This window comes from Magnolia sinica, chromosome 5 (genome assembly GCF_029962835.1).
Source record: "Magnolia sinica isolate HGM2019 chromosome 5, MsV1, whole genome shotgun sequence".
Classification (NCBI taxonomy): Eukaryota; Viridiplantae; Streptophyta; class Magnoliopsida; order Magnoliales; family Magnoliaceae; genus Magnolia; species Magnolia sinica.
Window position 1 is genome coordinate 18641016 of NC_080577.1, and position 72089 is coordinate 18713104.

The 72089-nt window shown below is 41.3% G+C and overlaps 4 protein-coding genes across 5 annotated transcripts in view; 2 read left to right on the top strand and 2 right to left on the bottom strand.

The window, feature by feature from the left end:
- Positions 1-1143, top strand: part of LOC131245643 (large ribosomal subunit protein P2y-like) — a 1184-nt gene extending 41 nt beyond the window's left edge. The window contains exons 1-3 of the mRNA XM_058245230.1: positions 1-135; positions 280-521; positions 944-1143. The exon at positions 1-135 is cut by the window's left edge and continues 41 nt beyond it. Of these exons, the coding sequence (XP_058101213.1) occupies positions 48-135; positions 280-521; positions 944-970 (357 nt within the window). The 5' untranslated portion in view covers positions 1-47 and the 3' untranslated portion in view covers positions 971-1143. The remainder of the gene's footprint in view (positions 136-279; positions 522-943) is intronic.
- Positions 1144-7962: 6819 nt separating this feature from the next.
- Positions 7963-9796, bottom strand: LOC131246970 (AT-hook motif nuclear-localized protein 16-like). The gene has a single exon (XM_058247423.1). The coding sequence runs from the start codon at positions 8713-8715 to the stop codon at positions 7963-7965; it is 753 nt and encodes a 250-aa protein (XP_058103406.1). The 5' UTR covers positions 8716-9796.
- Positions 9797-9938: 142 nt separating this feature from the next.
- Positions 9939-38571, bottom strand: LOC131245644 (actin cytoskeleton-regulatory complex protein PAN1-like). 2 transcript variants are annotated; one of them, XM_058245232.1, is made up of 10 exons: positions 38214-38571; positions 37381-37424; positions 36474-36591; positions 36182-36305; positions 28947-29641; positions 26138-26420; positions 25812-26061; positions 11950-12111; positions 10698-11183; positions 9939-10608 (listed from the first exon to the last, which is right to left on the bottom strand). In XM_058245232.1, exons 1-10 carry the CDS (start codon positions 38407-38409, stop codon positions 10330-10332), a joined length of 2637 nt encoding a protein of 878 aa, XP_058101215.1. In that variant the 5' UTR covers positions 38410-38571; the 3' UTR covers positions 9939-10329. The 2 variants fall into 2 exon arrangements, with proteins under 2 accessions (XP_058101215.1, XP_058101214.1); XM_058245231.1 differs by having other exon boundaries at positions 26138-26441; positions 38214-38570.
- Positions 38572-66271: 27700 nt separating this feature from the next.
- On the top strand, positions 66272-66973 carry LOC131246971 (uncharacterized). The gene has a single exon (XM_058247424.1). It carries the CDS (start codon positions 66272-66274, stop codon positions 66971-66973), a length of 702 nt encoding a protein of 233 aa, XP_058103407.1.
- Positions 66974-72089: the final 5116 nt, after the last annotated feature.

Below are 72089 nucleotides of genomic sequence, written 5' to 3' on the forward strand. Positions count from 1 at the left end.
TCCTCTCTGCCCCAAAACCCTCGTTCCATTTCCGGCAGAGAGAGAAGATGAAGGTGGTAGCAGCGTACCTGCTCGCCGTCTTGGGTGGAAACCCTCAACCTTCTGCGAAAGATCTCCAAGCCATCCTCGGATCAGGTAATTTTGCTGCCCCCTTCCAGCGATCTACGGCCAGGATCCTCTGAGATAGCACGGTTCATAATCTCCCGTTTTCATATTTTAGGGTTAGGGTTTCGCTGTGTGTATAGGATTAGGGTTTTCTAAATTGATTTGGATCTGCAGTGGGAGCCGAAGCAGAAGATGACAGGATCAAGCTGCTTCTGACGGAAGTTCAAGGGAAGGACATCACCGAGCTCATTGCTACCGGAAGGGAGAAATTCGCTTCCGTTCCTTCTGGCGGTGGCGGTGGCGCTGCGATCTCCGTCGCAGCTGCTGGCGGTGGCGGTGGATCTGCCGCCACAGCGCCTGCTGCAGCCGAGTCGAAGAAAGAAGAGAAAGTCGAGGAGAAAGAGGAGTCCGACGAGGTATCTTTTCTGAGGATCTGCATTTTCGTAATTATTCATATGCCGCGTTTGGATGTATCTCGGATCAAAAGCCGGATTGATGTCTCTCTGCTCTGATTTGCATTTAGGTCTGCATGAAGATAATGGTATCCTACCACTTGGGATGCTGTTTTCTTCTTTTCCCGCCCCAAATCACATCTAACATGAAACGTTTGGGGTTGATGTCTCTCTGCTCTGATTTGCGTTTGGGGCTACATGGAGATGATGGTATCCCACCTCTTGGGATGCTTTTTCTTCTTTCGCTGCCCTAAATCATATCAACCTGAAACCTTTGGGACTGACATTTGGACAGAAAAGCATCCCGGCTTGCTTGACATTTTCAGTGCATACTAATGCAGCCTAATTGTTTGGTGTATGCTAATGGTCATTTTCATTTTTCGCAGGACATGGGCTTTAGCTTGTTTGATTGAGCGGTTCGATCAATTTTTGGTATGTATTGAAGCTTTTCTTTTTCCGTTTCAAATGTTGGTAGATTGGGAGCTTTTGTTAGGGTTTTAATTTGGTTTCTATTTTGTGTTTGTTGGGATTAGTAGCGATTGTCGCTTGTTTTTTCTTTCTAATTCCAAGCAGTTAGTTCTTTTTTTGTTCCCTTAGTTATATTATATGTGTGTGATCTTTCAACTCAAGGCTTAAAATTTTTGATTGACTTGGAACACAGACTTCCATTCGAGTCGACTCTGCTTGAAAACCCAATTTTTCATGTCTTGAAATTCAATGCTGATGAAGTAATAAATATGAAAAATCACAGTTACAAAAAACTACTATTAGTTAGAGAAAGAATGGGGAAATATTAAAAATGGGCTGCACTGAAATCCGAGATTACCAAACTGTTGGCCTGCTGAAAATGTGAGTTTACTTAACTGTGCCCACTGCCATTGGTTTTGTAATGGAGAGGATACATAAGGAGGATTTTTAAGACCTAACTCAGTGTGACTCGGTCTTATGGGTCGTCCAGATGCATTTAAAGTTGAAAGTTTCAAGTTGTAAACACTATACACATGAAAAGAGTTTCAAGTGTAAACAGTTACATGCTATTCTGTTTGGCTGGTAAGGTGTTTACAGGTAAACAGATCATGTGTTTGGCTAATTTGTAAAGTACTTACAATGTATAAAGTATGTATTCAAACCAAAAGAGATCTTGGGGCAGTAAATCTCACCAATATCTGCAAATCACATTAAAAATATGGCTTGATTTTTCTAGGGCCCTAGAAGAGCATCACTAGAAGAGCATCAAAGTACACATGCTGGGCAGATTAGATGCCTAAACCCATTACAGTCCGCTGCACACATAACCTAAATTATTTTTTATGGTGGGCTTCCCATCCCAAATGTTCCCTCTCATTTCGTCCATCCAATGATCAATCAGACTTTTATCAGGGCCATAGAAGAGCATCAAGAGAGGCACATAATTGATATATTGGATGTAGAATACACATCACAAAGGGCCCCACACAGCATGAATGTGCGTCAATCATGTGTTCTACCAATTATAATGTACTTTCAGTTGAAAAGACTTCACCTGTAATTTTAAACATGTGCTTTTGCCTGGAAATAAAAGGGGTGAGTTTCCTTATAAAAATGATTGCAAGATGTTAACACTCTGCAGGCAAATTTTGCCATCCAAACACCTGCCTGTAAAGTGTTGACCTTTGAACCCTCTGTACAAACTAAGGATTTTACAGGCATCTAAGTTCTTATTAGTCATGCCCTCATCCTATCTGATTGAAATCTACACGAATGACTCATTGCAGGCAAAGCAAATGATGAGATCCTAAAATTGTTTGTAATTGAACTTCGGTAAGTGTGTCATGTGTCATGTGTCATGGTCTTTAGGTTAAAGAGTACAACATGGATGTGGTGTGACCACAGATTAACTCACTAACACGGAGGCGGAATGGTTTCAATTCAGACGTTGAGAGTAGACATTTTGACGACTTGTATTGCATCCAATTTCAACGAGAACCTTCCTGCAATGTGTGTTTTCATGAAGAGGATTGAGAATGATCTCAGAGGCACACTCACAAGCGTGGCATGAGTGGGCCACACTTATGATACGAATGGATGATTAAAGTGAATTGCTCAAGAGTCGTGTGTGGCCCACCTGATGAGTGGGCTGGCCTTGTCCGAAGTAGTGAGAATTGCCTGGATCTCACTGGTGTGAGGGAAAGCGGATCATCAGTCCTTCCATATCCATCTTTGATAATTGGTCAGCCAGTTTATGTTCTTTGGTCTGGTCTGTGGACCCGAGTAACCAGGGTATGCTAGCCAAGTCTACTCTCGAGCAGGCTGTCGTGCTGTGTACTCATGGATGCTTATCAGGTGGTGCTCACCATTCATCTACCGTTCCTATGAAACGATGGCTACCTCTTGGTGACCATCCATATTTCTTATTTACACAGCCCACAGATGAGCCTGCCAGCCTTTTATGCCATTGCTAATGTTTGTGGTCTCGTGCATGCTGTGTAAAAGCTTACGATTGCTTGCTGAGTACGCGCACTTGTTTCCCACAAATCATTAGTCGAAAGTCTCAGACACTACCATAATTATTTTTTTTTAAGAAATGGCAAAGTTTTCAAATATCAGAAAGTCCCGAACCTTACCTGGCTGGCACACTTCACAGTACAGCAGATTTTCAGATTTGAAGTTTTGATCAAGATAGGCTGATCGGAACTGTTGATGTTTTGAATAACCTCATTCATTAAAAATGTTAAAGAAAGAAAATGCAGCCGCAGCATGGAATGGATGGTTAATGCAGGGAATGAAGCCGTCATATTCAATGAAAAGGTGTCTCTAGTCCGTCAGACAAACGTCATTCTTTCGGTTTGTACCAATCTTTCTACTCCTTGGCCCTGACCCAAGAAATTAGACTAATCTGAAACTAAGGCAAGGCACGGCACGCCTCGCCACAGGGAACAATGGGTCCCACGCCAACCGTTAAAAATATTTTTAGTATACATGCGGCCTGCTGTGGTTCGTTAAGCCATCGCCCAACAGCATGGGATCCCAAAAATCAAGTGGGCACGGCAGATGTGTATAGCCTGCAACAGCTGTGGCACCAAGTTTCTGTTTTTAGAAATTAGGTGGGGCCCGCTGATGTTTGTGAGAAATCCATCCTGTCCATCCATTTTACCAAATCATGTTAGGACATGAGCCCAAAAGTGAGGCAGATCTAAAGCCATAGAAGCAACAGTGAGGATTCAACGTCTATGGTTGAAACTGTCGTGGAGCCGCAGATCTTTTAGATAAGACTAATATTTGTGTTTTTGGGAACCGTGGGCATTTCTCTACCACTTGTTTCAGTCGTGCGGATCATTTGGATGTGCTTCATTTTCGGGCCTTTGTCAGCAAAGCGGATGAATAGTGTTGATTTCTAGCATACATTGCGGTGGGCTCCACATAGCTTCTGAATGCAGTTAAACTCCTGGGCTCCACACATAGTTTCTGAATGCAGTAGCTCCCTATCCAACCTAGAGACGGCCCCACCTATCTTTGAGAGGTTATGGTGGGGCCCACCTAGCTTCTGGCCGCAGGAACTTCCCGTCACGTGGGCCCCACCTAGCTTCTGACAGCAGAAACTTCCTGCAACCGGGTGCAGGCAATCCATTTGAATAAGGACTAGGGAGGTTTTGGGCATGATATTAAATTGTTTTGTATGGTGGCACCTGCCTGAGTTTTGGATCAGCCCGATCTTTTAGGCGTCCGTCTTCAGAGTTGGACACGCCTGATACATGGTCCCGATGGTGGAACCCAACATCAACACTAACTATAGAGACATGAGCGGCTCATTCCTACTTTACTTAGATATAGATTTTACATTGGGGAGGTATTTAACATACTAGTAAGCAAGCAGGCGTGTCACCCCAAGTTAGGCCCAGGGCCCAGCCACATCTGTGATTCAAGTGGACTACACCAATGGAAACAATGCACAGGGCCCTGTTGTGGTCAACCTGAATCACGGATGGGCCTGATATTTGTACCTCAGGCCAAAATTCGGCGTGGCAAGTAATGGTTGGAGTGAATTTCATACAATCATCATAACTATTATTTTTGGTGTAGCCTACCCGAATCACAAGTTAGCCTGATTGTTTTATCTAGGCTTGATGTTGTATTACACATTTAATGGTCCTAATGGATCTCACATCACATCAAGGTGAATACATCAAGACTGAGGTGGGCATCCCTAGAAGAGACCTTTCTTGATTTTTTGAGGGGCGCCACTTTGATGTTTATATGAAATTTACTACTACTATTAGATGTTTGATCCCACTTTTAGGCCTAAGGCTAAAATAATTAGCCTGACTTATCATTCAGGTGGACCACACTAAAGGAAACAGTTGGGAGAGATGTCCATTCTTGATTTTTACAGTACCCACCTGATGATTATATAAAATCCACTCTAACGATGATTATATAAAATCCACTCTAACCATTGGTTGCCATACTTCCCGTACAATGTTTCCAAATATGTGGTCCACCTGAATCACAGATTAAGTTGATTTTTGGGCCCTAAACATGACTCACCTAGGGTGGATTTACATAAACGTCATAGAGGGACCCACTTGAGCTGCCCATCCTTTCCTGTGCGGCTCATCCTACTTCCATTAAGAAATGAAAGGGATGGTACTTTATTGATAATTACTTAAATTAATATGGTAGGTTATTGAAAACCTTTTTCAAGGTACCGGAAATTAAATTTCATTAGCTACTCTTTCTGTAAAATTTCCTGAAAAATCATGTATGTCTGAGAGATTGTATACTACCGTTCCAGCCTTCCCTTTCCATTACCGTTTTGACATGTGGTCACTCGTTCTTGTGCTAATAGGGTGGGCCTGAGATTCAAAGGAGCTTGGTGCCATGTCAACTACAACAGAAGGAATTAGAGACATGCACATGAGAGAGCATTAATTGCTAAACTTCTATCAAAAATACTTCCAAGTAAGAGTCTCGGTATAGCGAGTCTACCTCTCAATATTAAATGTCAAAATCCTATCTATCATTAAATGCTAGAACTCAGCCAAAGGCATTCATCTATGAGCCAAAGTCAAGTGACGTAAGGACTCAAACAACTTTTCAACATGAGAGTTTATGACACAAGGACTTTAGTTAACACATGTGAATGTATATTCTTGTACATGTGACCACATGCGATAGGCTACTCGGACGTGGAAGAATCAAATAGATTTCCATAGCCAATCATCCAGATTCTTTACAATGCTGAAGGCTACACAAGGCTACCGCCTCCAAGAAGCCTATATAAACATCACTTCAAGAAGAGCTCGGGGCCCTATGCCAAACACATCAACCCATCTTTTATTTTATCTTTTACTTTTCCTAGCATTGTCTAGCCTAGTTTTACATAATTATTGTCTAGCGGCTCTCGCTACAGTACCTTAGGAGTAAAAGTGATTTTTCTACAACCTTAGGTTATATAACTGTGATCATCTTAGTTCCGATTTAGCTGATCACACCTGCCTCGATTGTCTATTCCCATAGGCGCATTATATATTTATCATTTTCCTTTTGCTTATTCATTTGGTTGTCTCATGACTTATCGATTGTAATGCGCGTCATTCCCAATTGTTAATGAAATCATCAATATTTTCCTTTTTTAAAAATTTGTATGTGTATTTTCATTCCTTTGAGAAGTGTTTTGAACTTAAAGTATTGGTTTTTAGAAAAAAAACATAAATAAATAAATAAATATGTAGACTTTTGCGGTCAGGTCCTTATCCTTACCTCGGTGGTAAACTCTTAGGAGTTTCAACACGAGGTTTGGGGTTCGAGTACCCATAGGTGGTGAAATCCCACTACGGTGTGAGTGTGGGGATATGTGTGTGTGGATGGGTGCGGGGTGCGTTAAAAAATTAAAATTTAAAATTTTAAATTTAAAAAAAAAAAAAACCAACCATACACTCACGTCTATTGTCACAAAACAAAAGGAACTCATTTAAATGATAAGACGTAGTCCTATGTACCTTGAATATATCGAAGTAGCCACATCACGGCCTTCCAATGTTACTTGCTAGGGTTAGACATGTATTTGTTAACAACACACACCGCATGTGAAATATCTGGTCTTATACAGACCATGGGAAATATCCGGTTTTGTACGAACTATGCAATACATTAAGCTACCAACTACACTCGAATAAGACACACGAGATAAAACTTATTTTTCTTCCTCTGTTTCAGGACATTGTCAAGAATAAAGCTTAAAATGAGCCGCGTAGGGAACGTCAACCCCCTCCACCATTTTCAAATTGAACAACTGTACCTTCAAATACAAACTATTTTCAAGAGACTTTTTCGCATATATGTTCTCTAACTTTACCCATGTATCCTTTGTAGTCTCCTTTCCTATAACATTATAGAAGACCTCATCTATTAGACACAATTAGATAAATATATTAGCTTCATTATCTAACTTGTTCTATTCTGCTTCAGACACAATTTTCACTTTCCAATAAGAGCTTTGTCCAATCCTTGCTAAATTAAGATATTGTTCATCTTAACTTTTCATTATTCAAAATTACTTTTATCGAAATATTTTTGTACATTGAACTTCATATTAGATGTCATTGATACCTTGCTTTCAGATTTGATCTACTTCCCAATGTTAGATCTGATATCACTTGTTGAGAACCGCGGAAATACACAATGACAAATCAAGCAAAGTACACACAACCACACAAAGCGACAAGTAATGCACTATGAAAGCAGAAATTATAAAAAATAGTCTTACCGATTCAAACAAGCCTCGAATCTCCTTCCTTAAACCATAGCTATGCCCTTGAACCCTTAGGAACATTTTAGAAAGCCCTAATACACCTCCTTAGTACCCTAATCCCAATAACACCCGATATATATACTATCACAACAGGAATAAGATACAACTTACGCACTTCTGCGCACATCTTCTTTATGACCTTCTATGGCTTCAATACCCCATCGAGGATCCGTCGATTGTATCGAATTCCTTCAATGCCATTAAGTAGCAATACCAAAACGTTCTAGCAACTAACATGGATTTTATGAATTTTCTCGATAGGATCGAGCATCTATTCAATGGCATCAACAAACCCTGCTACTGACAGATTTAACACATCAACAACAACAAATATTAGTAGTTGAGAGGAACTTGACCTGTTATCTCAGTCTCTAATTTTTTCAATTCCACTCTCTCTCTCTCTCTCTCTCTCTCTCTCTCCAGTGAGATCAACAGAATACATTAAAAATGTGTTTCAAACCTTTTCAAAGATGATTTTTGGAGTAACGTAGAAAATCGTCAAAAACAAAAGAAAGAGATGCATGCTCGTATTGAAGTAATATTAAGGGAAAACGAAAAACAAAAAAACAACAAAAAAACAAAAAAAAAAACAAAAGATGATTAGTCTCACTAATCCTAGCTCTTAGTAAGCTGGCAGCCCAGTGCCCACGAGTAAAGCTCCGGAGGCAGTCCGTACATGTTCAACACCTCAAGATGATGATGGTGACTTGGGTGATGTTGATAATGCGAGCCAACCTCACCTTCATCCATCGGAAGGCGGTCGAACGTGGCATTCACGAATGTTGCGGCCATGATCACCACAGGTCCCGAAGCGATAAGTGACCCCACGATTCCACCGCCGATTACTTGCCCCTGCGCACCCGCCAAGTAGATCGTGAAGCCTGTGACCCCAGGTGGAGCCGGCGGAGGTAGGAAAGAACCCATCAGTGAAAGTATCTCGAACTGTCCATCAAGTGTAACAATGGTGCCGGAAGGACCCAATTGCCGCAGGCTCACTTTCGTTACACACCCACTCCCACTAAGTATACAGACACCGCATTGTTTTCTCCTTGCAAAGTTGGCTATGCCCTCCACAACATCGCACCCAGACCTCACCTCCACAGCATGGGCCTCAAGAGCATTGCCGCTATCACGGCTGACAATGATAGGTGGTTTCAGCTTCTTCTTAGAGCCAGCAGGCCGGCCTCGTGGCCGCCGGTTGGACTCTACCTCTGCCATCACAGCCGACACCGGCACTGCTGCTGTCAGGGTGGGTACTAGTAATGTTCTTGCATCAAAACATGACATGTGGTTATTGTTCTTGGAATCTCCATTCAAATCACTCATCTTGGATCCAGCAGTTGGGGTTCCTAGATCTTGGTTGGCCATTCATGCAATTCTTGTACCCCTTTTATTGGATTCCGAAAAAAGAGTTCTTGTTGTAACAGACTACTAGGAATGAGAGTTTAGGTAGGAGATTTGTGTCCATAGAAGGTATGAGAAAAATAAATAAATAAATAAATAAATCATCAAAAGAATAATTGAAGATTAGGAGATGGTTAAGTTAAACCAATCTTTTAGGTCTACAGTAGAATAATGTGGACGCTTCCTAACCTTCAACAGATTCTACTCTCATGTTATTTTCCTTTCCCAACCGATACCCAATTCATCATTTGAAAAAAAAAAAAAAAAACACAAATTAAAAGAAAGCAATCAAAAGCTTCCTAAGTGAGAGAATGACTCAAAAGTAGATAGAATATCCAAAGTAATCCAAAGAACCTCTACTTGAGTGTCTTGGAAGGAAATTCTAGCCATCCAAACTAAGCCAAAGAACCTTTACTGGAGTGTCTTGCAAGGAAATTCAAGCCATGAAAATACGGTTAGGTGACTATGAACACATTGTGTAATGGATGGATGGTGCTATGGTTAAATTCTTTGAAAGAAATGGTGATTGCATCTTTGGTGTACTGCAGAAACATTCTGTTGTAAACATCCAGGCTGCATTTGGATGCACAAGAGAATTGAATTACAAAGGTTCAGATTAACAGAGGAAATAATAAATTTTTATGAAGTATCAAGGAATTCATTACAAGGAGATGGGCTTCAAATTGCATTTTGGTTTCTTTCAGATCCATCTTGAAAGCATCATAATCACGGGCCTTGATATAGATGTAAGAGACTGATTGGATTGGTGAAAATCAAAGAATAACTGAAGAAATGAAATGCACTTTCCTCAGATTAGACATGAGAAGGCTTCCCTTCTTTGCGAAAGATTTGAGGATTGGAAAATCAGTTTCCCTCTTCACAAATTTCCTCTATAAAACGGCATTACCTTTTCCACTCTCAGACCTATTGATGAAGAAACCTTCCGCTCTTCCACAGTTTTTCCTCAGATGGGAGGTTTTCCTTTCCCCATATACTTTTGGTTTCCACCAATCCAATCAGGCCCAGGAAATCGCCATTGGTGATTTCCACTTTATTCAGCCAGCAATGGCAATTCCATTTGAGAGTAAACTGGTCAGAATAACAGGGATGCATTGCTAAACAAGCACGAGGGTACAACGAAAAAAGAAAAAAGGACCTCAATACCAAGTCACTAGTCTGGCCAGAAATGGAAAACAACCGTGGTTGGATAATTTTAAAATGGAAAACTACTACAGTTAGATAATTTAGATTTAACTGTTACAGAGGCGACAATCCAAGAGAGGATTTTCTCGCTTAGAAGAAGAAGAAAAAAAAAAACTAAACTCAAATTAGTCACACGTGCGCCTAAGTTGAAACAAACCCAACGGTTGAGAGTAGGATACAATCTCAAGGCACAGGGCAGCAGCTAGCCAAGTTCTCTTTAGTATGTACAGCTGATCAGACCCGAACACTGCAACACTATAAATAATTTTTATCCAACCGTAACAATGCCCTGAACCGGCAACCGTAATGATGCACTGAACCGGCTGCTTGAACTCACTACAACACCCTGAAAAGCCAGGAGACACTCGGAGCCAATCAGTAACTGTGCTGCCAGATCTGGTGTGACTGCTGAGACGGGGGACCCTGTGAGGAACTTAGGGTCCCATCGTTGGGAGCTTGCTGATGCTCCTGCGAAACACCTGCCTGAGAATGGTAGAAATTTGGGTACCCAAGGGCTCCATAATGCGAGGGCTGCTGACCTTGCCGGAACCCACTCTGCTGATTCTGTCCCTGAAGACTATAATATGTGCTCGCAGGAACAGCCGACATGGTTCTGGAACCTGGCCCATGGACCCACATAGCGGGGCCTTCATTCTGGCGATGAAGTACAAAATGGTTAGAAATAATCAAGAAAACCCAATCCACTTAGAGACAAACCTTGTTGGTGGAATGGCCACTATTACCTGCTGAAGAGAGAGAAAATGGTTGCTGTCTTTGTACTGAGAGCTTAAGACATCTTCATAGCCAATTGTAGTGCTTGGAGGGGTGGTAGAAGGATTCAGCATATAGCTCCCTGGAAGGTTAGTGGAACTTCCTAAGCCCCCATATCCAGAAGCGACAGCAGCAGACTGGGGTAAACTGCTCACAGAAACGCTGTTTTTATACTGTGGGAGTGAATACTTTATGCCACCGCTGTGTACTGCTGCTGGAGATTGATGGAAAGCACTGTTCCCCGCATATGCTTGCTGAAAGGCAGATGGCATATATGCGTAGCTCGGAGGCAGGAACGGGTAGCTAACCATGTTGGTAAAATGCCCCAAAGGAAGAGTTGGCTGGGAATATGCATGGACGGGAAGATGTTGAGGATGTGTGGGGCCTGTTGGAATGTTGGTGCTGGGCAAGGTCTGCGGGGCTGGCTGAGGTGTGGAGAAGACACCCGGTTTCACAGACTGCATGTGACAGAAGATTATGGAATAGTATAATTGATAATGGCTTCATAGGGTCAGTAAGTTTCAAATCTTAACTGAAAAGATTGGAAGTCAGGCCACGGTTCACCGGGTGCCTGAGCCAAGTATGATTGCATCAATTAGAGAAGCCCCTCAGGTCAACATGGAATCATACGATCCTTGACCTGAGGATATCCACAGCATACTTAAGATTATTTTCAGTTTGTATGAGTGGGGTGCATGACTCAGCAATCCAGGCCATAGATCTGTCACATATAACATGAATGAACCATGCCCCAAAAATAATCTTGATAAGATGATCATCAACTTACAATATGTGCCTGCAAAAAGATGGTAAATAACAAATTTACAGAAACCATCGTGATTCAACTGAAAAAATCCCAACTGATGGCTAGAATCGTACAGGTCCAGGAGACTTTTGGAACATGGTCCATCCAACTGTCCAGATTCAACTGAGAAGTCCTCATTGGTAGCTAGGATCATCGCAGTCCGGGAGAGTTGAATGTGGTCCATCCAAAGCAGATTCTGCTGGACCTACAGTCTGGATAACTGAACCATGGGCAACCCGAGCTATACATAATCTTTGTGGCAAGATTACGAGATGCCTGTAGATAAATAGCCCTGGACTGCTGACGTTGTTAACTATTGTTCTGAACTTGTCAAATTTACAGTTCCTGCAACTTGGCTAACCTATAGTAGAGCAAAGTTACTGATTTTCAACATCTACTACACAGTTCTGGAAGCATACCTCTGGCATTGAAATGGTTGGACCGCTAATTGAAGACATTGCACTGCTATATTTTGTGGGCATTGATTGTGTTGCGAGGAAAGGTGAGTTGGCAAGATCAGATTCTCGCACGGGTTGAACAGATGATGCCAATAAATTACTTGGTAAAGAATTTGTATATGCCTGTTCCACACAGTCATGAATTTCAGGAGTCGCATTCAAAATATGAATCCAGTTCTTGCAAGAGGATAATGTTTGCAAATAGAGCTTCAGTAACATGCATGAAACATTAAACTGTCACACACCAAAAAAAAAATGTACTACTGCATAACTAAATATTTATTAGGGCTGCAACCTGAGTTAAGGTGAGGTCGGGTAAGGTTGTCAGGGTCTCTGGTTGAGTTAGGGCTGGAAAACTCCCAACCCTATTTGAAATCAGGATGGTTTCAGGTTGAGGAAATTTGGATCGGCTTAGGTCAGGTTGAGAATAATCACATGCATCTGGGTCGAGTTGGGTCAGTTTAGGGTCTGAGTAAAGAGGATTTTGGGTGGGCTTTAGTAGCTCACCCAAAGATATCCAACCTATAATGTACTAAAGGTGAACTCTTCAACAATAATAATAATAATCATAACAATGTACTAAAGGAGAGGGAAAAAGGATTAAGGTGCGAACCTAATCTCTGACTGTGAATGGGGGGTGGGGGAGAGATGCCCATGGACATGGGTTGGGCCCAATAACAAATAATTTACAATTTTCTCCTCTTATTCAACTCTGTTCAGCATCCTCTATGCAACTGTTTCAACACTCCCCCTCAAACTGAAGCATATATATTAAACATGCCCAGCTTGTTGCTAATCAGTGTATCAAATAGCGTTCGTAGCGTAGCGGTAGCGTACGCTACGTAGCGTAGCGTAGCGATTTCGCTACGTAGCATCAGAAATAGCGTTTTTCCCCTGTAGCGCAGGTAGCGTACGCTACGGGTATGTAGCATGTAGCGCAGGTAGCGTACGCTACCTGTTTTGTATTTTTTTTTTTTGTTTTTCCAGTGCAGGAAACAGTGGTGAACTCACACCACAAGCAAACTTAAGTTAAAAAACCTAATTCTAAAGGGCTTCCACCCCCAAACTGCAGCAGCCGACGCAGCTGCTCTCCCCACCCTTGCATTTGGAGACCCAAAATCTTCTCACAGAGCAGATCCGACGCTGCCGACGCTGATTCTCTCCCCACCCTTCAATGTTGTGGTCGAAAGACAGCTGCCAGGCGCAAACCGACGCTATTGACGTTGCTCCTCCCCACTTTTCAATCGTGAGTTGGGAAAACTACTTCCAGAGGCAAACCGATCGCTGTGGAGCTTCAATATTTACAGTTTTCAGCGATTCAATCTCATCTTGAGACAAAAATAGGTACGCTCCTTCCTTTTTTTCTGTTTCTTTTTTTCTTCTTCTCCTCTTCCTTCTTCTCCTTCTTCCTCTTCTTCTTCTTCTTCTTGTTCTTCACGGACTGCTGCGGTTGCGGTCGCAGCTGCGGATTCTTCCTCCTCTCTCTCTCTCTCTCTCTCTCTCTCTCTCTCTCTCTCTCTCTCTCTCTCTCTCTCTCTCTTTTCTTTCGGTTTCCCCCTCCTTTTTCATTTCCGGCATCGAAAATGGAATAGACTGACAGCCACGCACTTATTATTTTTATTTTTTTTTGTGTTCTGCGGTGCACGTTGAACAGTGCACTTGCACTATTTTGTTACACGGTTCCCTGTAATGTTTATTTTCCATCTAACCTGTTAATTAGGTCACACTGACATGGATGAAGGGAAAACACACATGTCAGCTTGATCTAATACTTTTGTAGCCCCCAATAAATTTTTAATGGTGGATGTTTAATTATTGTTGTTTCTTATGACGCGGTCCACCCGAGCTTTGGATTTGCCTCATTTTCGGGCTCATGCCCTAAAATTATTTGGCAAAATGGATGGACGGTGTGGATATAACACATTTATCACGATGGGGCCCAAAAAACTTTGACACTTGTGTGCTACACTTCACAATCCGAGTCCCGCCTAATTCGGGCCCTTAAAAAATTGTACACGAGACATGTATTAACTTAAAAATAATAAGACCTTATCCATCAACTTCTTACTATTTAATATTTATCATATATATATATATATATATATATATATATATTAAAATTAAAAAATAGAAGTATTGTGTAGCTTACGCTACACGCTACGCTATTTTGCTACACGCTACGGAGGGTTAAACGCTACGCAACACGCTACCGCTATTTAAAACACTGTTGCTAATAAACAATCCTTGTGAATGTGGCAAATGCTTGATGAATATGTCAGCTAATTGAGCCTTTGATGGAACATATTGTGTGTGAACTTCTTTGGATCTAATAAAGTGGCAGTCCACCTCTACATGCTTCATTAATTCATGAAAAACTGGATTATTGGCTGTGGAGCGGGAATTCAGTCAGGTCATGACCGTGGGGCCCACCTTGACATGTGTTGTATATCCATGCCATCCATCCGTTTTTCTGACTCATTTTAGGACGTGGACCGAAGCAGATCCAAATCTTAGGTGGACCATACCACAGGAAACAATGGTGATTGACTATTAAAAACTTCTTGTGGGCTACTAAAGTTTTGGATCAAGTTGATAATTGTATTTGCCTTTCATCCAAGTCTATTTGCCTTACTAATATAGAAGTGATCATACCCACAACAGCTCACAAACAGCATGACCCATGGCCTTGTATTATGCTCCAATGCTTGACTTGTTGACAACTATCTATTTCTTGCTTTTCCAGGTTACTAGGTTCCCTCCAACAAAGGTGGAGTATACAGATGTAGACTTTCTATCTGTGACGAAACTTGCCCAATCAGCATTAGTCTAGGATTCAATTTTGAGGTGCCCATGAGATTAAGAAGACCTTGCCTAGGAGAATTCTTCAAATACCAAAGAAAGCAGATGATGGCTGCCCAATGTTGGACCTTTGGTTGATGCATAAATCTACTCATTACTCCAACTACGAATGAGATATCAAGTTAGGGGTGTACACGAACCGAGCTAGCTCGGTTAGCTCGCTCGACTCGACTTGAAAAAGCTTGATTCGACTCGGTTCGAAGCTGAGTTCAAGCTGATTTTTTGAGCTCGAAAATGAGTTCGAGCCGCGTTCGAGCTGGCCCCAGCTCGACTCAACTCGGATTGAACCCAGCTCGAATCGAACTCAGATCGAACCAGTTCGGTGACTCGGTTACTTTGATATTGATGTTGCTCACCAAATGTTTGATGAAATGACTCAACGAAGTGTGGCTGGTTGCGTGGCTGGTGGCAAGGAAGGTATGTACATGAAATAAATACCCTTTTTCTTGGTTTTTATGTTGCTTAGAAGGTGTTTGATAAAATACCTGCAAAACCATTGCTGTTATTTCCCATACAGTGGGATTTTGAAGGTGCAGTCTAGGTGTTTGTGGAAATGCTGCACAGACGAACTCAACTCGATCTTGGCTCGAACTGGCCCAAGCTGCTGACCGAACGAAGTCGAGCTAGCCAGTCAGGCTCGAGGACCAAGCCGAGTTCGAGCTCAGGTCAGCTAGTGGTGAAGCCGAGTCGAGCTGAGGCCAGCTCGACTCGGTTCAACTCGATGTACACCCCTATATCTAGTCGAATAACGATCAGTGTTTTAAATATCGACGACATCGGCCGATATATCCCATAATATATCTTGTATCCCACCAGTGCAATACGAAACGCACAAGTAGCGCGATATATCCCAAATGTTCGATCTAGTAAGCATTTTCAAATTTTGATCCTTTTATTTTCTATAAATAATGTTAAATTAGTGTCAAATTGTTACAAATCCATGATTTTTCATCTTTTACATGAAAAATCATGGATTGGGAGCTTCAATTTCGAGATTTAGAGTAGATGGGCTAAGTTGCGGAAAATTGAAAAAAAAATAAAATTTCTCAATTTCTCGCAAATCGTTTGTAATCTGTGTCCAAGCATCAAATCAAACATGTATATAACCTAATTTAGTGATTCTTCTTTTGCTTTTGAATGTATTGCTTATGTTTCCACACATCTTCTTACATATAAATATATGAATAGACATTGAACATACTTGCATCAATTCAGTTACTTGCATCAATTCAGTTAGAAACCAAATAGATCAGGACCCCATACAAAGAAAACCTATTATGTGTACTTGTTTTTTGTAATGTTTTGATTTATAAGTGTTTATTGATGTCTTTTTTAACAATCACCGAAAAATTCAACCAATTTCCCTATGTTTCCCCATGTTTCTAACAACAGCGATACATTACACGATACAACCGATATATCCCATGCGATAACCGATAAATATCCGTATCCCAAGAATGTGATATGTAACATGATACCGATATTTCGAACATTCATAACGGTCAAATAAATCAGTTTTCCAACTAGACTTTTGTACCTTCTGGGTTTTCGAATGGTTCACCTTGATCGTCTAAAAGCTTCTTGTTTGGATCCATTGGAGTGTCACATGATGTGCACGGTGCACCCCAGCCATCTAGTTTCTTTTAATAAGTCCAACGCATTTTCTCTGAGACAAGTTTATCCCTACAGCTGACCGAGCCACTTCAATCTCTAGGAAATGCCTTGGGGATTCAAGATCCTTGGTCTGGAATTGTACCTTGATGTATTGCTTGACTTCAGTTATAACATCTTCATCATTGCCTGTGATGATTATATCTTCTACATTGACAGCCAACACCACCATTCCCATGGATGTCTACTTTACAAACACTAAGCGGTCCACATGACATCAGTGAAAGCCAAATTCCCCAAGAACTCAGCTAAACTTCCTGAACCATGCCCTTGGAGACTGCTTCAGATCACAGATGGCCTTCTTGAGTTTGCAAATTTTTCCATTCTCCCTTAAGCAACCAACCTAGGAGGTTGCTCCATGTAAACTTCTTCAACCAGCTCACCGTTTAAAAATGCATTTTTGACATCCAACTAATATAACAACAGAGATCTATTGCCATAGAAATCAACACTCGAATAGAGTTTAGCTTAGCAACCGGTGAAAAAGTTTCTTCTTAGTCCAGGTATAGTATTTGAGCATAGCCTTTTGTCACCAATCTTGCTTTTAGACATTCAATCGAGTCATCAAGTAGGTATTTTATAGAGAAAACTCACCGACATCCACAAAGTCTTTGGCAAGGGGACTAGTTTCTAAGTGTTAGTCCAGTGCATAGCAGCAAGTTGTCTTCCAGAGCTGTTAGCTCACAATTCATCTTCTAGAGCTCTCCGCCACCCAAGGCAAGCTAATGCCTCATAATAGGATGTGGAAATGACCACCTTAGACAGGGACATGGCAAAGATACGGGCATATGGAAGCAGGAGCTGGTATGAAATAAAATTAAAAATTGGGCGAAGGGTACACGAGTGAATACTTTTATGAAGAGCTATTAAGATGTCTATTTCTCAACATGGTGGAGGATTTTCAAGAGCCACTTCCAAGGGAGTTGGTGGCAGAAGTGAACTGGAGACCATCGGAATGGGCCTAGAAGGTGGCGTCAACTTGTCCAGATTTGGGGACGGGTCTCTGGTGGAGAAACACAAGCAAAGTGATCTGTGTATAATGGCTCCCCAAGTAGGAGGTGCGATGAAGAATGGCTAATCTTCAAAAAAGATCACATCTGTACTAACAATAATCCAATTTTTTAATTGATCAAAGCACCTATACCCTTTCTAAGTGCGAGAGTATCCTCAGAAAGCACATTTGGTAGCATAAGCATTAAGTTTATCAAGACCAAGATGTAGGGTATGAACAAACACAGTGCAACCAAATACTCGTGCAGGTAGAGGAAATGGTGAGGCTGTGGGAAATAAATGAGAAAATCGAGTTTTTCCATGAAGAATGGAGGAAGACATCCAATTATTGAGATGACATGCTGCAAGTATGGTAAAACTTTCGAAGCATTTAGGAACGTGAATATGAGTAAGAAGAGATCTTCCAACTTCCAACAAATGTCTATTTTTCTTTTTGGCAACTCCATTCTATTGAGTATAGGCACAAGAGGCCTAATGGGTAATGCCAACGGAAGTTAAGAGATCTTGGAAGGAGGTGGAGAGGTGCTCAAGTGCATTATCAGAGCTATGCATTTAAATTCTGTGTTAAACTATGTATGAATCTCAGAACGAAAGACTTTAAACATTTCAAGTACTTTTGAGCGATCTTTCATCATAAATACCCATGTCATTCTTGAACAATCATCAATAAATATAACAAAATATTTGAATCATGAAGATTAGGTATTCTAATGGAACTTCAAACATCAATATGAACCAAATCAAATGAAGATAAACTTTACTTATCAAGACGGAGCAAAAAGGTAATTCTATTGTGTTTGGCCTATTGACATGCTTCACATTTGATAGAAGAAACACATTATAAGAAAGGAACAAGCATTTTCAAGGAAGCCAACGAGGGGTGACCAAACCAAGCATGCCATTGTAATGGGGTGGCGTTGACACTGAGAGCGACTTGAATAATTTGAGGTTCCAAGTAGTATAATCCATGCAATTCACACACCCACCAATTATCTCTTTTGTTTTGACGTCTTGAAACACATAATAGGACGGATAAAAGGTGACAGAGCAATGTAATGTATTGGTTAGTTTACTCACAGATCGTAGGCTAAGAGGATAGTCAAGCACATATAAAACTGAGGGTAGGGTAATGTGAGTACTAGCTAAGGCTACTCCCCGACCAAGGACTTTAGACAAGTATCCATTAGACAGGGAGACTGGGGAGCCAGGAACTAAAGTATGGTATACCCCTATCATATGGTCGGTGGCCCAAGTCGATTACCCAAGGTGACAACCCTGAGGAGGCAGCAAGAGCATTACCTGCTGTGACAAGCAGGGCCAAGGAAGTGGAGAAAGGGGTGGTCCCAATATTCCGCACAGGGATTTTCTTGCACATGTTTTGTTGACCAGTCATATGAGCAAGAAACTGATGATGACTGCAGTTGTCAAGAGCAATGCAGCAACACCAATCCAGACAATGGGCCACTAGTCCAAATGAGGATTCAAACGAGAGCAAGGCAGCAACCAATTGGTCCACAGCACGGATGTTGTGCACACGATCACAATCTAGGCCACGATAGGAGTGCCTCAAAAAAAAAAAAAAAAAATCAACCAGATTAAACGGTCCCAGCACCTGCACTGGCCCAAATATGATGGCCCATAGCGATGGTCCAACAATACTGATGGACGGTCTCAGTAGCAACGCCGACAGTAGTCTCTCACCAGTGATTTTAGGCCCTTAAAAAAGGTCAGCAGCGGGTTTGAATGTAGGGTGTAATATGCAATATGAAACTAGGCCACGGCCACATACTTCTTAAATGTAGCAATGTCTGATCACAACCCAACACTAATCATTGTGAAGATGGGCCCACATTGTTGATCAGAGTGCCTGATGCTGAGCGTCTGATCAACAAACAACACTGATCACAATGCTTGATGCAATGTGAAGGTGGGCCACAGTGAAAGACTCATGATCACAGTCTGATGGTTATTGGAGACGAAAACAGTAATGATCCAAGCAGCAATGATTAAAAGCAGTTCCACAGTGGCAGATGAACGGTGCTAGATCACTTGGTCAAAAGCAATTTCAAACAACAATGATCCAAAACTGGATCTGAACAACAATGACCGATGACGAACTGCAGACCCAAACAGCAACAGTTGATCAATCGAACAAGTAGAGAAAACGGCAATCTAAACCAACAAGCAGAAAGTTGGCTATTAGCAAATCAACGATCAACACAATCAGTGATGATTTGCATGGACCCCACTGGTCCAACACATTCCAAAGATATCCCAACCGGATCTTACAGACTCCACCACAAGCAACGAGATGGTCAGTAATTGTGCACAAACAACAAAAAGGAATGCATGCTGAAGATAATCAGATATGAAGATAACAATCAGTAACGTAGAGATCCCAACTGGATCTTTGATAACGTCCAATGCAACATCAATCAGCATTGAATAGAAAGATCAACAACAATTCAAAACACACTGAAGATATCCAGCTCCAGCTTATGAAGACACCAATGGCCGAATCCTTCAATTGTTCGAATGTGACAAAGAACCCGGAATTGAATTAAAATTTTCAGAAACCACAAATAGATCCACAAAATCAAAAGAAAAGTTGACATGTGAAGCGATCGATGCATTAACGTTGGATATGCATTTGAATTCACCAATGGATCAATTGATGGATTCATTAATAGTGGCAATCAAATTGATAGACATGCAAATAGGTCTCAACACACAACTGAAGTACCTTTGCAAAAGATGACTGCAGAACGAAAAAGGAGGCAAATGTTTCAGGATCCACGAAGAACTTTAAACTCACAACAAACAAGTTGGCACCCACGAAAGCGCAAGCGAAAGAGACATCATTTACAGTGGACTCCAACAGCTTAGGGTTGCACCATTAGCTTCCACCAAAGAAGAAGAAGATTCATCATAGTAGTATATAAGTCCAAAGGTTGAGATTGGTTTCCAACATGAGGACAAGTTCTATCAAAGCCGGATAGAAGATGTAGGCACCTAGGCTCACGATCCACCACAAGGCCCAACATGTGCTTATTTTGGATTGTTTATTTATAGCTTTGGGCCCTAAATATCAAGATTTGCAAATTACCATTTGTGGAAAATATTGAGGCTGATTTAGAGATGTGATTGAACATATGGGGAAATGTGATTGAAGATTTACAGAATTATTTCTTAGATTTGCTTCTACTATTATTAGGCTTTTACCATCTTAGGTAGATCAGATTTATTTGAAATCAATATCTGAGTTTGGGGGATTCTCATTGAAGATTCATTTAGGATCTAAGGGTGGGGGATTGGAGGTAGGCATTCAAAATTTTTCTAAGTGTGATTTTTTTCTCAAGTATTGTATGAAGAAGTTTGATATTAATAAGTATTTCTCCCTCTCTGCTCAAATATTTTTGTAGGTGCTCTTGTCCATTTCTTTGCAATTTGGGTGTCAAGATCTCATTGACTCGATAACCGGGTTGCACCACGTCATCTACCATCCGATCCACGACTGGAAAATGGACAATCTATTTTTATTCTATGAAAGGCTTGATCATCAAAAATCGTATGGAGCTCGCCTTGGATTGCCCATCTATTACAATCCCAATGGTTTAATAGCCTAACTTGACACATTCCATCAACCTTAGGGCTTTTGGCGTATTGGTCAAGTTCTTAATAATTGGTATCAGAGCCAACACCACATCCTATGTTCGAGCCACGAAAGGGGGACCTGTAAAAAGGGTAACCTGGACTAGAGTGAAAGCCATCACAATGTGGAGAAAGCTACCTAGATAACTAGGGTGCAAGTACAACTACCATGAGTAGAGGGCTAATTGGACAGCCAGAGTGTAACACTACTTGAAAAGGAAGCCAGAGTGAGTGCCTCCACGAACTTCAGTTGCGAAGCGTGGAGGAATGTTACGATTCTAATGGTTTAAGAGCTTAGTTTGCCACGTTCCATCAGTCATGGGGTTTTTAGCATATTGGTTTGGTTCTTAACACCATCCCTCATAAAAATCACTTGCTATGATGATGCTAATTTTGATCATTGGATGACGGCAAGTGGAAGGTCCATCTTTTAATATTAGAAAAGTTCTTATCATTAATTTGGACCATCAATCATGTGGGCCCACTTTTGATTGGGCATGCCTCCAAAGTGCAACAACCATGAGTGGAAAGGGCTACTTGAAAAGGAAGCCAGAGTGAGTGCCTCCACGAACTTCAGTTGCGAAGCGTGGAGGAATGCTAAGATTCTAATGGTTTAAGAGCTTAGCTTGCCACGTTCCATCAGTCATGGGGTTTTTAGCATATTGGTTAGGTTCTTAACACCATCCCTCATAAAAATCCTTGCTATGATGATGCTAATTTTCGATCATTGGATGACGGCAAGTGGAAGGTCCATCTTTTAATATTAGAAAAGTTCTTATGATTAATTTGGACCATCAATCATGAGGGCCCACTTTTGATTGGGCATGCCTCCTGAAAGTCATTTTGGTCGCATCATCCTAAGCATCCAATTAGTTATTAGGAAACGGACAATCCATATTATTGTGTACTAGAAACAGCTTAACCAGTATATCATGTGGGACCTACCTTTAATTGCCTCTCCCTCCCAAATATCACTTTAATCTTATGAACCTAAACACCCAACTAATGGATGGGAAATGGACTCTCCATAAAGGTTTGATCAACTGTCTGGACTGTCCATCATGTTGGGCATACCTCTAAGCTTGGGAAATGGAAAGTCCAGAAAAGGTTTGATAAACTATCTAGACTATCCATCATGTTGGACCTACCTATAAGCTTGGACATAGAATAAAGAGATTTGTGTTGAAGTGGTGTGAGAGAGAAGCATGTGGAGGAGAATGTCTATGTTTTTTTTTTCCCTAGCTTCTCATGGTTATTATTTTGCCAGCTAAAAGCTGGGGAAATAGTTCTCAAGAGAATCTGTTAAAATGGGGCCTATGGGAAATGAAAAACCAGGAAAGGGACATTGCCAAACATATTTTCTTCGGACAAGCTGGGAATTTTGTTTCCAGACACAACAAAATCACAGAATCCAAACAGACCCTCACATGCCCTGAGGGTCTGTTTGGATTCAATGAAATATAAGAAATGCCAATTCCAAGGAAATAGCATTTTCGTTGTTTGTTTTTGTAAATTTTCCATTTTCCTCCAATTTATGGAAAATGCACCATTTTCATTTCCTTATTCGTGCTCAAGAAACGTGATTTCCATGAAATTGAGGAATAGGAGAGGAAATGACTCTCCACAAAGTGCCCCACCAAACACATGCCACCAACTATCTTCATGTGCCCCAAATGTGCAATTGTTCATCTCACAAGTACCAATGTGCAACATGTGCCACCATCCATCTTAAAGGACCGTACATGCACCAATGTGCCACTGTACTGCATCTGCAACATGTGCCACTGTGTTGCACGTGCAACATGTGCCATCATTAGCTTCAAGAGACCCACATCTGCCAATGTGCCACACATGTTGTAGTGCCAATGTACCACATGTACCGCCCTCCCATCTTCAAGAGCTCCATGTTTGCCACATGCACCCATGCATTTTATGGGGAACATGTGCCACCATCTTCAAGCATCCCATATGGTCAATGTGCTACATGCGCAACCCTCTGTCTTAAAGCACCCCACATGTGTCGCCTTCCATCTTCAAGCACCCCACATGTGCCAACATAATACATGTACAACATGTGCCACCATCCATCTTCAAGCAGCCCACGTTTGCCACAATGCTACACCTGCCAATCTGTCACGTGCAATGTTTTAAAATGGCACAAGTGATCCCATGCGACCCAAGGGCGCTGTGTGCTTATGTGATGACACAGCCCCCAAAAACATTTTTTTTAATAAAAAAAGGGAAATTTTAAGGAAAATGAAATTTTATGTAAAAAGACTACAAGTGTAGGGAATTGTTTTTATAGTTTTTTTAGACTATTAGACTAACTAGTCAACTAACAACTACTTCAATGAATGCATATACTAAAAAATGTGAAAAAACAACTTACAAATTTTATTGAGGTCATTTTATGAGAGAATGAGAGTAATAGATATAAGAGAGAGAGAGAGAGAGAGAGAGAGCTAAAGAGACTAGAGAGTTTAAAATATGAGCGCATTAGAGTCAACGTAAGAGAGTTTCAGATATGAGAGTATTAGAGTCAAAGTAAGAGAGTTTCAGATATGAGAGTATTAAAGTTAAGAGAGTAAGAGAGTTGTAAAAGTAGAGGGGTGGGAGTGCCTATTTATAGGCAAATAGTAAGAGAAAATGAAGCAAAAAATAAGCCATAACAGTCAGAAATCTAACCATTGGGAAGTTATGCCATCACATATTGTGTATGCGATGGCATAACCACATAATTACGGCGTATGGCGTATGCGGTCACATGCTTCTCTATGCGACCGCAAACGCCCTAACGGCACAATAACTGCATATGCCACCATGGCATATGCGATCCACTGTTCCAAAATGGCATGTGTATTGGAATAAGCACTTATGCCATCGCATATGACAACACTGATCACATGTGACAATGCAACACATGCCACAATCCATATTCAACACTACACGTGCCTCCTGTTTTTAAGTAAAATTTTCATGCAAAATTCCTTTTTTCCAAACAACAAATTTGAAAATTGAGGAATATTTTCCCGGAAAATCTTGTTGAAAAACAAGGAAAATGGCTTTTCCTTCCTCACAGTTTCCTAGAAACACTGTTTCTCTTCCTTTTGTTTTTCCATGAATCCAAACAAGCCCTGAAGGAAAATGCACCAAAGAAATGTCTAGTATCACGCTTCAATGAAACAGGAAAATCAGAAATATCAGTACTATAGCTAAATCTAGACTTTACGTGAGGATTCAATTCCTTCTCTAATTTCATTGTCCAAGATGCATGAATTCTATAGAAAAGGAAGTCTCAAAAACTAAAAATTCAACGATGATACAGACATGGTCCAAGCATTACACATCTGCATAAAAATGTACATTGGATACTAGATGCAGTTCAACCAATAAAATTCTGAGATAGCCATAGAAATGAGAAGATGATTATTCACTAAACAACAATGGTAAAACTTCTGAATTCCAGAAAACAGAGTTCAATCAAACTCTAGATTGAACCTTCCTTTGGTCGTGATATCATGAAGTGATAACAAACAGAATGCATGGTGATTTTGTCAATCCACAGATTGGCGTTTATGAAGTAGCAGACCCCAATTAGTTGGATAAAGCTTGGATGATGATGAGGCTTAGATGATGACGATGATTGTTGGTGTTTATGAACTAAATGGTCCAGATGAGATCTCTATAACATTTTTTGTTATTCATACAAACAACCTACTTGAGAAAGCTAAATATTAACTGATACTACAAGCAATATTGAGAGTTCTATTGCAACACATTGCTCCTAAATTAAATGCTTGCTCACACCATACGTTGCATACTATGCAGCATGTCAGAACTTGAATTTTTTAGGTTTGTAAATAATATTATTGTCAAGAATGCTCTTTGTATTTTGAAGAGGACTTGGGTTTGTAGTTTACATGAAAATAGGTCAAATAAACAATTTGATCTATATGTTTGTTGAACCTATCATGGATTGCTATTGATTCTAGAGAATCACTTGTGCTGGGAAATTTAACCATCTCATACATGGCTTGGAAAAAGGATGACTATAGAAAATAAGGCCAAATAAAGGATGGGTTGGATAATCTGATCAGTGCAATTTTTGCACAATAGCCCATGAAATGTGTTTTAGACTTAAGGGACAGTTCCGATTGGTCGATTTGACTGTCCGAGTGAACCAATGCAGATAGGAGCACTATAACTTACCATGCTCCGAGAGAAGTGGAGCATCTGTCATTTATTATGTTCTTTTTCACAAGTTATGTTAAAACTACAAAAACAAGTCCTCTTAAAATTACAAAGCATGTTCTTGACAAAAAAATTACAGAACATAGAATCAGCCAGTACTGACATACACAGAGGGGGAGTTCAACGCTAAACATACTTATTAGCATGTACCAGCAAACAAATAATGGTCATTAGTCACCATAATTTCCCCACCAAATCTTGCTTAAAACATTAAGTTCATGGTGAAGGCACTACACTTGATTTTAACTGGTATGTGTTTGTGAATATGGAACTCATGTGTTCATGGATACGGGTAGAGGTATTCTTGTTCTCAAGGAAAATAACTTAGCAAGGACTACAACTCTACCAAGGTTATAAAAGATAAGCTGGTATAACATTACCATTACACTTGAAAATGGAGCAAGATTCTGCATCTGAGGGTTTGTATGAGGGTAGGAGTATGCTGCAGCATTTGCCTGTGTGGCATTTTCAAATGAATAACCAGCTACAGATGGAAATGGGTACTGATGCCCATGTGTCGCTTCTACAGGGTTATCATGTTTTACAACCTCAGGTTGTGAAGACGAAGGTGAATCCACATTCTCATTTGAGGCAGGTCTCAGTTGCTCATTGCCATAGTACTCAGGATTTCTGCCACAATGAAACATCAAAACATCACAAGACATCCACATAAGTCCAATTGCAATGTGAATGACGATGGCCACACCTGGTATCTGAGGATTCAACGGGAGGAGCATCTGCTACAGATGGTTCCTCCAAGTTACTCTTCAGGGCCTTTGATGCAAATGATCCGGAAAATGTAGGATTGAGACCAGATCCAAAGCTACCAAAGCTCAAATGCGAGAAGTCCGCAGTTGGGACCTGCAGATGATCTGGAATTATGACTGCAGGGCTACCCTCTGCAGCACGTGCACCTACTTCTCCTTTCTGTAAACTTAGTTGCTGTAAGCTTGCAGCAGCTGATGATACTGTGACACCAACATCTTCAACTGAAGAAGGTACAGGATAATCTGGAACAGATAAGTGTGAGCTTCCCCAATTCGTGGAAAGAAATCAATGGACTTCCACAGTTAAGAGAAAAGAAAACATTCAATGGTTACCACGTGATGATGATACAAATTGTTTACAAATCCTTAAACTACAAGCTAGGTTCAAATGATACCCAACATATCATAGAAAAGGTACCATCTTTTGTGCATATTTTCACAAGTGTTGGATACTCGGTCGATGTTCATGTGCTGGTTGGAAGCTTTGTCATCTAGGTTCTCTTCTTGAACTTACAAATGCAAGTCAAAATGATCTTACCAGTCTAAAGCTAGTCAGATAAACATTTACATGCCATAAGATTTACAACAATAAATCACCAAAATGTAGCGTAGCAGCGGAACATATATGACAATTGGGGTTTCAAAGATTCCTATGCTTTTTTGGGAACAATGTAACAATCGATGAGCACTGATTCAGAGTAATCATCACCAAGGTTCTAAACTCCAGAGGCACCTACTCCGATTTGGCTAGTCAACTTACAGATTCAGAACTCATCCAAAATTCCAAATAATCATGCGTGGAGAACAGACAGAAAAAACAGATATTTAGAACACAGTTTTTAGCGGTCAATATATTCTCCCACTCCACAATACAGATTGATGAGAAATGAATCAGCAGGACAGACTACCCGAGACACACCGTACATGTATACAGGTTTTAGCACTCAATAGTCAATATAAACTCTTAGACACACTACCCAAGGCATGTCATTGTGGGTGATTCTAGTTCAAATGCATGGCAGATACAAATATTCCAACGGTTCTCTACAATAAAATTAAATAGAGAAGCACCAAGGCCCATTGTTCGAAAACCGGGAAGCCAAACTCAGCTAGATTGACCAATGAGTCAAAACTCAGACAAGTTGACAATGGCCTGGCTAGGTTTCACAAGTTTTGACTAGGTGTATTGATAACAAAAGTAATAGAAGCCATCATTTACACCCGCTCCTAACTGACAAATGTACCCATGCCATCTACTTCTGGGTAAAAAAAGTCCAACGCTACTATTGCATGGCCAAAAGTAATAAAGAATGAGTGTATTTATTAATGCCATATGATTCAAGCTGGAGGCACATCTGGAACATGCATGAGCGTGAGAACGGCTACTCATCAAATAGGTCCCACCATGAACATAGCTTGCTGCAATATCAGGACAGGTCACTAATCATGTGGCTAATCAGTACATGCTGACTATGGACCAGTCATCTTTTTTTTCTTACCATCCATTTTGTCATGCATATGCAGTCCAGCTAGTTGAGCGCAGTGGAATGATTTTTGGGCTAGGGATGCTCATGTGGAACCCACATGATGAGAGACCAAGATTGTTTGCCACAACATGTGTAGCGAGTCACCTCTTCAATCTCTAGCACAATTTTTCATGGCTCAAGGAAGTTTGATTTTTTTTATTTTTTTTTTTCAACACAAGCATTCACCACCATTATCAGAGTGTAGGTTTCTCATCTATAATCCATTGGACAGATTGGATGTAATTACATCATCCAGATCACCCAAATTGTGGACCCCATAGGGGATGGTACATACCAGAAAATCACACTGACTAGATGACTTAACAACATTTGACGTTGAATTTGATTGTTGATATTGGACTCAAGTGAACGTCCACCATTCTGTTAGTTGTGGTATGTGGTCTCTCTATTGTACATTTGGCATACAGCAATCTGGACTGTCCAAATCATGGGACTATGATGAAACAGCATAGATTCAAGTTTACACTAACACCCATCTGATTTCTCTCACTGAATTTGGACCTTGACCATTTTACTTTTAACCATCCAATTGATCGCAACTAATTGGATGGTCAGGATCATCCAATCAAGGGGAAAAACCAAAAGGACGTGGATGGAGGTTGTAAGAAAAGACTCATTGACCTATGGAATAGCTGAAGGTATGGCCCTTGATAGAGTGGAATGGCAGACAGGATTCATGTAGTGGACTCCAACTAATTGGGATAAGGCTTAAATGATGATGATGACGATGATGATGATGATGAACCAATGTCATCTTAGGGCTATGCTCCATCCACAATGAGACCCATGATTTGTACAATCTGGGTTGGCATTAATGCCTACCATATGTACTATGTACATGACATAGTGATGAACAAGCATTTGTCCGCAGAAGTCATTATCTAAAAGTATGCAAAGTTTTCAAATTCAGTTCACTGTGATGGTGGGGAGTAGTGTTCCTTCCATATAAATGGATGTGGGTTCAAAACCCATGATTGTTTTGTGGAATTTGGAACCTGTTCGAGTCACATACAACTCAATGCATCCACCCAGTTTTCCAAAGAATCAGGCAAGTTTACTTAAATCAGCAAGTTCCTGTCATGAGCCAAGTCGTACAAGAAATCAGCTTGTTTGTGTCGATCCCAGTCAACTTGGCCAATCACTGAGTTGACTCGCCGAGTTTTTAACAATGCAAAATTCAATTTAAAATATTAATGATTACCTTCCTGATGTTCAAATGCAAGCCTCTGAGGCTGGTATGAACTTCTGTTTTCAAATGAGTTATCATCAAAATGAGATCCCCCTCCCGAATCATCTCCCTGTAACTGTCTATCAGATGCCTCAGCAGTTAGATTGTCAATAGCAACAATTCCCTCTGTGACTTGGACCTCATCAAGCCGAGAATTTAGATGCAAAGTTGTTCTATCAACATGCAAGGTAGATGAAGATGGTGGCTCAGCATAAAGCACAGAAGCACCGGCAGAATCCGCAACGGATGACCCACTTACACCAGGTGACTGCTCAACCAAGGGCCATTCGTCGCAAGAGATATGTTGGTTCACAGCAATGCCTTGATCGGGAATTATCTCTGAAACCTTTGAAGCAGGATCTTGAGTAGAATGTAAATCATGGTATGATTCTGATGGTAGAGGCATGGAAACTGGGGGATGTTTGACACTGTGTGGTGATGTACTGGACACATTTGCATTATGTGGCGGGTAGGAAGTCTCAGTTGACGCAGCTGACACATTGGAAGCCTTGCCATGTGGCCTGCCCATCCTCACAATGTCAGCCATTGAAACTTGTCCAGGTACTCCCATCCAGGCAGGTTGAAATCCTGGAGAAGGTTGTGAGGAGAAAGGGATGATATCAGGTGAGCCCATCATCGGTACTGTGTTTTCCGCGGAAACAGAATCACTGCAACAGAAATCAAAAGAGCACATCAACAATCAACCCACAACTAAGCATGCACGTCAACCTGGATTCATACAAGATATCACATCATATGCCACCACTGCAACACACCAAGGAATTCATCATTGAGTTCAAACAATAGGAGTGCATGACCATTGAATACCACAGATTATGATCCATCCAGCATGCATTAATATTTTCATCTATAGTTACAAAATTGGAGAAAAGATAAGGACTCTAAAGTTTATCAGAGCTGAGAAGTATACATCTAGGTGACATTTTTTTTTGCATGGGCAACCATAAAAGCACCAAAACAACAGCAGCAGCAGCAACAACAGCAACAACAACAACAAAAATCCATTCCTTTTAAAACCCTTCATCTTTCAAGCACTTCTTTAAGCGATTCTTTTGAGATATTCCACAGGATTCCTGACGTGCTTGAAGACGAGATCAAATATTTGAAAGCCTTTAATAAGCTATGAATGCATAATCATATTGATCAGGGTAAATTAGCAAGGATCGATAAATATGAAGGACATAATGTCATAATGTGCGGCCCCGCTATCAATTTGTTGATTGTAGTCAACCCATGTAATAGACTATCAGATAGTGCTTGATTGTAATCAACCTATGTAATAGACTATTAGATAGTGATTGATTGTAGTCAATTTATGTAGTAGTCTATCACACTGCACCTGTGGGAGTTTATGCTCTCATTGCTGGTCCGCAGCCCAGATAAAGGAGGGTTAGGTCAGTTTCCCAGCCGGCATAAGAAAGAAAAACTTATGCCATAACTTCCAACATGAATCCAAACAATGTGGCACAAACTCATGCTAAGGCGTTCCCTATAAGTAACATGCTGCATCCAAACTCGGGTGTGGTTAGAAATGGGCAAGGGTTGTCTGGGACATTCCCAGAAGCAATGCGCTAGAGCAGTGCCTGGTCGCGGGGAGAAGTAGGCAAGGGTTCCGTGCCAATCTAAATGCACACAAGTAAAAATGCCACGTGGAATATAGGGATATTGACTAGTAAGACCGTGGAGTTAGTAGATACAATGAAATGAAGGAGAGTTAACATAGCTTGCATTCAAGAGACCCAAGTAGAAAGGAGCCAAAACTAATATATATATATATATATATATATATATATATATATATATATATATATATAGCTTTGGTATATAATATAAGAAAGGACAATAATAAAAATGGGGTAGGGGTAGTGGTAGATAAAGATTTAAAAGACAAAATTGTAGATGTTAAGAGAGTAATTAATAGGATTTTATTCATAAAACTTGCATTAGGAGAGGAGATAAACAATGTTTTTAGTGCATATGCACCACAGTTAGCTCTAGAGGATAGAGTTAATAGAGAAGGATATGGATGCACCAATGCAAGAAATTTTGAACGAAGAATTGATACTTGTACAAGGAGACTTAAATGGTCATGTAGGAAAAGAAAGTAGGGAATATGAAAGGGGACATGGAAGATATGGTTTTGGGAGAATAAATGAGATGGAAGAAGCTATTCTTGATTTCGTCACAGCATAAAACTTAGTTGTAACAAGCACATCCTTAAAAAAGAGAGACGAACATTTAATAACTTTCGGAAGTGGATCACATACAAGCCAAATAGATTTCTTTCTACTTAGGGAGACAAAACAATGAATATGTAAGGACTAAAGGTGATACCTGAAGAGAGATTGACTACACAATATAGGTTAATGGAAATGTATGTTTACATTAAGAAATGGAAGAAAGGGACTGAAATTAATAGGTATCTAGACTAGGTGATAGAATTTAAAAGGGGAGAAAACAGCGTTATTCATAAATCAACTGATGGAGAAGTGGAATGTCGAGAAAGAAGAATGGGTTTGGTTCCTTGGCTCAGTGGTAGACTAACTCTGTTTCAAAACAGAGACAAGGGATCAAGTGCCCATGTGGGTGGGTGGGTGGGTGGGTGTCGAGAAAGAAGAAAACATTATGTAGAATGAGATGGTTGAGTGCAATAGGAACATGGAAAAAAATCTTTTGAGAGAATAGATTTAATAAAAAGCCACAACAAAAGGCAAAAAAGAAAACAACAAACAAAAAATAATTAAAGGCCCGAAAGGGCTAGAAGTGGGGGGAAAATGTTTTAGGGGGATCAAGAACGAAAAGCTAATCCTTTAAGGAAACTTGGTGGTGGAATGACGATGTACAAAAAGCTATTAACAAGAAAAGTTCATATTTCAGTTGCACACTTGCTAGCTAAAAATGGTGTTTCAAGATCTTCTCTTGTAACCAACAATTGTTATCCATTGCCCTAATGGATAGCTAGCTTTCATTCTAGTTTTGATCTTTCTTTAACAAATTTCCAACCACAATAATAAGCATGGGTAATAGAGGCAAAATGTCAAAGCTATTGCTTGGTAACATAAAAGAGAATATGTATCAACTTCCTCTACCCCCAGCTTAACGAAGGGGATTGAGCATTTATGGGGACATCAGAGGACCTACTCGAGTGCACCAGAGACCGAGACAACCACCCACATCAGCGCAGCTTTCTTGATAGATGGGAGACAAGTTCCATATGGGGCCCGACGAGCCATTTTGAAGACCATACATGCATTAGACGCGCATCAAGAAGACCCCACTTTGGGATGATGAGTGTGGACTGCTTTGGAGACCATTTTATTCATATGATTTTTATTTCGTGTTGATCCGACAGTCGGATCATGTTGAACAGGCCATCGGGCTGCCAGATCTTCCAGATTTGTGCCCCTTGGATTCTGATCTTGCTTCCTTTATATTTTTTGTTATTTTTAGGATTTATTTGATGGTTGAGATTGATAATAAGTGTTTTTGTTTTCTTATTTTCAATGATGGGCAATTTCACTTAAGTGAGTGACATAGTTGTAAATACTCCAAATTTTTAATTATAAAAGCACAGGAGGGTGGAGGTCCAACCCTGGTAGTGTTATTGAGAATAAAGGAAAAAAGAGAGGGGCTCTCTTGTGTGAATGAATTTTCATCCTTATGTTTTAGGGTTTGTGAGAAACTCTCCCTTCCAATTGAATTGTGGAAGGGTGGAAGCTTGTTTGGTAGTAGATTCCCCAGGGTACATCCTTCCTCTTTCTCTTCTTTAAAAAGTATTCTTCTTCTCTTGTCTTTCTATTTCCCCTTCCATTACAACCTTCTAAACTCATCAAAACACCACTCGATCCTCCCTCTCTTTCTTCTCATTTACCTAGACACGTGTGGGCCCCCGTTTGGGGTTTTCCGTATTTGATTTTCCTCCAAAACCTCATAGTCCTAAATCCTTTGAATCCCAAAAAAACTCCATTCCTAAATCTTCATCCATGAATACAAAACCCTAATGAAAATATGAATTTTTGTGAAACTTTCCCCAAACTAGAATTTTGCGTGCATCTTTGTCTATCCACGTGGTTGTTGCACTATCCACGTTAGATTGGAAGTCCCTACTTTCACGTGAGCCACTCTTGAATTATTTTATATTTTTGTGCACCGCGTATGTGATAACCTAGGACCTTCACATTATAAATCTAAATTTTCAAATCTATTACATAGTTATGTTTGATTTTAGATGTTGATTGTAGAAATTAATGTGTAAATTGATCTCTCATCTTACATCCTAGGGTAGTTACCATCATCCTACATCAAGCTTGTTTTTTCTTATAATTATTTAATAATCACTCGATATATTTGTCATGGGGCAGGCGTGTAATTTTTGTTCTTTGTACTCAAATTATATGCTTATATTTCTATTCTTATGCGGTAGAGTGAGCTGATCAATGAACAGGTTTCATCCACACTGGAGGTAAATTGACCCATTTCAAGCACGAAAATTTATATTCTGTCTCATTGTAGCCTCTCCAAATTCCAAATTGGCCAACCTCCACTCTTCGCAATCACATTTGGTTATACCAGAACTATTGAGCTTGTGGAATCAAATGGGCTAATATGATACTCTGATCCTTCAAAAGCTAGAGTAACTAAGTCAGACTGATGCAAGACAATTAACCACCTGCTCTAAAAGCTCGAACTAATAGAGTGTGGCGAATTAATCCATTTATCTCATAGCCCAAGCCCCAAAAGCATGGGTTAGGTCCTCGGCTGAACCCTCCTCGTGGGCCAAAAATCCATGGATTTTGCCCCATCGTGGGCCCCAAATCCATAGGTTAGATCCTTGGCCGAACCCTCCTCGTGGGCGACAAATCCATGAGATTCCGTGTCATCGTGAGCCTCAAATCCATGGGTTCCACCTCACACAAGCCACCCGGCTGACACGGACCCCAAATCACATGGGTTATAGGGGCCGCCCGCCCCAAGATAAGTGGAGGGTAGCTTATTCGGCTTGCATATGAAAATTTGCATGAAGACATCTAAATCTCGTTCACCCAACCTAATGCGCAACTTCACACCCCTTCTAGATATTTATGTTTTGCCCAAATACTACTACTCACCAAATAACCATGTGCAGATGATTGACTTGAGATTGCTCGGCCTCATGAAACAAGAAAATGTCATCAACAAACTAAAGGTAATAGATATGAGGTCTACATTTTCAACCAAGATACATTGAACTAACCAACCTTCCTCGCCTAGATCAACACCCTACTAACCTCGGCAGACCCCATGAGGAGAAATGGGGAGGATAACCTTGTCAAACTCAAAGCCCTCCATATCCCTGGCAAAACCTTTGAGAGATCCATTCAATAGAACTAAAAGGAAGGCTACGAGCATACATTCCCTCATCCAATTCCTCTATTGATCCCCAAAAAAATTCTTCTTAGCATATAAAAAACAAAGTTCCAATCCACATGATCATAAGCATTATGCCAAAGTTCCCCATCCTGTACATAGAGTCAATGCATTCATGAACAATAAGAGCACTACTAAAATTCAGAATTTGTCTATCATAAACAAATGCCCCTTAGCCTTTGAGATGATTTCCCAAGAACATTGTGTAATAAGATTAGCAAGAGATTTAGCCAACAGTTTACAAGGACTGCCAATTAAGCTAATAGGGCCAAAAATCTTTGAGACTTTCAGCTCCTACTTAAGGACCAAAGAAAAGGACGAGGAACGAATGTCCTTGGATAATTAGCCTCTTTCATACAACTTTGAAATGAAATCCATCACATCAGCTTGTACATCTTCACAGAAGACCTGAAAGAATGCAATCATGTATCAATCAAAACCTGAAGCTTTATCACTCCTAAGCATGGCGTGCCATGCGGTCATTATGGGACCGTAAAGGCCATTACATAAAGGTAATGGTGGTAACCATTACACGTTATGGGGTCGTAACAGTTGTAATGGCCGTTATATAAAGAATGACCCGTAACAGCTGATATAGCCCCCGTAACGGCCCATTATGCCCCCCGTAAAGGCTGTAACGGTCCATGATAGGACCGATATAGGTTTTTCAGATTTTTTTTTTAATTAAAGAAGAGATGATAATGGCCTTTACAAGGGCTGCAATGGACGTTACAGCCGTACCGTAAAGGTAACAGTGGCGGCCGTTATGGAATACCTTGCTCCTAAGGCATTTGATTGCATCCCAAACCTCCTCTTCAAAAGGTTTTTATAACCAAGTTGCCTATGCCACCTCAACTTGATCAAAGTCCAAGTTATCCACCCTAAACCAGTTCCACCCATCATGAGAGAGAAGATTGGAATAAAACTTCACAAAGAAGTCACATATCAAGTATTTCTCTTCTATTCTTTCCATGTCCACTGCTAATACATGAATCTGATTATTTCCTCTCCCTGCATTTGCAATACCATGGAAAAACTGTGTACTTTTATCCCTTTCTTTTAACTAAATAGCCCTGGATCTTTGATGTTGCTTGATCCTCCTCTTTTGCTTTCTTGAATTCTAACTCCTAACACGAAGACTTTCACTAAAATGTCTCGCGCATGTTCCAAGGGGGCAAGTATAGCTGCATCAGAGGTGTGTGTGGGTGTAGCACAGTAGCAAAGCTATATAATAATTGCAAAAAATTCTAGATCAATATGAATTAAGTAATAAACGAAAATGTCCTGGTGATCCTACTGAGGATTTGATTTCTGCTAAGCAGTAGGAGAAGTGAAAAACTGAATCCAGATTGCTCGTGGTAATCCAACTAAGGAGTTGCTTTCTATTAAGCGTAGGACAACCCAAGGCAGACTGCAACTTCTTATGTCTGTATCAATGAATTTCAGTTGAGCGGAGCCTCATGCCATAGCAGTGCCTCACAAAAAAGCACATAATTGAGTCAATGGATTCAATCCCAGCTTAATAAAGCAAGAACAAGGGGATGACTTTCATCACTATTATATGCATGGAAGCATGAGCATATGTAACAGGCTAAGTAAGCAGACAGAATATATAAGTTGAAGACTAACAAGATGCATAATACCGAGGGTACAAAAAAATCAGTAAAGACAGCACTTAATATATTTTTTTACAGAGCTCATTCATTTAAGTTGCATCTGTAGCTCTTAATGTTCTGCAAAAACACAGCAGACATTTCTTCTGAAGTTGCAACTGAACTCACCTCAGAGATGTAGACTTGCGATTAGTATTATGTCCTGCAATACCAGATGCAGAAGATGAGCTCGGAATAGCACTTGCCCCATTTTCTTTCTTGTATGCAGCTTTACCACGCGTAACTCCAGGCTCTGACAAAACAGCAAAGAAAGAACTCATAAATATAAATGCCTCGTATGGAACTTCAACTACCAAAATTTACATTATAACAAATTTTCAAAAAATTATAATAATAAAAAAACCCGCAAAGGTATGCACCACCATATGCAGAACAGGATTTTGTAGTCCCATGCACATACCATTTGAGCTGAATTGAGCAGAGCCACTGCGTCCAGCATTACGGTCCATGCCACCCCTACCTCCACGATTTGTGGCGCTGCTCACACCTCGAGACCTGGATTCTGTGGTTTCCTTTATCTGGAGAGATGTGAGTCCAAAAGGGAACTGTGAGTTATTGTTGTTGTTGAAAGTAATGCAACTGACATGAGGATTACATCTGGTATTTTTGTAGGAAGTCAGAAACATGTTCCTAGTTTACGCAGGCCAATAGGCAGTATGATAAGGTAAGAACATTGCCTCTTTTCAGCAAAAGCAATAAGTTCTATGTGTAAAAGATTGAAGTGATTAGCAATTGTTAATGTGAACCGCAATTGCATCAAGACCCACCAGCACACTTGCCAATGTGGCAAACCCAAGCAAGATCCAGACCACCACGTGCAATACGCATGCATATTGTATGTGGACAATTCAGCGTTCTCCACCATGTAGACTCCTGGCCCAAGAGTAAGAACAGTTCACTCATCAAGCAAGACACGAGCATGTTGCATGTGGACAATTGACCATTCTTCACCGATTATTGTTTTTGTGCACATTGACCATTCTTCACCAATTATTGTTTTTGTGCACATTGACCATTCTCCACTATTCACTGTTTCTTGGATCAGGGATCTACACAATGGAGCCTGCCTTACAAAAGGCCAGGATCATGCACACATGCACCAAACTGCCACATCTAAATACAAGTCCTGTTTGTGGGGCTGTACTCATCCAGCAAAATATATGAAAATCCAAGAATCAAGTAGCAAAGCACAGCAATTTAATGTGCAGTGGGCCACACAACTTGCAGTCAAGACAGTTGATGGTGAGAAAAAAGGATCAAAGTTCAAACAAACAACAGAAACCTATAACCTTCACATACGCACTCACCTCCTTCTTCTTTTCCCGTTTGCTCTTCACCTCATGAAAGGGATCTGCAAGATCCATAATTATCGAATTAGAAGCAAGGTTCATGTTGAAAAGAGGAAATTCTTGAACCTAAAATTTCAACCTCAGAAAAAAATATAAATGCAAATAACCTGTTATTAATCAGTGTAAAGTAGCTACATCCTCTAATAAACTAGCTATAGATGTTCACTTGGTAAACAAAAAGCAAATGTACTCAAGTACTAAAGTGGATCAAAATCAACCACAGCTAAAGAACACCGCAAGAATTGCAAAATCCTACCTTCTGTTACAGATCTATTTAAAAAGGACAACAGACCTAGAGTGGGAAAAAAAAAAAAAAAGGCGATGAGTGATCGATGCTGGCGAAAATAGAAAGACAGCTCTCGGCAGTAAATGGAATGGAAATTGTATCCTAAAACAGAAGGGTTTGAAGAGGGGGAAAAATGAAACTTCCAATTTGAAGTTACAATCTTTTTGCTCATCGAGGAGATCGGGATCAACAGGAACAGACTGTACATATCTAGAACTAAAAAGACGAGATATAAAAAATAAAAAACACACACAGTGCGGAGTCACGATCAGCGAAACACGAATATGGGTGTTTTCTTGACCGATAGCGACATCAAGAAGATACCAGCATCCCTGGAATGGGAGAAAGCGATTGAAGAAGGAAAACGAAATAAAATATAAAGAAAGCGGTTTCCGGATCATCAAATATTCCAAGAAAAAGAAAGAGGGGGCCTGTGTGCGCGGAAGATCGGAACCCTAGAAAAAGGATTGATGGAGAGATCGGAGAAGAGGAAGAGATTGACAACCTTGGGCAAGGAGTCGATTGACGGTTTCGTTGGGGTCCATGTTACATTCTTTTAGCATGGCGTAGATCTCGTGATCTGGGCAGTTCACAATCTCTTTCAAGCTCTGCACCATCTTCCTCGATGCTGCCGGAATCGAAGACACCCCATTCATAATCTTCCCGTTGCTGCTGCTGCTGCTGCCGCCTCCGTTGCTCATTCTCTCACTCTCTCCCCCTCTCTTTCCCTCTCTCTCAGAGGCAAGAAACCCCTTTCTTCTCTTTCTTTATTTTTTTCTTTCCTCAACTTCTACGACTCCTCTGCCGCTGGTCTGCCTGGTCTGCCGCTGCGATAGAAGATTACAATCTCGCCTAAAGCAGAAACCCTCTTTCTCTTTAACTTTTCATTCTTATTTATTTTTGCTGTGATGTCGATCTATTTGTTGCTCTGGTTGGGTGTGACGTTCAATACGCCGACGCTTCGGAACGGTAAGCATGTAATATATTAATTCGTATTGAACCCACTTACTTGTGGAACCTACTATCGCGCAGAGCTGACTTGTGGTTCAACAGACACTTATTTAATGAGATAAGACCATTAGATATTTTTCATTTTTAACCGTCCAATAAATATCCACCAATCTGATTATAAGTTATCAAGCGAATATGTAATTTTGTTACCAATGCATGTAACCCAAGTATGCAATTTTTGTGTAAATCTTTGAGTGCGTAATCCAACACTCTCTTCTAAAAATATATTTTTTTTTTGTCCCATGTTGTTATGTTGCTATCGTTGTTGTATGGTAAATGATTGAATTTATACCGATGCTGGTTGCGTAATTTTGTATGAGACATTTCAATTCACTTACTAGTTCTAATTCATATTTCATGGGCTGTCATGCAAATGTCACATTGATTTTAAAATTTTGAATCATTTAATCAGTGCCCTTTAATATGGATGACCGAATCATTTACAGGAAATAGGTTCAATCAACAATCAGTTCATTTGCTAGGTCTCGTTGCGGTTTCTAATGGCCCCTAAGGATCAATTCTAAATGTTGCATACATAGTTGGAGAGATAATTGTTACCGGGTAAGGTCCACTCGATGGTGAATTGGTTCATTGGATCAATTTGATTTTTGCATGATGGCCTACAGATGTGTCATGGGGCTTAATAGACAGTCCAGATGGGTTAGACAATGAGATTGTTTCTCACGGTGGAAGCAATGAGAATTTCTCATTAACTGTTACTGCTACTATAATTATTAAAGTTTTATATTGGTTAACAACATGGTACTTACATTCTTCATTTGAAGTGTGGGACACAATTGGCTCAGTTGGTGATTGACATGGATGCCGATTATAAATCTTCTAGACTGGAGATCCTAACCATCAGATCTTTTGTCTTTTTTACATTGAATGTAAATTGTTGGTGTATTTCTTCTTAGTGCTTGGTTTATGTCCAGCCATGAAAATGCTTGGGTTGACCAAACTAGGAGATTTTTCCAATGCAATTTATCCATGATGAGGCCATTAGAACAATGGATTGTATAAACCAAGCATGACCCCCATGTAATCCGATCAAGAAGTTTCTTATTGGCAAGGAGCAAGAATCCCGATCCCTATTATTATTATCATTGTTATTGTTGCTGCTGCTGCTGCTACTGTTGATGCTATTACTAATGTTGTCATCGTCATCTAAAATAGGGATTGATATTCAAGAAATAATATATTACTATAAATAGTTATTTGAGTTAGTTGCTAAATTCCTAATCTTACACCTATAACATTTGGACCTTTGAGATATGTGGACATAAGGCCACGGAGCATGCTGCAAAAGTCATTGATGAGTTCTATTTTAGTGTCAAGTGTATTGAATGGTGATAAAAAGTCCAAGCCAATGGTTGTGGTTCAATAAACAAAATTGAGTTCTATTTTAGTGTCAAGTGTATTGAATGGTGATAAAAAGTCCAAGCCAATGGTTGTGGTTCAATAAACAAAATTTATCCGCTCAAATGCTAAGATTGTAAATTGGCTAATGGTTTTGTACGACAACACAATTATATTGAAGCCCCAAAGATAAACAATTTTGATCCATAAAAGCCTATTGGTAATATGAGATTGGTGATATAGAATTGCATTGGATAGAATTAGCACCGTTATTACACAATGATTACATGTTTGAAAATACCATGATATTTTAACCATTTGGGATCGAATTCTTCCCATGAGGAAAAACATTAATTTATGTAAAACTAATGTGACGCCCCGGTCCCTACTTCAATGTGGGCGGGCATGATGTGAGTGGGGGCTAGGTGCTTGAGTGAGCTACTGTTGTAAGTGATTGTGGACGGAACTCCGTCCCACATCGCTTGGACAGTCGTTAGAAGTCCTACTTATATGTGGAGGCTCTCCCTTAACTGTTTTACGCGTTTTAAAGCCGTGTGAGGGAGACCCCAAAGCGGACAATATCACAATGTTGGGGTGGGTCGTTTCATTTGGTATCAGAGTCAAGGATAACTTTGTTCCAATGGTGGAAGATTGTGACGCCCCGGTCCCTGCTCCAATGTGGGTGGGGCTAGGTACCTGGGCGAGCTACTGTTGCAGGAGACTGTGGTCGGAACTCTTTCCCACATCGCTTGAACAGTTGTTCGAAGTCCTGGCTATATATGGAGGCTCTCCCTTAACTGCTATGACTCATTTTAAAGCCATGCGGGGGAGACCCCAAAGCGAACAATATCACAACACTGGGGCAGATCGTCTCAACTAATGTTTGGTAGATGTTGAAATTGTAATCAACGAACCAAAATTCACAGTTGGTGATGATCACCTATATTCATACACAACTCAAATGTCACGTGTAAAGGCGTGCATATGGATGAATGGCATGGATAAAACACATGCATCAACGTGGGGTTTACAGTTGTAGTGGCTTTCAAATGTAATGTGAGAGAAGTGTATGAATTCTATATTTCACAAAATATAGTAGTGTATAAATACAAAGTATGAATTTGAGATGTATTCGTAGGAATCATTGAGAGCTTAAGACAAATTAGATGAACTTTTAGACATTATGAAATTTGGTAAAAAGAAAAAAAATTAGCAAGTTGCAGAGATATTGTGTTGTTTAGATTCTCCTAACAAACAAAATGGCAGTCCATTCAACATGCTTCGTGTGTTCGTGAAATTTAGGGTTGAGGATAGCATGGAAGTCACATCTGTTATTATGATACAAATGAGAAGTAGGTATGTTGAGATGGACACCTAAATCAGTACACATCCATTGAAGCCAGACAATCTCAATAGTGGTTTGAGCCATTATCCAATACCTCAGTAGTAGACTGAGTAATGCATTGTTGTTTCTTATATTTTTTAGGAAAGAAAAGAGTCACAAGGAAGTATACAAAAGCCTATAATAGACTTCCAATCAAATATAATTCCAGCGAAATCAAATTTGAAACACACTCTTAATTCAAAAGAGGAAGTTGCAAAGAATAAAAGAGCTTTTATAATGAGTGTCTCGGAGATATTGAATGATGTGTACAACACAACTAGATGGACATCGTGAGTGACACGTAAGAATTGGCTGACAGGATAAACGATAGAAGCATTACTTGATAGATAAATGGCTAAGTAAATCAAGTCACGAACATGCTGACGATAAAAAGTGGGATGTAAAAGTAGTTTTTCATGTACAGGATCAAGCTTAGCATTTAATTCAACCAGGGTATCAACATATTTTATATCCATTAAATGTACTTGCAAGATAAGATCAATAGTTTGTTTAGTTTTTTTTATAGTAAATAGCTATGCGAAGAATATGCAGTTTCAAATTCCATAAAGTAATATAAAAAATGAGATCTTTCATCATAAAAAGCTAACTAAGATGTTGTTTGATCATGTAAATAATTGATTAATCATCACCAAAAAATGACCATGTCATCAACATGGAGCAATATAAAGCCCATCATTTTAGAGTGTCTAGGACAAACGATGCAGGATCATGAAAACTTTGTTGAAATTCTATTGCCATAACTATAAAACTAAATTTAGTAAATCGGGCTCGAGAAGCTTGTTTAAGACTATAAAAAGCATGTATGAGGTGACATATGTTTTGCGGATCAAATACTCCAGAAGCCAATTGTATATAAACTTCCTCTTGTGGATCCCCATAAAGAATTACATTTATGACATCGAGCCAATACAAAGGTCATTGGCGAATAGCAACAATAATGATTAGGGTCTGAATTGTTATCGAATGTTTTAACAAAGTCAGCGCCAATTTATTAATCGTAACTCTTAGCTACAAGTCAAGCTCTGTATCATTCGATGTTGCCATCAGTTGTTGCTTAAATATCATACACCTGTCAATAACCAATGATATGCTTTCCTATGGGAAGGGAAATATGCTCACATGCTTACATTCGATTAAGCATATTTAATCCTTTTAACATAGCCCGTTGGCATTAAAGGTTATTTGTTGCTTCATTGTAAAATTGGGGCTTGTAATAGGTGAGTGAACTAAAATATGGAATGCTCAATAGTGGAGTAAAAGAATTTAATAATCTGCAAAACGAGCCAAATGAACAAAATGTCTAAATTTATGAACAATCCAGGGGATGTGCATAATTAGCAAAGTCAAGAGTTAGAGTGAAATCACGGGTAATAGGTGAAATATCCATTGTCTAGATTTCTTAAAGTCTCATACGTGACATTTTGAACAAAGTCAAATTCTCAACAAATGAAAAGATAAATAAGATGTCAACGGAAAATGAACTTTCTCGTACAAAATGAGATGAGAGATGTTCATGAAAATAATATCTTACAAGATACGCTTTGCCTTTGATTATGGATCATAACATTGATACATTTTATGATTATTCGAATAGCCAAGGAAACAATACTTAATAATTTGGGCAGACATTCTATCTTAGTCAAACAGTGTCAAGAGAACAAAATAAGTACATCCAAATACAAAAAAGCAAGATAGCTGAGATTATGTGAGAATAAATGTTCAATTGGTAGACTTTCAAAGATGACAATTGATGGCATAATATTAATTTAGTCAATGGCCGTGCGAATACATTCGGACAATAAAAAAGAGCATTGATGTCATGATCACAAAGTTCATTTCGAATTCCACCAAAACTCTCAATGTATTTATGTTAGGATTGGAAAGTCAAATATATAGATTAACTTAACTCATTCCCATTAATTCCAAATGTAAGAGGAAATTTACATGAGACCAAATATAATTTCATACCACCTAATCCATCGCTCCAAACATGCCCTTAATGTGCACCACATGAGTTGAGTGCATACACTTGCTTTTAATGGCCAAACATCATATTTAGGAACAGTTCAGAGTTTTTTTTTCCTTTTTTTTTTTCCTTTTAAAGAAAAAAGATGTAAAACAAACCCGTGACATTTGTGGAATGCAAAGTAACTCAACATAGGGAAAAAAAAAAAACGTTACACTTATTTTTTTTATAAAAGAAAAGTTCTGAAAACAATTTTCATTTTTGTTTATAACTATTTTGACTTCAATCCTATGAGAAAAAACCTGTTTCATTTAAAATTGTCATTTAAAATATTATTAAACACTTTTTGTTCCATTTGAATTTTTGGGAAAAAAATTTATCTTCTCATTTAAGGAGAAGAAAGCAATACAAATGTCGTGTTGATGCAAATTAATTGCATCAATTAATTCCCATTTTATTCAGAAATACTATGATAGTCTTGAATCTTAAGTTAGCTTCTCTCTTCTTCTTTTTTTCATCTTATTTCCCTACTCTTTCATCTTTTATTAAGAGAAATTATGCAATACTCCGCAAAAAGTGTAGTGTTTAATGCATATGCACACGCTCAAGTCCCGCTTAGTTAATACCTAATAAATAACTTTTTAAACTTTTGTAACTTAGTAAGAACTTTTTTTATTTTTTTTTATTTTAACTCAAGTCATTTAGGTAAACACCTTTATAAAACACAACTTATATGATGAGAATTAATTATCTCCATAAATTTATTTGTTTTACTTTTTTAAATAGCTTTTTCTTTTCATGTGATGAATAGTCCACATTAAACGAGGCCCCATATGATGGGTGATCCACATCAAGGTGAGCCCACATAATGGACTGTCTACATTAAAGGTAGGCCCCTAATAATGAATGTCTACATTAAAGGTAGGCCCCTAATAATGAATGACCCGCATCTAAAGAGTCTCACATAATGGATAACCCACATTGAAGGTAGGGCCCAACTGATGGACAATCCATATCAAAGGTGGGCTCCACATGAGGGGCGATGATATTGTAAGTAGCTTCACATGATGGACAATAACATCAAAGGCAGGCTTTGCATGATGGATAACCCACATCAAGGTAGGCCCCACTTAATTGATGGTCCACATCAAAGGTCAGTCTCCAATGATGAATGACATACATTCAAGGTTGGCCATGCATGATAGATTACCCACATCGAAGGTGAGGCCCACATGATGGACAATCCACATCAAATGTGGGCTCTACACAATGGGTGGTGGACATTGAAGGCGGGGCCTACACAATGGACAATTTATTTTGAGGGTGGGCCCCACACAATGGATGACTCACATAAAGGTGGGCCCTACATAATGGACGATTCACATCAAAGGTGTCTCGGAGATATTGAATGATGTGTACAACACAACTAAATGGACATCATGAGTGACACGTAAGAATTGGCTAACAGGATAAACAATAGAAGCATTACTCAATAGATAAATGGCTAAGTAAATCAAGTCACGAACATGTTGACAATAAAAAGTGGGATGTAAAAGTAGTTTTTCATGTAAAGGATCAAGCTTAGCATTTAATTCAACCAGAGTATCAACATATTTTACATCCATTAAATGTGTTTGCAATATAAGATCAATAGTATGTTTAGTTTTTTTATAGTAAATAGCTATGCGAAGAATATACAATTTCAAATTCCATAAAGTAATATAAAAAATGAGATCTTTCATTATAAAAAGCTAAGTAAGATGTTGTTTGATCATGTAAATAATTGATTAATCATCACCAGAAAATGATCACGTCATCAACATGGAGCAATATAAAGCCCATCATTTTAAAGTGTCTATGACAAACGATGTAGGATCATGAAAACTTTATTGAAATTCTATTGCCATAACTATAAAACTAAATTTAGCAAATCGGGCTCGAGAAGTTTGTTTGAGACTATAAAAAGCATGTATGAGGTGACACATGTTTTATGGATCGAATACTCCAGAAGCCAATTGTATATAAACTTCCTCTTATGGATCCCCATAAAGAATTACATTTATGACATCGAGCCAATACAAAGGCCATTGGTGAATGGCAACAATAACGATTAGGGTCTGAATTGTTGTCAAATGTTTTGACAAAGTCAACGCTAAATTATTGATTGTAACTCTTAGCTACAAGTCAAGCTTTGTATCATTCGATGTTGCCATCAGTTGTTGTTTAAATATCATACACCTGTCAATAACCACTGCTATGCTTTCCTATGGGAAGGGGAATATGCTCACATGCTTACATTCGATTAAGCATATTTAATCCTTCTAACATAGACCGTTGGCATTAAAGGTTATTTGTTGCTTCATTGTAAAATTGGGGCTTGTAATTGGTGAGTGAACTAAAATATGGAATGCTCAATAATGGAGTAAAAGAATTTATTAATCTGCAAAACGAGCCAAATGAACAAAATGTCTAAATTTATGAAGAATCTGGGGGATGTGCATAATTAGCAGAGTCGGGAGTTAGAGTGATATCACGGGTAATAGGTGAAATATCTATTGTCTAGATTTCTTAAAGTCTCATACGTGACATTTTGAACAAAGTCAAATTCTCAACAAATGAAAAGATAAATAAGATGTCAACGGAAAATGAACTTTCTCGTACGAAATGAGATGAGAGATGTTCATGAAAGTAATATCTTACAAGATACGTTTTGCCTTTGATTATGGATCATAACATTGATACATTTTATGATTGTCCTAATAGCTAAGGAAACAATACTTAACAATTTGGGCAGACGTTTTATCTTGGTCAAACAATGTCAAGAGAACAAAATAAGTACATCCAAATACAAAAAAAAGCAAGATAGCTGGGATTATATGAGAATAAATGTTCAATTGGTAGACTTTCAAAGATGACAATTGATGGCATAATATTAATTTAGTTAATGGCAGTGCGAATATATTCGGACAATAAAAAAGAGCATTGATGTCATGATCACAAAGTTCATTTCGAATTCCACCAAAAATCTCAATGTATTTATGTTAGGATTGGAAAGTCAAATATATAGATTAACTTAACTCATTCCCATTAATTCCAAATGTAAGAGGAAATTTACATGAGACCAAATATAATTTCATACCACCTAATCCAACTCTCCAAACATGCCCTTAATGTACATGACATGAGTTGAGTGCATACACTCGCTTTTAATGCCCAAACATCATATTTAGGAATAGTTCAGAGTTTTTTTTTTTCCTTTTAAAGAAAAAAGATGTAAAACAAACCCGTGACATTAGTGGAATGCAAAGTAACTCAACATAGGGAAAAAAAAAAACGTTACACTTATTTGTTTTATAAAAGAAAAGTTCTCAAAACAATTTTCATTTTTTGTTTATAACTATTTTAACTTCAATCCTATGTGAAAAAACCCGTTTCATTTAAAATTGCCATTTAAAATATTATTAAACTCTTTTTGTTCCATTTGAATTTTTGGGGAAAAAAATTATTTTCTCATTCAAAGAGAAGAAAGCAATACAAATGTCGTGTTGATGCAAATTAGTTGCATCAATTAATTCCCATTCTATTCAGAAATACCATGATAGTCTTGAATCTTAAGTTAGCTTCTCTTTCTTTTTTCATCTTATTTCCCCACTCTTTCATCTTTTATTAAGAGAAATTATGCAATACTCCGCAAAAAGTGTAGTGTTTAATGCATATGCACACACTCAAGTCCCGCTTAGTTAATACTTAATAAATAACTTTTTAAACTTTTGTAACTTAGTAAGAACTTTTTTTTTTTTTTATTTATTTTAACTCAAGTCAATTAGGTAACCACCTTTATAAAACGCAACTTATATGATGAGAATTAATTATCTCCATAAATTTATTTGTTTTACTTTTTTAAATAGCTTTTTCTTTTCATGTGATGAATGGTCCACATCAAAGGAGGCCCCATATGATGGGCGATCCACATCAAGGTGAGTCCACATAATGGATTGTCTACATTAAAGGTAGGCCCCTAATAATGAATGACCCGCATCTAAAGAGTGTCTCATATAATGGATAACCCACATTGAAGGTGGGGCCCAACTGATGGACAATCCATATCAAAGGTGGGCTCCACATGAGGGGCCAAGATACTATAAGTGGCTCCACATGATGGACAATAACATCATAGGCAGGCTTTGCATGATGGATAACCCACATCAAGGTAGGCCCCACATAATTGATGGTCCACATCAAAGGTCAATCCCCAGAGATGAATGACATACATTCGAGGTTGGCCTTGCATGATAGATTACTCATATCGAAGGTGAGGCCCACATGATGGACAATCCACATCAAATGCAGGCTCTACACGATGGGTGGTGGACACTGAAGGCGGGGGCCTACACAATGGACAATTTATTCTGAGGGTGGGCCCCACACGATGGATGACTCACATAAAGGTGGGCCCTACATAATGGACGATTCACATCAAAGGTGTCGATTATCAATGTCTCACACCCAAGGTGGGCAATGCATGATGGATGATCCACATTGATGGTGGGGCTCACATGACGGGCTGTCCACATCAAAGGTGTGCTTCACATGATGGGTGGTGAATATAAAGGTGAGTCTAACATGATGGGCAAAAACATTGATGGCAGGCCCCATAGGATAGATGACCCATATCAAGGTCAGCCCCACATAAGGACTGTTCACATTAAAGTCGACCCCGGATGAATGACTCACATCCAAAGTAGGCCTCGTTTGATGGGTGGCCCACTTCAAAGTTGGGCCCTACATGATGGGTGGTCCACACTAAAGGTGGGCCCGCATGATGGATGGCCCGCATGATGGATAGCCTACATCGAAGGTGGGCCTCAATGGATGATTCGCATTAAATGTGGGGCCCATATCATGGATGGTTCACATTGAAGATGGGGCCAAGGTGAGCCCAACATAAAGAGCAGTCCACGTTAAAGGTTGGGCCCACATGATGTACAGTGAATAAAGGTTAACCAAACAATATCGAGGAATGAGTAGAACCAAATTTACCAAATATTTTTTCCAGACTGATTAGTATGTTGTTTATTAAATATATTTATCTCCTGATTAGTTAGAAATCAGGATAAGGTACCACGAGGCATAATCAGCTCATGTAAAGTAACTTACGGTCCAAATTCCCTTCAATGTTCATTTGGCAGAACACTTACCTTAATCTGGACCGTCCAAATTGCATATTTTATATATGTGGAAGCATATAAAATTAAATGCTCCGGCAGTGTGTTTTTTCATTTTTCAGCTTCACACATAATCATTCTTTATATTATCTTATTTATCGAGCGGTATGGAGAATCCACTTCCCAAAAAGTGATTAGATGTAATTAAGGGATAAACGCCAACGTGTATATGACAAATCCTGTGCGATCAGTGTCTTCCGAACCGTGTTCCCACTGCAGATATCGCCCCCAGCGATAAAATTTTTACCGATCGAATTTGATGCGATGACCGATTACTTTTCGATTCGATGCCAAGTGTCGGTGTATTCTCTTCTCAGCTGTCTACATGCGCGACACAAATCCAAGGGCTGTGATTGCCCTGTCGACGAGATTTTTTTCTGGCTTTTATATTATAGAACCATGGGCACCGCTTCACAAGAGATTAAAAACCCGCGTATTATGTGTAATTGCCCAGGGCGCATATTCTACGGTTCATCATCTTCCTGAGTATGCAGGAAAACCTCTCTTTTTCCCGTGGCTTTCGTGCGTGTACGGACGCGGGTTTCCTTCGAAAGCCTTTGGCAGGAAGTTTCCTGTAATTTCACTTCATCCCAGTGAGAATGAACTTAGAAACGGTTTGGATGGCATGTAAATATCAAGTTGGAGTCCAGGAAGATCTCAACGCTAGGAAACTCTTTCCCCAGTTTTTCTTCTTGCATGGCGTACTTCAATTTTAAATTTGCATCGTTTTTTATATTATGCCATACAATGATCTCATAAAACAGATGAATGGGATGGATTTATCATAAACATCACAGCAGGACCCATCTAGCATATCAGGAACTTCTTGCGAAATGCTTTGGCAGGAAATCCGCGTCCTGCGTGCACTCTCTGTCTGGTGCGGTGGGCGATCAAAACGGCAGTGGATTTGGTCCATCGGGTAACACCAGATTCGGTCACCATGGGCGCTTCTTGTGGTACTTAGTAATATATCTATGCCTTCCATCCGTTTTTCGAGCTAATTTTAGTGAATGAGAGAAAAAATGAAGTAAATCTAAATGTCAGGTGAACCACACCACAGGAAGCAATGGTGATTGATTGTTAAAAACTTCTTATATACCACAAAAGTTTTTGATCAAACTGATATTTGTGTTTTCCCTTCATCCAAGTTTAGGTAATCAAATGAACATGTTGAATGACAGATAAACATCATGGTGGGCCCTAGAAAGGTTTCAACCGTGGGTGTCATTACATGTTAAATGGCAGATAAACAACACAGTGGGCCTTAAAGAGGTTTAATAGTGGGTGTCATTATCATCGTTACTTCTTGGGATATATTCAACTTGTACCTTAGATGTGCTTATTTTTGGATCATAGCCTAAATGACTGGTAAAATGAATTAATGGTATGGATGAAACCCAAAAATCATGGTAGACCCATGGAGCCCTTGCCTAGACGGACGCTAATTTCTCTTTCACAGGAAGAACGTGATGTTTGTAAGAAATCTACCCATCCATCCATTTTGTGAGCCCAGTTTTAAGACTTGAGACCAAAATTAGGCAGATGTATTTATTGGGCTGCACTAAAGGAAAACGTGGGTGAGGAAATTCCGAAAGTTGATGTTTACGTTCCATCCATACCCTTTGTAACCTCGTACTTGGATAAACTGAAAATACAAATATTAGACTGCTTCAAAACTTTCGTAGCACCGCCAATATGTTCAATTCTCACGCTTTCAGCGCCCACTCGAGTCTTAGATCCGGCTCATTTTTGACCCGTGTCTTACAAACACAGCGCAGGAACTACCAGCGGAAGGCTTCCGCAGGAAATCCGCGTCCTGACTAGACGGACTTCTATCCAAGCCGCGGCAGGACGTAATCACTTCCGATATATGAAGTTGAAGACTGTCTACGCGTGGACTTTCCTGTGAGTTTACCACCAGTTTCTAAGGCATGCTGACTCATCAAGCCGCACGCAGCATGTATCATATATGCTGCCTGCAGACCGTCTAAATCCCACCATAGATGGAGCACGGGCCTAGAAGACTCTGATCAGACAATCAAGCTGATATTTGTGCTTTCCTTACCGGAGGGTTTGTGTGACCTTATCAACAGGTTAGTTAGAAAATAAACATTACAGTGGGCTTTAGGAATTTTTTATTGGTTAGGTACAATCGCCACTATTTTCTCATATTTAGATATGCTTCGTTTTTAATTCTATGCCCTAAAATGAGCTGTCAAAACGGTTGAACGGCATGAATATACAACACATGTCAAGGTGGGCCACGATTACAGCCTGACTGAACTCAGTTGCCCACCTGATCCAACCCGCTCCCAACCGAAACTGAGCAACTGGGCCATAGCAGCCGCCAGGCACCCATCACTTGCTTAATAAAAAGCGTTAGAAAAAAAACAGAAAAAACGACGGTAGACTATCCAGTGGCCCGCCACGTTGATGGTCCCAATCACATGTCGGGCGGTGGGTGTGCGAGATACACGCGGCCCTTATAAATTTGGCCTGGAAAGGGCAGCTCGGGACGTGTACAGAGAGCGCAACGTGTTGTGACCCCTGAATCAGCGATGTGTGTGGGACCTGACCGCAGGTCCCCTATCTCCTGTATGTACTGTATATCCATGATGTCCATCGCCATATTATTTTAGGGTATAATCCAAAAAAATGAATCAGATAAAATTTTAAAGTGGACCACATTAGAAACAATGTCCATTGAACGCACATCATAAAAACTTCATAGGATTCACCATCATGTTTATTGACCCGGGGGCCTGTTGATAAGGTAACATGGACCTGGATACAAAACTTGGTACAAAACTTTTGTAAACCACGGAAGGTTTTTAATAGTCAATAATCGTTATTTTTTGTCCTGTATCCACCAAAATTTTTTATAACTTTCATTTTTTGGTCTGTACCCTAGGATGAGCTTGCAAAAGGGAAGGATGACATGGATAAAATACATGCGTCATGGTTGGGCTCACAAAGGTCTCTCTCCCTTTGTCCCTGGCATGGCGTAATTTAATTGGTTAGCAGATTGTGCCAGGCCATACAAAGCATATTTGAAAGTGACAGATTGTGCCGGGTCACATGGACTTGGATACAAAACTTTTGTAAACCACGAATGGTTTTTAATGGCCAATAATCTTTATTTTTTGTCGTGTACTCCACCAAAACTTTGTACAACTTTCATTTTTTGGTCCATACCCTAAGACTAGCTTGCAAAATGGAAGGATGAAATGGATAAAATACATGCGTTATGGTGGGGCTCACAAAGGTCTCTCTCCCTTTGTCCCTGGCATGGCATAATTTAATTGGTTAGCAGAATGTGCCGGGCCACACAAAGCATATTTGAAAGTGACAGATTAGCTATTGATTAGTTGTTGAAGCCACATCACCAAGTTTTGTGAGACCTACCATGATGTATGTGTTGTATCCATGTCATCCATCCATTTGGAGAAATCATTTCAAGGCGTTAGCCAAAGAATGAGGCAAATCCAAAGCTCAAGTGGACCCACCATACAAAACAGTTGAGACACTGATGCCCACCATTGAAACCTTCCTAAGGCCCACCATGATGTTTATTTGAGATCCAACATGTTTATAAGCTCACATGAACATGAAGAAAGGGAAAACATAGATATAAGCTTGATTGAAAACTTATATGGCCCCAATAAAATTTTAATGGCAGGCATTCAGTCCCACTATTTTTTGCGGTGGGCCCTACTTGAGCTTTGGATATGCCTCATTCTTTGGCTCCTGCCCTGAAATGATCTCTCCAAATGGATGAACTGTATAGATACAACACATACATCATGGTGGGGCCCGCTGAACTTGATGACATCACTTCAGTAGCAATATGGCTACTGATGCTGTAAGTAGCTGACCCATGTATGTTTAAAAGTTGTTTGGTATGTGTCATCCAATCAAATCCCTTAACGTCAAGGCGGAGGGAACTTGGTGCAAACCACAGCAGTAGCATGGAATCGGTTTCCAAACTTTTAACATTGAGCTTTAAAAAAAAAAAATTTGAATAAAAACCTATGGAATGTAATGACATAGGCATTGGAGAATGCCGATTGGCGATGGGCGGGGTGACCCATGGGGCAGGATTTAAATGGGCCACATGCAGATGTCTAGGATAGGCCCCGTCGACTACATACTTGACCTAACAACTTTCATACATGCTTTTCGTGGGCCTATCTTGAACAACGGCATGTGACTAATCAAATTCTGACCCGTGACTAATCAAATTCTGCCGGGTCACTATGCAATCCATGTAAGTTATCTAATCATGGCTTGGTTGGAAGTGTTTGATTTATACCGTTTTCAATAGAGTTATAGGACTGCAAGTTGATTGAACGGAATTAGTAGGGTTGAGATTTGAAAGAAGACACCCCCACTAAAGCCAACCATAGTAATTACGCAATTTACATCCCCAACCCGACCGGCCGATTGATGGTTTACAGCGAGATGGTGCCGATCATGTGCAAACACGTGAGCCCCCCGTCCTATTCTTCTTCTTCCTTCTCCACCGCAAAGCAATTAGAGTGGATAGTGTGAGATGGTTGTCCAGGAGAAAGAAGTGTTTCCCAAGGCAAGAGATGCTAGAGGTAAAGGGAATGGGGAGAGAGGTTGAAAATTGACCTATCTCCCTCTCCCACTCAGCTGCTTTGCTGGGATTATGATTTCTCCTGCCCGCTTCGATAACATTGGTTGAGATAGTGTTATATAAGTAATAATTGTAAAATTTGGACTAGACAAGATTGTCCCTTTTACACAGTCGTCCATGTACCAAATGATTCCGACGTTAGCCTGCAACCTCTTAAGTTCTTCAAGGTCTTTACCCATGACCTGCATGACCATTGAGTTGAGATGACCCTTGATCTTTAAGTCACTCAGTTTCCACACACACTTACACTCTCATCGAGTTTAAAATCACTAAGCTTCGTATAAAAAACAAATTGATATTTTAAAAAAGTACGATATAAATATATATATATATATATATAGGAAAAGGTACTATGCACTCGACCTCACGATAAGCTCCCGTGAGGTCGAGCTATGTGGGCCCCACCGTGATGCGTGTCGACCATCAACACTGTGCATTTGACGGGTCCCCTCTAAATTATGGGATATCCCAAAAATCAGCTGTATACGGAACTCAGGTGGGCCATACCATCTAAAATCATGTGAAGACACCGTTAAAACATAGAAAAGCACTTGGTGGGGCCCACCTGAGTTTTAAATGCTGCTGAAACTTGTTCTGAACCCTCATCCAAGTGGGACACACATAATGGATGGGCCGGATTTGCAAACCACATCTCGGTGGGCCCAAAAAATGATTATGAATGTTTTAATGGTGCACGGCCCCTCCCCACTTCTGTATGTGGTGTGGCCCACACAAGTCACAGATTAACTTGATTTTTGAGACCTAGGCCCACGATGGAATGGTGCATCTGACTAATGGGGTAGATGTTCGAAACGCATCATGGTGGGGCCCACACAGCTTGACCTCATGAGACAGACTTGTGAGGTCGAGTGCATAGCACCTTTTCCCATATATATATATGAGTGGTGGTCTCCTGGGCACCGTCCCGCAGGAGACATTAGTACGCACCAAGGCAGGCTTGCTTACACGGTGGGCTGGGGTTAGGTCCCATTGTGATGCATTCATGAAATCCATTCTGATGATTAAGTCTGTAATGAAAATTTAGCCAAAAAGATGATAAACTATGCAAGTTCATGATTTAAGTGGGCCACACCGAGGAAAAGTGAAAGAGGACGCAAATCATTGGATTTTTATAAGGACTACCATGATGTTTATACGAAAACCACTTCAAACATTAACTCATGAAAATTCACGCATAAAGACCAAAATTTAGGCCTATAAATGATTTAGGTGGGCCACACCTAGTGAAATAGTTTGGATGATGGGAATCTCCACTTAAATGTTCCTGCTCATATGACTCAACGGAATTATGAATGTAGGTGGTTTTTGATATCTATTGGTAAAATTTTGTCACTCACCTCACCGTCGGAGTAAATTTAATATTCATCAGTGAGGGCCGACCATGGCCTGGCAAGACCGTCAGGACACGAATTGCATCCTAACCCTACCACCAGGGCCACTACTTGTTGGTGCTCGTGGTCCCACAATGATGTATGCGTTTTATCCGAGCTTTCCATCCATTTTTCCATCTTATTTTATGGAATTAGCTAGAAAACGAGATAGATTTAAATCTCAGCTGGACCACACCATAGGAAAATAGTGGTGATTGAATGTCCACAGTTAAAAACTTCTTAAGAGTCTTGTAACATTTATTAGCCATCCAACTTGTCGTTGATTAGGTCATACAGACCTAGACAAAGGGAAAACACAAATATCAGCTTAATCCAAAATTCTTGAGAGCTTTGGGAAATTTTTAATGAACGTTGTTCAGTCACAACTGATTCCTGTGGTGTGGTCCACTTGAGAATTGGATCTTACTCATGTTTGGTCTCATGCCCTTAAATGATATGGAAAAATGGATGGATAATTTAGATCATGCATGTATCATGGTAGGCCCACATTTCAGTTTCAACATTGTCCATTATAGGTTGCCACTTGCAAGACTCACGTAAACATGCATTAGACGGGTGGGAAAACCCAGGTGGTAGGGTCGAAGATGGCCCAATCATGATGTGTATGTGAAATCAACTCCAATCATATGGTGCATGAGGAAAACATAGCCATGGGGATCAAACATAAGAGACATTCATAATTTATGCTGGACCACATATGTGCAAACAATGCAAGGGGTGCCCACCATCCAAACTTTTTAACTTAGTGTAGCTCACATAAATCACTGATGGTCATAAAATTTAGTCCCCATATATGAATTTTCATAAGGTAGATAATGTTTGGAGTGGATTCTAGATAAACATCACGGTGGACCCTGTACAAAGTCAACAGTAGTTGTCCCCCTCTCCCACTATTTCCCCTCGTGTAGCCCACATGAATCAAGTATCAACTTCATGTTGGAGTCTCATAGCTTAATTTCTCTCACAGGCCTAATGGTCAGGGTGGATTTCCTGAATACATCACAATGGGCCCACCCCAGTCCACCTGTCTAACAAAGCCTAACTTGGTGCGTATGAAGATCTTGTGTGGGATGGTGCGATGGAGACCTTCATATATATATATATATATATATATATATATATATATATATATATATATATATATATATATATTGTTGATGCTAAAATTTGGTTAACCCTCGTTGGACCTCTGGGTACTTACACACGAAGATGACAAATGAGACCATGCCTGTAGTAGGGGGACCATTCGATGCTTAAGTTAGAATCAAGCGATCTGAGTCCAGTAGAGTTGGGGGTTAAATGGTGTGTACCTTTCATTGTAGATTGGTCTTCTATTTATAAGCCAATAGTTGATTATGTGGAGATAAACATTCCCTAAATCTTAGGTGTGCGTTTAGCAGCTGTTTTTCAACTGTTTCGCAAGATCCTTGGCGATGATAAGATCAAGTTGTTGGGATCTGAAAACACATGTGGCCGGAGACCGAGGTTGACCATCCGAACCAATCCCGTGATTTCACGTTTACGACCATCCTGAGGAAGACCTTTCTGAGCTGGGCTGTTTGGTAGTTTGTGGTCAGGCTTCCCTCTAACATTGCAATTCATGTCATGAGAACTGGTCTTCGGCATTGAATCCTTAGGATCTGATCAGATTGTCGATCTGCTCATGAAGGTTGTATCCGAACACCGGGGCCGAGTGTAACGCCTCGAATTTTGAGGGTCGAGCAAGAGCTCAACTCTTGAGATCCGATGCATCACTTATGCAACATAGATAATGATGTTTAAATGTTGTTCATATTAGTGCATTAAACATGAGTATGATTATACTAAAATAACATATCTACTCCAGGTGCAATTAAATTAAGCAAGCGGAAGACTTAGATACTAGTATTATAACATGAAAGTATTTCACCATCCGGAGTATGAATCTGTTCCAGGCTGAATATATACAAGTGTTGATCCAAAATTTACAAAATATCAAGATGTAACTGTTCAACTAATCTATGTAACCCTGTAATCCCGGTGACGCAGCTCTAGGTCTACACAGACCCGCCTGAGAGCTGCATGTAGGAGAACTCCTCCTCCTTATTTATGAAATCTGGCTCCGTCGCGTAAGCCTCATCATAACATGCATCTAAATCAGAGTCTAGTTGGTGTTTTAAAACATCGTCCCAGAGTGGGAGTGAGTGATCAACTCAGTGGTACTATAAGGCAAAGGTTAACATGTTATCAATTCGATTAAGTAGTAATGATAAAGAAATACATCAATCACTTCCTACTTACTCTTGTTAATGCAGGGATGATATGCAGTAATGATGCATGCCCTCGCCTGCACTCCCTCGGCGACTTCATCTAACGATCGCGCATGGCAAACCCCCTAAACGTGCGTTTCCTCGCCAAAGCACATGCAATGCGGTGCATGGTTGTGTTAGCTACGTAATTGATTAGGCTTATTCATACAACAAATTCGGGAAGTTAAGGTACCTCCTTTTATATCATTAACCCAAGAAGGGATCTATCTAAGGTCGTCAATCATAGTTAATCACATACGATAGGCAAGTTGTAGGACATCACCTCTAATGAAAATAGTGGATAGGTACATTCAAGTGTTTATACTTGAGGTCACCACGAAAGTCTCTTCACCTTAGCATAGGCCGACAGCTCGAATACGGTGTCCTATACACTACCATATTCGGCTCACGAGTTTGAGTTGCTCACTGGTCACTACGGGGGGCTCGTCACCCCAGCGTAGGCCGACAGCTCGACTACGGTGTCCTATACACTACTATGCCCGGCTCATGAGTCTTAGCGGATCTTGGTACCATGGTTGAAACGAGTTTTACATTGGTAAGTGGTACCTTAGATTCAAGTAGTGGCGTCCATGCATGGTGAACACACAATAGGCCAATCCAGTTATTTGACAAGTTCGATTGGTACAAGCATACACTGAATTAATTGACATGGAGCGCATAAGCACTCCATGTGGCCTAACCACTATTGACAAACACCATACGACTTGGATTCATCGAACGTATCCAATGTGGCGAAACTAATTCGGCCACTTAATCAGGAACCATCACCGATTGCCTGGACTACGTATTAGTCCCAATCATACTCAAATGCAATAAGTAGTCACATATGTTGATCATAACAGTATTTAACAAACAATTCAAACATAATTCTTATTTGAGCATTTTATCAAACACATTGAACATGTTAATATACATATGCATTTCATCCATAAATCACATAGTGGCAATTTACATTACATGAAGGAAATTATAGATATGGATAATGTAGTTGAGAATCCTATCTCAACACCCTTATTAAAAATGATACATCAAACAATTTCGCATTCGGTCATTTTATCAAACACTTAGGCTACACATTACTACATCGTGAACTAAATTAGTTACAACATATATTATAACAAATCCTTTCGCAAAGGAGTTGTCATACATACAACAAACATGTATGCTAGATTAATAGTCATGGCAAGCATAAATCAAAATTGCACTTTCATTCAAACATTTCAACAAATACATGGAATGCATTATATATTCACATAGTTCACACACATGTATAACTTATCGAATACATCGAAACTAAGATCATGTGGCAGCAATGAAGTCAGACATAAATCATTGCTGACATTGAAAGCCTTGAAAACCATAACCTAAACATTTATAGTCCGCACCTTTCGTCGGATAACTCGTTTCGAACTCGGTTTGAATCCTACGCTCCCGTCTACAGAACAATGGTTACCTAAATTACGAAATAGGTTAGCTATTTCGTCGATTCCTCTATTTGGATTCCTAAAACAAGATTAGGGTTATGATTTCTTACCCAAATCGAAGTTGGAATGCCTCATGTAGCGATGGTGGGGAGACGATTCGGTACGTGGAGTAGTGAGAGTGAATCCCAGCAACGATCTCCCGAACTCTCACTCTACTCCTCACTCTTTTCTCCTCGTTTCTCTCCTCTCACCTAGGGTTTGAGAAATTCGTATGGAATGAAAGAATGGTGGTTTAAGGGCCTTATATAGGCTCAGAAGTGATGTAAATGGCCCCATGGTCATGGTATACTTAGGTTATATCCAAAAGGTGCCTGTTTTTGACAAAGAGGGCCCTTAGGAAGGTTCATTTCTCACATAAGTCATGAAGCAAGTTCCCTGATAATGGATCTATGCCAGGACTGTGTTTATGGTGCGATCTGACAAACTGATCGGCCGTGAAGGACCCGTATCAGATCAACGGTCGTTGTCCTTCGATCAGGGCCACAAGTATACCGACTGGTGCAGGAAAATTTTTCTGATCCATAGGTGTAGTTGGGTCAGAAACTGATAGTCTGAAGTCTTCAATTTCGCCCGCAAGCAAATGGTCCAATTCACTTAAGTTTGAGTTCATTTTCTAAAGATATTTGTGTTTCTCACACACTTCGCTCAAGGCTCAAGTTGTGCGTTTACAGATACTATTTGAGCTCGATTCCTGTGATGGTTGTCAAGCCCAATATGACGGTCATAACCCTATAGTTTCGCGGTCATCGGACTTTCGACGCGCGGTCTAGGTCCGATACGGAGTTTCACTGTGCTCCCAAGAGCAACTGGGTTTTGGGATTTCCCCGATATTTTCAAGTAATTTTGAGTTAGCTATTTTAATGGTTTTAGGTCTTACAGTTCATATAGATAGTGGTTCAAGCTAATTCACCAATTAATTTAGTTTAGTACTTAATTAATTTTTGTCTAATTTCCACAGTATACAGTCTTTATGGATTTCTGCTTGAGGTGGCACTCGGGTCTTTGTACGGATTTTTCACACAGAGCTCCCTTCCTTTGGGACGTTGATGGAGTCTTAGTGGCACTAGGGATGACTATCCTCTTCATATTATCGTACGGTGTGGGGACTTCCATGCAGATCTCAAGCAGCGTGAGTATAGCAGCTCCGCGTTTGGTCTTGTGCCGGACCATGCCTCGGATGCTTCTCTAGGGGATCGGAGCGAGAGCTCGAAAATGAATGGGATCGTGGGAGAGCTCGGTGTTCATCCTCTTTCGAATGAAGCGGAGGTACTTCATCTCCTGGCGGACAAGGCCATCGGGTAAGCAAGCAGATCTCCTAGTGATGGATCATCGCCACTATCTGGCCGTTGAGGAGCTTCTTGGTCAAGATTGACGCTAGCCGACCACACAACATGCACAAATATTCGAGTCCACCTCATCTATATGACCAGTTTATACACACACACACACACACACACACACACACACACACACACATATAGAGAGAGAGAGAGAGAGAGAAGTCTTTTCCAACACTCATAATAATTCGAACTTATAGCTTGATAGCAAGCAACTTACATTCAATGTCGAGATCTTGAGATAAAACCCAACTTACATATCATCACCTTCATTCAAACATTGTCTAAACATTCAAATATTGTAAGTCCAATATGCCATTTAAGTTAAATAAAATAAAAAGGGAAATTTTGACAACATTAGAATGAACGAGTATCAGAGATTGTTGTCATGGTAACATGAACACGATGTTAATGTTAATGGATCTTACTAACACACATGGTTTGGAATTGACTAATCAACTTTACTAATATAATATATATATATATATATCCAGAAGCTTCAATATGGCCTTTCATGCAATATGCCAAAGAGATGAACCCGATTTCATCTTATATGCACACAACATGGTGATGCAATGGCATTGGAGTCACCTATGAAACTCAAAGGTATTTAATAAGGGCTCATTTGGTGTAAAACGAATAAAACCCGACCCGAGCAAACCAAGTCGATTAACAGGACCTCGGAAGGAGAGTCCCAATTATGTTTCTGAACTACGATTCTAAAACTAGGGCTATGGGAGAGAGGCAAATTGGGCAATCTGAGCCGAGCTCTCGTTTGGAGCTCTCATCCGAATAGCTATGGCCATAGATCGGCCAAGTTGAGCTTTCATTAAAAGCTCCCATCTGAAGACCTACGACCTCGGATTAGCCAAGTTGAGCCCTACCTATGGCTCGAAGGCTGGAGACGTACTCCGTTCGCAGACCTCAACTATAAAATCCGAACATAGGCTTGGGGGACTGAGTTGTGGGACTAACCCAGACAAAGACGTGGCCGAAGATCACGCCCGTAGATACGCCCCATTAAGGCATATGAGCCAATGATCTGACGCACGATATAAAGATAACGGTCGATATCTCTGCATCCGCGACATCTGCCTGATTGAGCAAATTGTGCCAAGATTGACGGTCATAATCTCTTCGCCTCATGGGTATAAAAACCAGAGAAACCTATTGTGACAAGTACGCAATATCTCGCACCCCCATCTACTCTACACAACTTAGACCCAGTTTCCCTAGCCTGACTTTGGCATCGGAGGGTCCCCTGTTTGAGCCAGGGTCTCCTTTGTTAACCACTTTGTGCAGGACCAAGCTGCGGTGGAAGGCATTCCAGATTCTTGCATCAATATTTTTTGGCGCTGTCTGTGGGAAGAGACACAAAAAGTGTAAGACCCGTATCCTAGTCCGTACTGTTCCATCAAATCCCGCGATCCTTCCTGTCGAATTTCGACAACCTGTGACATATAATCGACGTTGCGATCGACCTTAAGTCGTATGTTGTAGATTTGAGTCGGCTTAATTCGAGACTTGTACCATTGCGACCGCACCGTCGTCGCGGTTCCAACGCCGCGTCTCTCGCACCGATCCGATACCCTGGCAGGAAGATGTGAGCCGGCGTTTATTTCGACGAAACGCCGCGCGTTTGTAATCCCAAGAGAATCTCTACAATATGTCAAATCAATCCCATCCATCACCTCATGTCAAGTACAAGCAACCCATGCTTTCTCTCTCCAAAGTCAACCCATTCTCACCCTCTCTCTTACACACCCATGCTAGTCAAGTACACATCACCTCACCCATCACTTACATCCATCACTCTCTCTCTCTCTACATCCCATCTCCCTCTCTCTCTCTCTCTCATTTCTCAACTCAATCCCAAGCAACAAGTGAGCTCACGTCCAAGCTTCTCCATGTGAGAGAAGTGTGATTTTGGTGGCCCACTTTCCCATCCCAAATCCTCCATCCTAGCCTTTCACTTCTCATCTTCAACCATCAAAGTGAAGCTCAAGGAGACCGGCATTCCAACGGACCGAGAAGATCGACCGGTGGGTGCTTCTATAGACTAGGTTTTCATGTTCTTATGATGGGTCAAGTGAGGCCTACCGATCAATGGTATGGATCTCACTTTGGACAATTGATGTGGCCAATGGCCCACCTTGATGCTTAAGATCATTCCATGATGGGGCCATTCTCCATGGACCCCATCATGATGTTTATTTTTTTTGCATGAATAGGGTCATATAGACCTTCTATTTTGGTAGAGAAAGGATCTCCACCGTTGATTTTCAATTTGGTGGACCCATATGCAATGGGACCCACTTGATGTACGATTGGATGTTTGAAATGGAGGGCCCATAGTGTCGGGGTCCCTCCATCACGCGTGTCCCACTCTCCTTTTTCTCTCTCTCCCTCTCTTTTTATTTATTTATCTTGGTGTGTGATGATATGGGTGTATGGCCCACTTGGATGGACCCCACCATGAAGCATGTATTGGATCCGAGTCATTGTAGGTGAGGCCCACTTTTTATGTGTTGCTCCACACCACCTAGCCATGTGGTGGCCCACCGGGGCAGGGCCCACCTTATAGCATTCCATGCGCCAGAACGTCCAGCGTCCAGGGGACGCTGGACGTGAAACACAAATATCAGCTTGGTTAACAAGGATTTTTGGTGGCCCACTTGTTTAGGCCCCACCTTGATGAATGGATTCAATCCACGCCGTCCATCCTATTAACCATCTCATTTTAGGCGTTGAGCCGAAAAATGAGGTCAATCTAAGATTCTGGCGGGCCATTCTTTAGCAAACAGTGATCTCCACCGTTTAAAGTTCCCCGGATTTTTCTACACGCTGAAACAGGTCCAATATTGGGCTTGATGAACTTGTTATTGACTATGAAATCTGATGGTTAGAGTGGATTACCTTGAAGCGGGCCCCACACGTGAAAAACCACAAAAATACCGGTTTTTCCAAAAAAAAAAAAAAAAAAGAAGAAGGGGCAGCGTCTGCTGCCACTGACACAGCAGCAGCAGCACGCTGCTGCGTTCTTTGATGGGCGGCCAGCAGGGACCCACGGCTCCAGCCGTGGGCCCCACAGTGATGTATATTTTCCATCCAATCCGTCCATTAGGTGGGACCCTGCTCTAAGTAGGCCCCCTCCAAATTTCAGCCTCTTCTAAGACTCAGATGGCCCACATCAAAGGAAACAGTGGGATTGAACTCTCTACCATTGAAACCATTTTTGGGCCCATAGAAGTTTAGGATCAATATGAAATTTGTTTTTCCACTTCAATCCAGGTCTGCGTGACCTCCTCAACAGGTTGGATGGAAAGCAAACGTTATGGTGGGCCCCACGTGGGACCCACAGTGATGTATGTATATTATTCACACCGTCCCCAGCACGGGACGGTGGAACCCACCGTGTATGTGTTCTCTCCAGGCCGTCCACGGCAGTGGACGGTGAGCTCCACCATGATTTATGTGGTTATCCACACTGTCCACTCTCTGGACAGTGGACCCCACCATGATTTATATGTTTTATCCGCACCGTCCACCCCGGATGGTGGGACCCACCCCTATAGCTGTCCTGTGTGTGTGCATGCGTGTGTGTGTGTGTATTACATTGCATACATATTAAATATATTAAATATATTATATTTTATAACATACCTAATGGTGGGCCTTCATGTGGACTTCCACCATGATGCATGTGCTGCATCCAAGCTGTCCAATCATTTTGAAAGTCTATTTTAAGGCTTGAGACTAAAAATAAGATAGATTTGTAGTTCAAATGGACCCCACCCTGGAATATGTTTGGGGCCCATCTTGATTTACTTATGGCCGTCCATTAAGGCTCACCTTGGTATATATCTAGGGCCCATATGATTAGGCCCATTTGGTATGCATAAGGCCCACATGATTAGGCCCATTTGGTATGCATAAGGCCCCATATGAATAGACCCAAGGCCCATTTGGCATGCATAAGGCCCATGTTATAAGGCCTATTGTGATGTTTTCAAAGGCCCATGGGACATGGCCCATTGCAATGTACATAAGGCCCATTGATGCGGCACACTTGATTTATATAAGGCCCTTATGAGGCGGCCCATTTGATGTATCTAAGGACTATGGGTCGAGGCCCAATGAGATGTATATAGGTCCATTGCAATGTGTGATTTCCTATGGTTTGTGTAATGATATTTTATGGCGGGCCTTGCCTTGGGAGCAATGTTGGTTTAACGTCCACGTTGCAAGGATAATGTTGGTTAAATGTCCGCATTATAACTCTCCCTAGGGCCCATTGATAGGCCTATACTTGTTGATAGTTCATTACTTTATAACATGCTTAGTGCACTTTCATGATTCATGCCCATACGCATCATATGTACGCTTGAGATGAGGAATGTTTGATCATAGCATAAGCCGTTGGGCTGAGACATTTACGGGACTCTTTATGAGACGGAGTGCCCCACATGATCGCGTGGTACGCGCAGGATTGCTGCATAATTGTACGGTGTGACTCATGCATCTCGCATATGTGTGACTTGATCACTGCACGCCCTAGCGACATCAGGGCCGTGGCTCCACAGACACATCGTGGATGGCCGTATCGGATACCGGAAATGCTTAGTTCTAGCACTGTGGGCACTTAGGATGTCCTTAGGTGAAAGTCTCAGAACCTTTTTGGTACCAGGAGATGCTCCAACGTCTAGACCGAGTGGATACACGAGCGCCCGAGTGCCGAATACCAGTAGGCCGCGTCTCTCACTGTTTCGTGGTCGGTTGGAAGGGGGTGTGGCCTTATCCGCCTGAGTGAGGGGGCTATAAGCTAGGCTGAGTTTGACCAGCTCGTAAATGAGTCCGCTATCAACGAGCCGGGTAGATGTTGGCAGACTACTGGTCAGGCGGATAGTGTGGTCTCTTCCACTTGCTTGACTGTGCAGCTAGGGAGGAGGCAGTCAGTGTGAGGTGTATTAGACCCCGGTGATATCCAGAGAGGAACTGTATTGATATGATGAGTACTGGCACGCTTGCTTTGCATCTCGCATATGACATTTGGCTACATAGGCCTCGCATCGCATAGCCTTGGTATGGCTGATAGCATTCATGCCTCGCATCGCATAGCTTTGATATAGCTGATAGTATTCATGGACTTACCGCATATTTATGCATTACTCTGATATTACACACTTGGCACTCGCCTTACACGCACTTTCACCACCCTCTAAGCTTTCTATAAGCTTATGCACGATAGATGCGTGCAGGTGGCGTTAGGTTGCAGCAGCGTTGAGCTTGGAGCGTGCAGCCGAGCTTCTGGAGTTTCTTTTACTTTCATTATATTGTATTTCCCTTGCATACGCATTGTACTTAAAGTTTTTGTTATAGTGGATATGTGGTGTTGTTGTTTTATGACTTGGTTATGCTTGTGGTTATGCTTCCTTACAAAAAAAAATTCATACTGAAAATCCTCCTTGTAGGATCCCAGGATCGGAATCTGGCGTATGGGCGCTGGGAGCCGAGAATGGGGTGCTACGGAGGCTGTCGGCACCGGATTCGGCGATTGGAAATTTTGTGAGCCCGTTTTCTGAGTTTGGGGCGTGACAAAAAGACTAGAAAGCTTTACAGCGATGGCAAGAGGAAAGAAGAAGACACTCCTTGTGGCGACTGTAGAGCCCGAGTTGAGCGGACAACATCACTCGTCTTCACTTCTGCATACTGAGTCGGCTCCGACCGAGCCGACTCAACGGACTCGAAGCCGAGGAAGCAAGTACCGGGCCCTACAAAATGTGGTCCAGATGTTGAAGGATGAAATCAATCGGATGAAGGAACAACAGATACCTAACCAAGAAGAGATAGCTCAGGTGGCAAATGAGCCGCTTCTAGTAAGTTCTCGAGCTAGAACGTCTCAGAACTAGTCTACTTACATTCCGGATCCTACACGGCACGTCAAGTCGACCTAGGTTTCTACGACCTCGGCGTTGGCTACGACTGACCTCCGCTACGAGCTGGAGAGGAAGTAAAAGGGCAAGATGCTCGAGGCTGATATCCCGCAAGAAATTATGGACGAGAACCACAATCCGTGGGAAGCTCAGATGGACGAGCTCCGAAATCATATCAAAATCTTACAGCGGAATCAGCACGCTCTCGCCTCAACCATAGTAGAAGCGATGATGGAAAAAATCGAACCTTCATTCACCTCAGACGTGATGAGCGCAGAAATGCCCCAGAGGTTCAGGATGCCCCCCGTCGCTCAGTATTCTGGGTCAGGCGACCCGACAGAGCATGTAGAATCTTATCGTTCATGGATGTAGATTCAATCTGCCTCGGATGCAATGATGTACACATCCTTCTCCATAACCCTTATTGGGGCCGCTAGAAACTGGTATCGACAGCTTAAGCCGATGTCGATTGGTACATTCGCCGAGCTCAGCAGGTCATTCTTGACTCAGTTCATAGTCGGCAAGAAGACTCGAAAGCCCGCTGCCCACTTGCTAACCTTCAAGCAGAAGAGTGGAGAGTCGTTGAAAGATTACATCTCCCGGTTCAACGAAGAGGCACTGCAGGTGGACGACTATGATGATAAAATGGCATTGTCCACCCTAGTCAATGGACTCAAGGAGGGCATATTCCTGCTCTCGATAGGGAAGAACCCTCCTTCAACTCTTAGCGAGCTCATCAGTCGGGCGCAGAAGTACACTAATGCTGAAGAATTCTTCAGCTTGCGAAAGAATAACGAGGCCGCTGAGTCCTCGTCTAAAGGTAAGAGGCAGAGGGACGAGGCACACCAGCGCATGGATAAGAGAAGGTCTGATGAAAATGCCTCCCAAGATAAGAGGCCAAGCCGAAAGCCTGAGAGGAAGTTTAATTCATATACCCCTCTCAACACATCCCCGGAACAGATCCTACTAGACATCCGAGATAAGAGGCTGTTGCATTGGCCGAGTTGCATGAAGACTGATGCTAGTCAGCGCGACAAACGCAAGTACTGGCGGTTCCATCGCGACCATGGCCATAATACCACTGGCTACGTTGATCTGAAGGATGAAATTAAGACTCGCATCCGCAAGGGTCATCTGAAGCAGTATACGAAAGAAGAGAAATAGGCTTAAAAGGATGATCAGCCTCGTCGAGCCGAGGAGGAGGTCACGGAGATCCGGACGATATACAGTGGCCCATCCGGAGGCGAAAATTCAAACCGAGCTCGCAAGGCTCACTCCAGAAGCACCGACCCCGAGCATTATGTTCACTTGATCGAAAAGCCGAGGAAAGAGCTCCGAGTAAGCCCATGCAGCCTCACATTCATAGAGGACGGCGCATGGGGTATTCAACATCCTCACAACGATGCCTTGGTGGTGGCTATGACAATAGTCAATCACAAGGTTTACCGAATCCTAGTCGACATGGGGAGCTCGACTGACATAATCTACTCCGAGGCCTTCAACAAAATGGGGATAGACAGGTCGCACCTTCGACCCGTGACGACCCCATTACATGGATTTGCCAGAGATAAGGTGATCTCCGAGGGCACAATCTCCCTCCCAGTTATAGCGGGAGAAGGCGCAGAGTCAGGTGACTTTGCTAGTGGACTTTCTGGTGGTAAATGTGTCGTCGGCACACAACGTCATCCTAGGATGACCGTCCCTTAATGCAATAAGGGCAGTCGTGTCCACCTACCACCTAATGATGAAATTCCCTTCCGAATGAGTCGGGTATGTCCGAGGAGATCAGTGCAAGGCGTGCAGATGCTACTCGGTGGCAGTAAGGAATGGCTCGACAAAGCAAGCCCTAGCGATTAACATGCTTGACCTTAGGGATCCCACGGAGGATTCGCTCACGGAAGACTTGGTAACCGTCTCGCTCGAAGAAGTCGATTCAAGCAGAACAGTTCAGCTCGGATCGTTGTTGAATTCCGAGCAACAAGCACAAATGCTGAATTTTCTCAGAGAACACAAGGACGTCTTTGCATGGTCACACGAAGATATGGTGGGAATCTCTCCTGAGATCGTGGTTCACAGGCTAAATGTGGACCCCGAATACAAACCGGTAAAGCAGAAGAGGAGGGCATTCGAGCCGAAAGGTACGCGGCCATCGCTGAAGAGGTGTCAAAGCTCCTCAGCGCAGGTTTCATTGAAGAGGTACACTACCCAGACTAGTTCGCAAATGTGGTCCTCGTGAAGAAGACCAATGGAAAATGACGAGTTTGCGTGGACTACTCTGACCTGAACAAAGCATGTCCCAAGGACAGTTTTCCCCTGCCTCGGATCGACCAACTGGTTAACAGCATGGCTGGACACAAACTTCTCACTTTCCTTAATGCATACTCTGGGTATAACCAGATAGCCATGCACTCCCTAGACAGGCAGAAGACGACCTTTGTCACGGACAAGAGACTCTACTGTTATCGAGTCATGCCTTTTGGCCTGAAGAATGCTAGGGCGACGTACCGGAGATTAGTGAATCAGATGTTTACCCGATTGATCGGTGGGACCATGGAAGTCTACGTTGATGACATGCTCGTCAGAGCATCTGACCATGTTGCAGATCTCAGAGAAACTTTCACAATCCTCCGAGAATACCGTATGAAGTTGAACCCCTCTAAATGTGCCTTTGGTGTGGGTTCTGGCAAGTTCCTTGGGTTACAGGTCAGCCAAAGGGGCATTGAAGCGAACCCCGACAAGATTAGAGCTCTGCTCGACATGAGCTCGCTCGGACGATGAGGGAGATCTAATGCCTCACTGGACGAGTCGCAGCGCTCGGACGGTTCATATCTAGAGCCATTAACAAGTGCCTCCCCTTTTTTCTATAGTTGAAGAGTCACAAGAAAGCTGAATGGACCCCAGATTGTGAGCAAGCGTTTCAATAGCTGAAGCAATACCTGGGGTCGCCTCCTCTGTTGTCCAAGCCCGAGGAGGGCGAGCCTCTGTTTCTATACTTAGCAGTGTCCGCCTCAGCTGTCAGCTCAACGCTCATCCGAGAAGTGGAAGGTAAACAACATCCCGTCTACTATACGAGCAAAACAATGGTCCCGGCCGAGATCAGATATTCGAGCATGGAGAGGTTAGCCCTTAGCCTAGTCATCTCTGCTCGGAGGTTGTGTCCGTATTTTCAGGTGCATTCCATCATTGTCCTCACAGATTCTCCTCCGCGACAAGTCCTCCAGAAGCCCAAAGTGTCTGGGTGGCTTACTAAGTGGGCGATATAATTCAAAGAATTTGACATTCAGTATCGGCCGAGGACTACAATCAAAGGTTAAGCTGTGGCCGACTTCATAGCCAAGTTTACAGTTTCAAGTAAAGAGATCGGAGATACAAATTTGGAGACATCGGATAATCCAGAAATAACGACAGCTATCCCCCAACACTGCTTCCTCCTGAGAAGGCTAAATCAGAGGCGGAACGTGATAGATGGACCCTATTTGTGGATGGGTCGTCTAACTCAAAGCGAACTGGGGCAGGGGTTGTCCTAGTTACACCTGACTCGACCACCATCCAATACGCGATCAGGCTCGGCTTCAAGGCCTCCAACAACAAGGCGGAGTACGAAGCTTTACTGGCTGGACTCAAACTAGCCGTTAGTCTGGGGGTCTAGCTCCTCGATGTGTGGTGCAACTCCTAGCTTGTCATCAACCACATAATTGCAGAGTATGAGGCCAAGGAGGCGAGGATGATTGCATACTTGGTCGAAGCTCAGAGGCTGACAGGGAAATTCTGGGACTACGCCATCAGCCGGATCCCGAGGATCGAGAACTCATGGGCCGATGCACTTGCAAAGCTGGCCTAAAATACTGAAGGGAGAATTCTGAGGATCGTCCCTGTGGAGTTTCTAGATAACCCGAGCATCGACCGAGCTGACTGGGGCCGACTCAGAGATGATCAATCCAGCACAGATGACCGTGAGCTGGATGGATCCGATAGTAAAGTACCTCACTACTGGCGAGGTCCCTTAGGATAGGTTGAAGGCTCGACGTCTGAAAGTTAGAGCAGCACGATATATCATGATGGGTGACACATTATACAAGAAAGGGTATTCTCAGGTGTATCCGACCCGACAAGGTTGATTATGTGATCCGAGAGGTCCATGAAGGGATCTATAGAAACCACTCCGGAAGTCGGGCCTTGGCTCAAAAGATACTACATCAGGGGTACTTTTGGCCAACGATCTAAGAAGATTCAAAGAACTTCATGCAAAGATGTGATAAATGTCAGAGGTTTGCTGTCGTGTTGAGGTAGCCTGCTGAAGAGCTGACCCCTATGAGTAGGCCTTGGTCATTCGCTCAGTGGGGGATCGACATCAACGGGCCATTACCTCCCTGGAAGGGACAAACCAAATTCGTAATTGTAGCTGTCGATTACTTCACTAAGTGGGCCGAGGCTAAGGCGGTAACAAAAATTACCGAGCAGAAGGTAACGAATTTTGTGTGGAAAAACATCATCTGCCGGTTCGGGATCCCTCACACTATCGTGTCCGACAACAACAAATTTCGAGGCATGTGCTGGGGGCTTGGCATCACAAATGCTTACTCTTCACCCCGTCATTCTCAGTCCAATGGACAGGTGGAAGCAGTGAATAAAGTTATCAAACATCATCTCAAGACGAAACTCGAGAAGGCCAAAGGTAACTGGGTCGACGAGCTCTCATTCGTCCTTTGGGCCTACAGGACCACGCCCCAGTCATCCACGGGAGAAACCCCCTTCTCTCTGTCTTGCGGCTCGGAGGCGGTAGTTCCTGTCGAGATAAGACTCTCCACTGCACGAATAAGGAACTATCAGGAAGACCAGAATGTTGAGCAAGTCGCGGCAAGCCTCGACTTGATTAAAGAAGTACGAGACGTCGCCAAACTCGGAGTCGCAGCTCGGCATCAGCAAGTCGCCCGCTTTTATAACTCCAGAGTCCAAACCAGGCGGTTCCGACAAAGGGGACTTAGTCCTTCATCGCGTTTTTCAGAACACTACAGAGCCATGAGTAGGGTCCTTGGGCTCGAGCTAGGAGGGACCCTACCGGGTAGTTGGCCCGGCAAAACCAGGATCTTACCGCCTGGAGGATTTGGAGGGATGACCACTACCCCACCCCCTGGAATGCAAAGCACTTAAAAAATCTATTACCCTAAGGGTGAAGCAATGTATAGGTCGGATCAACTTGCTGTGTCGACTTTAGATTATCTACTTTCTGCTTTAATAAAGAATTGTCTACTTTCTACTTCAGTCTATTTACTAAGCAAACACCATAACATCCGAGTACACTACAAGGGACCATTTCTCATGTGCAGAAATGATATCCTTCGATGAGCCAACCCCTTAAAGAAGAGGTCGGCCCATCATTCTACAAACTCTATAAAGATAATCAATCATAAACGCTTAAGCAAAAATTATCATTCACAAATTAAAGAGTCAAAAGTCATCATCCAAATATCCATCGTTTTTTTTTTTTTAAAAAAAGAGTAATAATGTTTCATTCCCTCAGAGAATAGGGGCCAGCAGCTGAGCTAAGAGGTTGAGCATTAAGGGCCTTTTCAGCAGTAGCTGGGGCATCTCCAGCCTCCTGCGCATTGGTCGGAGCTGCTTCAGCCTCCTCGGCTTCATTCGCAACCAAAGGATCGAGGTTGATGCCAGGGTGTAGCTCTCAGACGTCGACAAGGCAGGCGTCGTAAGCAGTGTTGTAAGCCTGAAGATACAATTTATCAAATTCCCCGGATCTCTTCGAAGATTCCCAGTACTCCTCCACTGTTGCAACAGCCCACGAGGCTGCCAAGGACTCGAGCTCCCCCCCTTCCCTCGCTGCTTGTCCAGCTCCGCAGCAGCCCAAACCTCAAGGACAACCCTTTGCGACGTAAGCCCCTCGACAGCATCATGCTTCGTCCTCTCGAGCTTGCTCGAGAGCTGCTTGTTGTCCGCCTCTACGCGCTCGAGGGAATCCTCTGTGCGCTTAATAACGCCTTGTAGACGCACGACCTCGGGTTCAGCTACGTCCAAACGGGCTTGGAGCTAGTTGATCTCGCCCTGGAGCATTAGCTCCCTCGACCACCCCTCCTCAATGAGCCTCTTCAATTCCTCCTGCTCACTAGTCGAGACCTTCAAGAGTTTCTCGAGCTTGGCCTTCTCCGCTTTAATCTAAACTATCTCCCTCAGCCTATCTTTGATTGCTACAAACATCGGCAATGCCTGATAGCAGATCGAGGCATAATCATTCATAAAGGAGTCATAAGGACAGGAGAGGGTGTCG

Bases quoted from the DNA above. Each gene is read 5' to 3' on its own strand.
- LOC131245644 (XM_058245231.1), bottom strand. From the start codon at position 38,409: ATGAGCAACGGAGGCGGCAGCAGCAGCAGCAGCAACGGGAAGATTATG. The intron at 36,592-37,380 runs GTGAGTGCGTAT...ACATCTCTCCAG, and splicing joins AACGGGAAAAGAAGAAGGAG to ATAAAGGAAACCACAGAATC. The intron at 26,442-28,946 runs GTAATCATTAAT...TATCTGTTCCAG, and splicing joins TGCATTTGAACATCAGGAAG to ATTATCCTGTACCTTCTTCA.
- LOC131246970 (XM_058247423.1), bottom strand. From the start codon at position 8,715: ATGGCCAACCAAGATCTAGGAACCCCAACTGCTGGATCCAAGATGAGT.
- LOC131246971 (XM_058247424.1), top strand. From the start codon at position 66,272: ATGTCGATTGGTACATTCGCCGAGCTCAGCAGGTCATTCTTGACTCAG.